At 38.8% G+C, this 72089-nt stretch overlaps 3 non-coding genes across 3 annotated transcripts; 1 reads left to right on the forward strand and 2 right to left on the reverse strand.

Annotated features, from left to right (window-relative positions):
* Positions 1 to 10059: 10059 nt before the first annotated feature.
* On the reverse strand, positions 10060 to 10167 carry LOC112781132 (small nucleolar RNA R71). Its single transcript, XR_003191926.1, has one exon. It is a non-coding gene; the product is annotated as a small nucleolar RNA R71 (small nucleolar RNA).
* Positions 10168 to 24116: 13949 nt separating this feature from the next.
* Positions 24117 to 24224, reverse strand: LOC112780488 (small nucleolar RNA R71). The gene has a single exon (XR_003191321.1). It is a non-coding gene; the product is annotated as a small nucleolar RNA R71 (small nucleolar RNA).
* Positions 24225 to 32859: 8635 nt separating this feature from the next.
* LOC112780731 (small nucleolar RNA R71) lies at positions 32860 to 32967 on the forward strand. The gene has a single exon (XR_003191547.1). It is a non-coding gene; the product is annotated as a small nucleolar RNA R71 (small nucleolar RNA).
* Positions 32968 to 72089: the final 39122 nt, after the last annotated feature.

Here is a 72089-nt window from a genome sequence, read left to right on the forward strand (position 1 = left end):
CTCTTGGAGGACAATGAGGGCACTTTGCCATTATCACCAGCCCCAGATGATCCAGAGCCTGACCATGAGCAGAAATTGGAATTAAAGCCCCTCCCTCCACACCTCAAGTATGCTTACCATGAGGACAAGCAAAAGTTTCTAGTTATTATTGCAAGGGAACACACTTCCCAACAAGAAGAACAGCTACTCAGTGTGCTGAGAAAACACAAAAGAGCAATTGGATGGAGCTTGGCAGACATAGAAGGCATTGGTGCACGAAATTGTGATCATCAATAGTGGCGCCAAAGACTTGGTGCTCTCAAATGTGAATCACACTTTGTCACAACTTCGCACAACTAACCAGCAAGTGCACTGGGTCGTCCAAGTAATAAACCTTACGTGAGTAAGGGTCGATCCCACGGAGATTGTCGGCTTGAAGCAAGCTATGGTCACCTTGTAAATTTCAGTCAGGCAGATTCAAATGGTTATGGTGAATTGATTATAAAATTATAAATAAAATATAAACTAGGATAGAGATAATTATGTAATTCATTGGTGAAAATTTCAGATAAGCGTATAGAGATGCTTTCGTTCCTCCTGAACCTCTGCTTTCCTGCTGTCTTCATCCAATCATTCCTACTCCCTTCCATGGCAAGCTTATGCAGGGCATCACCATTGTCAATGGCTACATCCCGTCCTCTCAGTGAAAAACTGTCACCGCACGGCTATTCATCTGTCGGTTCTCGATCATACTGGAATAGGATTCAGTCATCCTTTTGCGTCTGTCACTACGCCCAACACTCGCGAGTTTGAAGCTCGTCACAGCCATCCCTTCCCAGATCCTGCTCGGAATACCACAGACAAGGTTTAGACTTTCCGGATCTCAAGAATGGCCCCCAATAATTCTAGCCTATACCACGAAGACTCTGATCTCATGGAATGGAAGGCTCGGTTGTCAGGCGAGGCAACCATGCGTCATGAACCAGAAGGCTAAGAGATATGCACTTAAGCGATTGCAAGTAGAACGGAGGTGGTTGTCAGGCACGCGTTCATGGGTGAGAATGATGATGAGTGTCACGGATCATCACCTTCCTCAGGTTGAAGAACAAGTGTATATCTTAGATAAGAAATAGTCTTGAGTTGAATAGAAAAACAATAGTACTTTGCATTAATTCATGAGGAACAGCAGAGCTCCACACCTTAATCTATGGTGTGTAGAAACTCTACCGTTGAAAATACATAAGAACAAGGTCCAGGCATGGCCGAGAGGCCAGCCTCCATGATCTCAGAACTAAACGTTCAATGATGTTCCAAAAGATGTAAATACAATAGTAAAAAGTCCTATTTATGCTAAACTAGTTACTAGGGTTACAGAGATAAGTAAATGATGCAGAAATCCACTTCCGGGGCCCACTTGGTGTGTGCTTGGGCTGAGCATTGAAGCTTTCACGTGGAGAGGTCTTTCTTGGAGTTAAACGCCAGTGTATAACCTGTTTTTGGCGTTTAACTCCACTTTGCAACCTGTTTCTGGCATTTGACTCCAGAATAGGGCAGAGAGCTGACGTTGAACGCCAGATTGCATCATCTAAACTCCGGCAAATATAGACTATTATATATTGCTGGAAAGCACTGAATGTCTACTTTCCAACGCAATTGAGAGCGCGTCATTTGGAGTTTTGTAGCTCCAGAAAATCCACTTTGAGTACAGGGAGGTCAGAATCCAACAGCATCTGCAGTCCTTCTTTAACCTCTGAATCTTATTTTTGCTCAAGTCCCTCAATTTCAGCCAGAAAATACCTGAAATCACAGAAAAACACACAAAATCATAGTAAAGTCCAGAAATGTGATTTTTATTTAAAAACTAATAAAAATATACTAAAAACTAATTAAATCATACTAAAAACTATGTAAAAACAATGCCAAAAAGCGTATAAATTATCCGCTCATCACGACACCAAACTTAAATTGTTGCTTGTCCCCAAGCAAGTGAAAATCAAAGAGGATAAAAAGAAGAGAATATACTATAAATTCCAAAATATCAATGAAACTTAGCTCTAATCAGATGAGCGGGACTAGTAGCTTTTTGCCTCTTGAATAGTTTTGGCATCTCACTTTATCCATTGAAGTTCAGAATGATTGGCATCTATAGGAACTTAGAATTTAGATAGTGTTATTGATTCTCCTAGTTCAGTATGTTGATTCTTGAACACAGCTACTTTATGAGTCTTGGCCGTGGCCCTAAGCACTTTGTTTTCTAGTATTACCACCAGATACATAAATGCCACAGACACATAACTCGGTGAACCTTTTCAGATTGTGACTCAGCTTTGCTAAAGTCCCCAATTAGAGGTGTCCAGGGTTCTTAAGCACACTCTTCTTTTGCTTTGGACCTTGACTTTAACCGCTCAGTCTCAAGTTTTCACTTGACACCTTCACGCCACAAGCACATGGTTAGGGACAGCTTGGTTTAGCCGCTTAGGCTAGGATTTTATTCCTTTAGGCCCTCCTATCCACTGATGCTCAAAGCCTTGGATCCTTTTTATTACCCTTGCCTTTTGGTTTTAAGGGCTATTGGCTTTTTCTGCTTGCTTTTTCTTTTTCTTTCTCTCTTTTTTTTTTTGCCATTTTTCTTTCTTTTTCTTTTCCTGTAAGCTTTGTATTCGCTACTTTTTCTTGCTTCAAGAATCAATTTTATGATTTTTCAGATCATCAAATAACATTTCTCCGTTTTTATCATTCTTTCAAGAGCCAACATATTTAACATTCATAAACCATAATTTCAAAAGACATATGCATTGTTCAAGCATTCATTCAGAAAACAAAAAGTATTGTCACCACATCAAAATAATTAAACTAGTTTCAAGGATGAATTCTAAACCCTGTACTTCTTGTTCTTTTGTTTTTAAAACATTTTTCATTTAAGAGAGGTGATGGATTCATAGGACATTCATAACTTTAAGGCATAGACACTTAAATACTAATGATCATGTAATAAGACACAAACATAAATATAAAGCATAATAAACGAAAAATAGGAAAATAAGAACAAGGAGAATAAGGAACGGGTCCACCTGAGTGAGGGTGATGTCTTCCTCTTCTTGAAGAACCAATGGTGCTCTTGAGCTCCTCTATGTCTCTTCCTTGTCTTTGTTGCTCCTCCCTCATAGCTCTTTGATCTTCTCTAATCTCATGGAGGATGATGGAGTGCTCTTGGTGCTCCATCCTTAGTTGTCCCATGTTGGAGCTTAATTTTCCTAGGAAAGTGTTGATTTGCTCCCAATAGTTCTGTGGAGAGAAGTGCATCCCTTGAGGCATCTCAGGGATTTCATGGTGAAGAATTTCCTCATGCTCTTGTTGAGGTCCATGATCTCTTGTTTGCTCCATCCTTTTCTTAGTGATGGGCTTGTCCTCTTCAATGAGGATGTCTCTTGGCCACAGCTTCATAGAAATGGTCTTGATAGACCTTTGAGATGAATCTCTCCATCTCCCATGACTCAGAGGTGGAAGCAATTGCCTTCCCTTTCCTCTTCATTGAGGTTTCTCTGGCCTTAGGTGCCATTAATGGTTATGGAAAAACAAAAAGCAATGCTTTTACCACACCAAACTTAAAATGTTTTCTCGTCCCCGAGCAAAAGAAGAAAGAAAGAAGGAGAAGAGGAAGAAAATGGATGAGATGGAGTGAGAAGGTGTATTCGGCCAAGGGGAAGAAGAGAGGGTTGTGTTGTGTGAAAATGAAGAAGGGATGAGGGGTTTATATAGGAGTGGGAGGAGGTTTAGGGTTCGGCCATTAGGGTTGGGTTTGGGAGGGAAAAGAGTTTGAATCTTGGAGGTAGGTGGGGTTTATCGGGAAGAGAGTTATAAAAAGGTGTGAAGAGGAGAGAAGAAGTGGTGGGGATCCTGTGGGGTCCAAAGATCCAGTGGGGCCAAGGACTTAACATCCCTGCTCCAATTAGGCGTGTAAAATGCCCTTGCTGTGTAATCCTGGCGTTTAACGCCAGACTGCTGCTTGTTTCTGGCGTTAAATGCCCAAATGTAGCCTGTTTTTGGCGTTTAACGCCAGGTAGATGCTTGTTTCTGGCGTTAAACGCCAGCTTGGTGCTTGTTTCTAGCGTTAAACGCCAGACAGATGCTTGTTTCTGGCGTTTAAACGCTAGAATGCTCCTCCTCCAGGGTGTGCTATTTTTAATGCTGTTATTCATTCTATTTTTGATTTTTCAGTAGTTTTTGTGACTACACATCATCATCAACCTAATAAAACACAAAATAACAAAAATAAAATAAAATAGATATGATTAAATAACATTGGGTTGCCTCCCAACAAGCACTTCTTTAATGTCAATAGCTTGACAGTGAGCTCTCATGGAGCCTCACAGATAATCAGAGCAAGGTTGGAACCTCCCAACACCAAACTTAGAGTTTGAATGTGGGGCTTCAAAACCAAACTTAGAGTTTGGTTGTGGCCTCCCAACACCAAACTTAGAGTTTAACTGTGGGGGCTTTGGTTGACTCTGCAGTGAGAGAAGCTTTTCATGCTTTCTCTCCATGGTTACAAAAGGAGAACCTTGAGTCTTAAACACAAGGTAGTCCTCATTCAGTTGAAGGACCAACTCTCCTCTATCCACATCAATCACAGTTTTTGCTGTGGCCAGAAAGGGTCTTCCAAGGATGATGGATTCATTCTCATCCTTCCTAGTGTCTAGGATTATGAAATCAGCAGGGATGTAAAGGCCTTCAACCTTTACTAACACGTCCTCTACTTGTCCATAAGACTGTTTTCTTGAGTTTTCTGCCATCTCTAATGAGATTCTGACAACTTGCACCTCAAGGATTCCTAGTTTCTCCATTACAGAAAGTGGCATTCAGTTTATTCCTGACCCCAGGTCACACAGAGCCTTCTCAAAGGTCTATGTGCCTATGTTACAGGGAATAAGGAATTTACCAGGATCCTGTTTCTTTTGAGGTAATTTCTGCCTATCCAATGCATTCAGTTCATTAGTGAGCGAGGGAAGTTCATCTTCCCAAGTCTCATTGCCAAATAATTTGGCATTCAGCTTCATGATTGCTCCTAAATATTGAGCAACTTGCTCTTTAGCAATGTCTTCATCTTCTTCAGAAGAAGAATACTCATCAGAGCTCATGAAGGGCAGAAGGAGGTTTAATGGAATCTCTATGGTCTCTAGATGAGCCTCAGATTCTTTTGGTTCCTCAAAAGGATACTCCTTATTGGTCACTGAACTTCCCAGGAGGTCTTCCTCACTAGGATTCACGTCCTCCTCCTCCTCTTTGGGTTCGGCCACACCATGTAAGGCTATGGCCTTGCACTCTCGTTTTGGATTTTCTTCTGTATTGCTTGGGAGAGTACTAGGAGGGGTTTCAGTGACCCTTTTACTCAGCTGGCCCACTTGTGTCTCCAAATTTCTAATGGAGGACCTTGTTTCATTCATGAAACTTAAAGTGGCCTTAGATAGATCAGAGACTATATTTGCTAAGCTAGATGGATTCTGCTCAGAATTCTCTGTCTGTTGCTGAGTGGATGATGGAAAAGGCTTGCTATTGCTAAACCTGTTTCTTCCACCATTATTAAAGCCTTGTTGAGGCTTTTGTTGATCCTTCCATGAGAAATTTGGATGATTTCTCCATGAGGGATTATAGGTGTTTCCATAGGGTTCACCCATGTAATTCACCTCTGCTATTGAGGGTTCTCAGGATCATAAGCTTCTTCTTCAGAAGATGCCTCTTGAGTACTGTTGGATGCAGCTTGCATTCCATTCAGACTCTAAGAAATCATATTGACTTGCTGAGTCAATATTTTGTTCTGAGCCAATATGGCATTCAGAGCATCAATTTCAAGAACTCCCTTCCTTTGAGGCATCCCATTACTTACAGGATTCCTCTCAGAAGTGTATATAAACTGGTTATTTGCAACCATGTCAATGAGTTCCTGAGCTTCTGCAAGCATTTTCTTTAGGTGAATGGATCCGCCTGTAGAATGGTCCAGTGACATCTTTGATAGCTCAGACAGATGATGAGCGGATAATTTATACGCTTTTTGGCATTGTTTTTAGTATGTTTCTAGTAGGATCTAGTTACTTTTAGGGATGTTTTCATTAGTTTTTATGTTAAATTCATATTTTTGGACTTTACTATCAGTTTGTATGTTTTTCTATGATTTCAGGTATTTTCTGGCTGAAATTGAGGGACTTGAGCAAAAATCAGATTCAGAGGTAGAAGAAGGACTGCTGATGCTGTTGGATTCTGACCTCCTTGCACTCAAAGTGGATTTTCTGGAGCTACCGAATTTACACTAGTGCATTTCCAATTGCGTTGGAAAGTAGACATCCAGGGCTTTCCAGAAATATATAATAGTCCATACTTTGGCCGAGTTTAGACGACGCAAAAGGGCGATGAATGCCAGTTCTACGCTGCAGTCTGGAGTTAAACGCCAGAAACACGTCACAAACCAGAGTTGAACGCCAGAAACACGTTACAAACTGGCGTTCAACTCCAAGAATGACCTCTGCATGTGTATACTTCAAGCTCAGCCCAAGCACACACCAAGTGGGCCCCGGAAGTGGATTTATGCATCAATTACTTACTTCTGTAAACCCTAGTAACTAGTTTAGTATAAATAGGACTTTTTACTATTGTATTAGACATCTTATGATTTTTAGTTCATCTTTGAATCATATTGATCACGTTTGGGGGCTGGCCTCTCGGCCATGCCTGAACCTTCATCACTTATGTATTTTCAATGGTAGAGTTTCTACACTCCATAGATTAAGGTGTGGAGCTCTGCTGTTCCTCATGAATTAATGCAAAGTACTACTGTTTTTTATTCAATTCAACTTATTCTGCTTCTAAGATATTCATTCGTACTCCAACATGAATGTGATGAGCGTGACAATCATCATCATTCCCCCACGAACGTGTGCTTGACAACCACTTCTGTTCCACCTTAGATTGAATGAATATCTCTTGGATCTCTTAATCAGAATCTTCGTGGTATAAGCTAGATTGATGGCGGCATTCATGAGAGTCCGGAAAGTCTAAACCTTGTCTGTGGTATTCCGAGTAGGATTCAGAGATTGAATGACTGTGACGAACTTCAAACTCGCGAGTGCTGGGCGTAGTGACAGACACAAAAGGAGGGTGAATCCTATTCCAGTATGATCGAGAACCTCAGATGATTAGTCGTGCTGTGACAGAGCATTTGGACCTTTTTCACAAGAGGATGGGATGTAGCCATTGACAACGGTGATGCCCTTACAGAAAGCTTGCCATGGAAAGGAGTAAGACTGATTGGATGAAGACAGTGGGAAAGCAGAGATTCAGAGGAACGAAAGCATCTCTATACGCTTATCTGAAATTCTCACCAATGAATTACATAAGTATTTCTATCTTTATTTTCTGTTTATTTATTATTATTATTCGAAAACTCCATAACCATTTGATATCCGCCTGACTGAGATTAACAAGATGACCATAGCTTGCTTCATACCAACAATCTCCGTAGGATCGACCATTACTCACATAAGGTTTTATTACTTGGACGACCCAGTGCACTTGCTCGTTAGTTGTGCGAAGTTGTGAAGTTATGTTTAGACCATGGTATTGTGCACCAGTTATTGGCGCCATTGCCAGGGAGAGAACGAACAACAAATTTTACAACCTCAGAGTAACAATTTCGCATACCAAGTTTTTGGCGCCGTTGCCGGGGATTGTTCGAGTTTGGACAACTGACAGTTCATCTTGTTGCTTAGATTAGGTAATTTTCTTTTTATTTTATTTTCAAAAAAATTTTTCAAAAATCTTTCAAAAATTTCTCATCTGTTTTCGAAAATTATTCTAAATTTTTAAGAATGAATTCTAGTGTTTCATGAAGCATGTTGAAGCCTGGTTGGCTGTAAAGCCATGTCTAAATTCTTTTGGACTGAGGCTTCCAAACCATCATGACAAGAGCAAGCTAGCTGTTCCTAATCCACCTGTTGTTGTATGAATGATTTGTATCTTCTAAAGCTTGGCTGGCTAGTGAGCCATGTCTAACCCTTGGATTGGAGCTTTAGACTAAGAGTACAGGATTCCTGGAATTCATATTAAAAATTTTGGAATCCTTATTTTTCTTTTTCACACTAATTTTTGAAAAATACAAAAAAATTTATAAAATCATAAAAATCAAAAATATTTTGTGTTTCTTGTTTGAGTCTTGAGTCAATTTTTAAGTTTGGTGTCAATTGCATTTTTTTTTCTAAAAAAATTTTATGCATTTTTCGAAAATTCATGCATTCATAGTGTTCTTCATGATCTTCAAGTTGTTCTTGGCCAGTCTTCTTGTTTGATCTTCATATTTTCTTGTTTTGTGTCTTTTCTTGTTTTTCATATGCATTCTAGCATTCATAGTGTCTATACATGAATAATTTCTGTGTTTGGTGTTTTGCATGTTTTCTTTTCTTGAAAAATTTTCAAACATAAGTCTTGATGTTCATCTTGATCTTCAAAGTGTTCTTGGTGTTCATCTTGACATTCATAGTGTTCTTGCATTCATCACATACTTTGATCCAAAATTCTCATGCATTGCATCATTTTTCATCTTTTTCTCTTTCATCATTAAAAATTCAAAATTCAAAAAAATATCTTTCCCTTTTTCACTCATAAATTTCGAAAATTTGGATTGACTTTTTCAAAAATTTTTTAAAATTCAATTGTTTCTTATGAGTCAAATCAAATTTTCAATTTAAAAATCATATCTTTTCCATTTTTTTATTATTTCTTTTTGAAAATTTCAAAAATCTTTTTCAAAATATTTTCAAAATATTTTTCTTAATTTTATCATATTTTCGAAAATATCATCAACAATTAATGTTTTGATTCAAAAATTTCAAGTTTGTTACTTGCTTGTTAAGAAAGATCCAAACTTTAAGTTCTAGAATCATATCTTGTGATTTCTTGTGAACCAAGTCATTAATTGTGATTTTAAAAATCAAATCTTTTTCAAAACTAATTCTAATCATATCTTTCTATCATATCTTTTTTTTTTAAATCTTATCTTTTTCAAAAATTTGATTTCCAAATATCTTTTCTAACTTCTTATCTTCTTATCTTTTCAAAATTGATTTTCAAATCTTTTTCAACTAACTAATTGACTTTTTGTTTGTTTCTTATCTTTTTCAAAACTACCTAACTAACTCTCTCTCTCTAATTTTCAAAAATCTCTTCCCTCTTTTTCAAAAATTCTTTTTAATTAACTAATTGTTTCAATTTTTAATTTTAATTTGCTTTCATTCCTAATTTTCAAAAATCACTAACCCCTTTTCAAAATTTTATTTTATTTTCGAAAATCCTCTTTCTCTCTCATCTCCTTCTATTTATTTATTCATCTACTAACACTTCATCTCACCTAAATTTGAACCCCCTCTTCCATCTGTGTTCGAATTTTCTCTTCTTCCCTTCTTTACATTACATTCTTTTCTTCTTCTACTCACACAAGGGAACCTCTATACCTGGGTAAAAAGGATCCCTATTATTATTTTTCTGTTCTCTCTTTTTCATATGAGCAGGAGCAAGGACAAGAAGATTCTTGTTGAAGCAGACCCTGAACCTGAAAGGACTCTGAAGAGGAAACTAAAAGAAGCTAAAATACAACAATCTAGAGATAACCTTACAGAAATTTTTGAACAGGAAGAGGAGATGGCAGCCAAAAATAATAATAATGCAAGGAGGATGCTTGGTGACTTTACTGCACCTAATTCCAATTTACATGGAAGAAGCATCTCCATCCCTACCATTGGAGCAAATAATTTTGAGCTGAAACCTCAATTAGTTTCTCTGATGCAACAAAACTACAAGTTTCATGGACTTCCATCTGAAGATCCTTTTCAGTTCTTAACTGAATTCTTGCAGATCTGTGATACTGTTAAGACTGATAGAGTAGATCCTGAAGTCTACAGGCTCATGCTTTTCCCGTTTGCTGTAAGAGACAGAGCTAGAATATGGTTGGATTCTCAACCTAAAGAGAGTCTGAACTCTTGGGATAAGCTGGTCACGGCTTTCTTAGCCAAGTTCTTTCCTCCTCAAAAGCTTAGTAAGCTTAGAGTGGATGTTCAAATCTTCAGACAGAAAGAAGGTGAATCCCTCTATGAAGCTTGGGAGAGATACAAGCAACTGACCAAAAAGTGTCCTTCGGACATGCTTTCAGAATGGACCATCTTGGATATATTCTATGATGGTCTGTCTGAATTAGCTAAGATGTCATTGGATACTTCTACAGGTGGATCCATTCACCTAAAGAAAACGCCTGCAGAAGCTCAAGAACTCATTGACATGGTTGCTAATAACCAGTTCATGTACACTTCTGAGAGGAATCCTATGAGTAATGGGACGCCTCAGAAGAAGGGAGTTCTTGAAATTGATACTCTGAATGCCATATTGGCCCAGAATAAAATATTGACTCAGCAAGTCAATATGATTTCTCAGAGTCTGAATGGAATGCAAGCTGCATCCAACAGTACTCAAGAGGCATCTTCTGAAGAAGAAGCTTATGATCCTGAAAACCCTGCAATAGCAGAGGTGAATTACATGGGTGAACCCTACGGAAACACTTATAATCCCTCATGGAGAAATCACCCAAATCTCTCATGGAAGGATCATCAAAAGCCTCAACAAGGCTTTAATAATGGTGGAAGAAACAGGTTTAGCAATAGCAAGCCTTTTCCATTATCCACTCATCAATAGACAGAGAACTCTGAACAAAATACCTCTAATTTAGCAAACTTAGTCTCTGATCTATCTAAGGCCACTATGAGTTTCATGAATGAAACAAGGTCCTCCATTAGAAATTTGGAAGCACAAGTGGGCCAGCTGAGTAAAAGAATCATTGAAACCCCTCCTAGTACTCTCCCAAGCAATACAGAAGAGAATCCAAAAGGAGAGTGCAAGGCCATTGAATTAACTATCATGGCCGAACCCACAAAAGAGGAGAAGGACATGAATCCCAAGGAGGAAGACCTCCTGGAACGTCCAGTGATCAATAAGGAGTTTCCCTCTGAGGAACCAAAGGACTCTGAGGCTCATCTAGAGACCATAGAGATTCCATTAAACCTCCTTATGCCATTCATAAGTTCTGATGAGTATTCTTCTTCTGAAGAGAATGAGGATGTCACTGAAGAACAAGTTGCCAAGTTCCTTGGTGCAATCATGAAGCTGAATGCCAATTTACTTGGTAAAGAGACTTGGGGAGATGAACTTCCCCTGTTCACCAATGAACTAAATGCATTGGATCAACTGAGATTGTCTCAGAAGAAACAGGATCCTGGAAAGTTCCTAATACCTTGTACCATAGGCACAATGACCTTTGAGAAGGCTCTATGTGACCTTGGGTCAGGAATAAACCTCATGCCACTCTCTGTAATGGAGAAACTGGGAATCTTTGAGGTACAAGCTACTAAAATCTCATTAGAGATGGCAGACAATTCCAGAAAATAGGCTTATGGACAAGTAGAGGACATATTAGTAAAGGTTGAAGGCCTTTACATCCCTGCCTATTTCATAATCCTAGATACTGGGAAGGATGAGGATGAATCCATTATCCTTGGAAGAACCTTCCTAGCCACAACAAGAGCTGTGATTGATGTTAACAGAGGTGAACTAGTCCTTCAATTGAATGAGGACTCCCTTGAGTTTAAAACTCAAGGACATCCTTCTGTAAACATGGAAAAGAGGCACAGTAAGCTTCTCTCAAAACAGAGTCAACTAGAGCCCCCACAGTCAAACTCTAAGTTTGGTGTTAGGAGGACACAACCAAACTTTAAGTTTGGTATTGAACTCCCACATCCAAACTCTAAGTTTGGTGTTGGGAAGTCTCAACAATACTCTGAACATCTGTGAGGCTCCATGAGAGCCCACTGTCAAGCTACTGACATTAAAGAAGCGCTTGTTGGGAGGCAACCCAATTTTTATTTATCTAATTTTAAATTTATTTTCATTGTTCTTTCATGTTTTAATAGGTTCATGATCATGTGGAGTCACAAAATAAATATAAAAATTGAAAACGGAATCAAAAACAGCAGAAGAAAAATCACACCCTGGAGGAGGATCTTACTGGCGTTTAAACGCCATTAAGGAGCATCTGGCTGGCGTTCAACGCCAGAACAGAGCATGGATCTGGCGTTGAACGCCAGAAACAAGCAGCATCTTGGCGTTCAGACGCCAGAAATGCACACTGAGGAAGAGCTGGTGCTAAACGCCAGAAACAAGCATCTGGCTGGCGTTCAACGCTAGAAATATGCTGCATTTGGGTGCTAAACGCCCAGAACAAGCATCAATTCGGCGTTTAAACGCCAGAATTGCATGCAAAGGCATTTCACATGCCTAATGGGTGCAGAGATGCAAATCCTTAACAACTCAGGATCTGTGGACCCCACAGGATCCCCACCTTCCCTCCTCATAATCCTAGATTCTTCCACATCTTCTTCTTCTTCTATTCTTTCTTCTTTTGCTCGAGGGCGAGCAACATTCTAAGTTTGGTGTGGTAAAAGTATAGTTCTTTTTTTTCCATAACCATCGATGGCACCTAAGGCCAGAGAAACCTCTAGAAAGAGGAAAGGGAAGACAAAAGCTTCCATCAAGGGTCTATAGCTCAGTGGTAGAACATTTGACTGCAAATCAAGAGATCCCTGAGATACCTCAAGGGATACATTTTCCTCCACACAATTATTGGGAGCAACTAAGGGTGGAACATCAAGAGCACTCCATCATCCTTCATGAAATTAGAGAAGATCAAAAAGCAATGAGGGAGGAGCAACAGAGACAAGGAAGAGACATAGAAGAGCTCAAAGACATCATTGGTTCCTCAAGAAGGAAACGCCACCATCACTAAGGTGGACTCATTCCTTGTTCTCAAATTCTCTGTTTTTCGTTTTCTTTATGTTAAGTGCTTATCCATGTTAGTGTCTTATTACATGATCATTAGTATTTAGTAACTTTGTCTTAAAGTTATGAATGTCCGATGAATCCATCACCTCTCTTAAAGGAAAAATGTTTTTAATTCAAAAGAACAAGAAGTACATTTCGAATTTATCCTTGAACTTAGTTTAATTATATTGATGTGGTGACAATACTTTTTGTTTTCTAAATGAATGCTTGAACAATGCATATGTCTTTTGAAGTTGTTGTTTATGAATGTTAAATATGTTGGCTCTTGAAAGAATGATGACAAGGAGACATGTTATTTCATAATCTGAAAAATCATAAAAATGATTTTTGAGGCAAGAAAAAGCAGTGAATACAAAGCTTGCAGAAAAAAAGCATTAAAAAAAATAGAAAGAAAAAGAAAAAGCAAGCAGAAAAAGCCAAAAGCTCTTAAAACCAAAAGGCAAGAGCAAAAAGCCAATAACCTTTAAAACCAAAAGGCAAGGGTAAATAAAAAGGATCCCAAGGCTTTGAGCATCAGTGGATAGGAGGGCCTAAAGGATTAAAATCCTGGCCTAAGCGGCTAAACCAAGCTGTCCCTAACCATGTGCTTGTGGCGTGAAGGTGTCAAGTGAAAACTTGAGACTGAGCGGTTAAAGTCAAGGTCCAAAACAAAAGAAGAGTGTGCTTAAGAACCCTGGACACCTCTAATTGGGGACTTTAGCAAAGCTGAGTCACAATCTGAAAAGGTTCACCCAATTATGTGTCTGTGGCATTTATGTATCCGGTGGTAATACTGGAAAACAAAGTGCTTATGGCCACGACCAAGACTCATAAAGTAGCTGTGTTCAAGAATCAACATACTGAACTAGGAGAATCAATAACACTATCTGAACTCTGAGTTCCTATAGATGCCAATCATTCTGAACTTCAATGGATAAAGTGAGATGCCAAAACTATTCAAGAGGCAAAAAACTACAAGTCCCGCTCATTTGATTGGAGCTATGTTTCATTGATAGTTTGGAATTTATAGTATATTCTCTTCTTTTTATCCTATTTGATTTTCAGTTGCATAGGGACAAGCAACAATTTAAGTTTGGTGTTGTGATGAGCGGATAATTTATACGCTTTTTGGTAATGTTTTTAGTATGTTTCTAGTAGGATCTAGTTACTTTTAGGGATGTTTTCATTAGTTTTATGTTAAATTCACATTTCTGGACTTTACTATGAGTTTGTGTGTTTTTCTGTGATTTCAGGTATTTTCTGGCTGAAATTGAGGGACTTGAGCAAAAATCAGATTCAGAGGTAGAAGAAGGACTGCTGATGCTGTTGGATTCTGACTTCCCTGCACTCAAAGTGGATTTTCTAGAGCTAAAGAACTCAAAATGGCGCGCTTCCAATTGCGTTGGAAAGTAGACATCCAGGGATTTCCAGCAATATATAATAGTTTATACTTTGGCTGAGTTTAGACGATGCAAAAGGGCGTTGAACACCAGTTCTACGCTGCAGTCTGGAGTTAAACGCCAGAAACACGTCACAAACCAGAGTTGAACGCCAGAAACACGTTACAAACTGGCGTTCAACTCCAAGAATGACCTCTGCACGTGTAAACTTCAAGCTCAGCCCAAGCACACACCAAGTGGGCCCCGGAAGTGGATTTATGCATCAATTACTTACTTCTGTAAACCCTAGTAACTAGTTTAGTATAAATTGGACTTTTTACTATTGTATTAGACATCTTATGATTTTTAGTTCATCTTTGAATCGTATTGATCACGTTTGGGGGCTGGCCTCTCGGCCATGCATGAACCTTCATCACTTATGTATTTTCAACGGTAGAGTTTCTACACTCCATAGATTAAGGTGTGGAGCTCTGCTGTTCCTCATGAATTAATGCAAAGTACTACTGTTTTTTATTCAATTCAACTTATTCCGCTTTTAAGATATTCATTCGTACTCCAACATGAATGTGATGAATGTGACAATCATCATCATTCTCCCACGAACGCGTGCCTGACAACCACTTCCGTTCCACCTTAGATTGAATGAATATCTTTTGGATCTCTTAATCATAATCTTCGTGGTATAAGCTAGATTGATGGCGGCATTCATGAGAGTCCGGAAAGTCTAAACCTTGTCTGTGGTATTCCGAGTAGGATTCAGGGATTGAATGACTGTGACGAACTTCAAACTCGCGAGTGCTGGGCGTAGTGACAGACGCAAAAGGAGGGTGAATCCTATTCCAGTATGATCGAGAACCTCAGATGATCAGCCGTGATGTGACAGAGCATTTGGACCTTTTTCACAAGAGGATGGGATGTAGCCATTGACAATGGTGATGCTCTTACAGAAAGCTTTCCATGGAAAGGAGTAAGACTGATTGGATGAAGACAGCGGGAAAGCAGAGATTCAGAGGAATGAAAGCATCTCTTTACGCTTATCTGAAATTCTCACCAATGAATTACATAAGTATTTCTATCTTTATTTTCTGTTTATTTATTATTATTATTCGAAAACTCCATAACCATTTGATATCTGCCTGACTGAGACTAACAAGATGACCATAGCTTGCTTCATACCAAAAATCTCCGTGGGATCGACCCTTACTCACGTAAGGTTTTATTACTTGGACGACCCAGTGCACTTGCTGGTTAGTTGTGTGAAGTTGTGAAGTTATGTTTAGACCATGGTATTGTGCACCAGTTATTGGCGCCATTGCTAGGGAGAGAACGAACAACAAATTTTACAACCTCAGAGTAACAATTTCGGCTACCAACAGACCATTATAGAATATATCTAGGATGGTCCATTCTGAAAGCATGTCAGAAGGACACTTTTTGGTCAGTTGCTTATATCTCTCCCAGACTTCATAGAGGGATTTACCTTCTTTCTGTCTGAAGGTTTGAACATCCACTCTAAGCTTACTAAGCTTTTGAGGAGGAAAGAACTTGGCTAAGAAAGCCGTGACCAGCTTATCCCAAGAGTTCAGGCTATTCTTAGGTTGAGAGTCCAACCATATTCTAGCTCTGTCTCTTACAGCAAACGGGAAAAGCATAAGTCTGTAGACCTCAGGATCAACACCATTGGTCTTAACAGTCTCACAGATCTGCAAGAATTCAGTTTAAAACTGAAAAGGATCTTCTGATGGAAGTCCATGAAACTTGCAATTCTGTTACATCAGAGAAACTAATTGAGGCTTTAGCTCAAAGTTGTTTGCTCCAATGGCAGGGATTGAGATGCTTTTTCCATGTAAATTGGAATTTGGTGCAGTAAAGTCACCAAGCATCTTCCTTGCATTATTATTATTTTCGGCTATGTCTCCTTCTTTTTTGAAAATTTCTGTCAGATTTTCTCCAGAGAGTTGTGCTTTAGCTTCCCTTAGCTTCCTCTTCAGAGTCCTTTCAGGTTCCGGATCAGCTTCAACAAGAATGTTCTTATCCTTGCTCCTGCTCATATGAAAAAGAAGAGAACACAAAAGAAAATATGGAATCCTCTATGTCACAGTATAGAGATTCCTTATGTAAGTATAAGAAGAGAAGAGTAGCAAAAAGAAAAAGATAAGAATCCAAACACAGGGGAGAGGAATGGGTTCGAATTCTTGAGTGAAAGTGGGGTGTTAGTAGATGAATAAATAAACATAAGGGGATGAGAGATGAGAGAATTCGAAAATTAAATAAAATAAAATAAAAATATTTTTGTTTTTAATTTAAAATCAAAGTTAGAATTCGAAAATTAAAAAGAAAAATGAAATTAAATTAAATTTAAAATAATTCATTAATTAAAAAGGAATTTTGAAAAAGAGGAAGGTGATTTTCGAAAATTAGAGAGAGAGAATTAGTTAGGTAGTTTTGAAAAAGATAAGAATTAAACAAAAAGGTAGGATTAATTGAAAAAGATTTGAAAATCAATTTTTGAAAAGATGAGAAGTTAGAAAAGATTTTGAAATTGATTTTGAAAAAGATGTGATTGAAACTTATTTTGAAAGATATTTGAAAAAGAAATTTAAAAGGATTTGATTTTGAAAATTAAAGCTGATTACTTGACTAACAAGAAACAAAAAGATATGATTTTAAAATTTAAAGATTGAACCTTTCTTACTAGGCAAGTAACACACTTAAAATTTTTGAATCAATCACATTAATTGTTAGCATTAATTTTAAAAATATGAAATAGAAATAAGAAAAAGATTTTGAAAATAAAATTTGAAAATTTCGAAAAATATGTAAAAATAAATGAAAAAGATTTGATTTTTGAAAAAGATTTGAAAAAGATAGAATTTTTAAATTGAAAATTTGACTTGACTCATAAGAAACAACTAAATTTTAAAAAATTTTGAAAGAGTCAACTCAAATTTTCGAAAATTTATGAGAGAATAAGGGAAATATATTTTTTTATTTTTGAATTTTAATGATGAGAGAGAAAAACATCAAAAAGACTCAATGCATGAAAATTTTGGATCAAAACAAATGATGCATGCAAGAACACTATGAATGTCAAGATGAACACCAAGAACACTTTGAATGTCAAGATGAACACCAAGAACTTATTTTTGAAAATTTTTTAGAAAAGAAAAACATGCAAGACACCAAACATAGAAATTTTCAATGTTGAGACATTAATAAATTGAAAATGCATATGGAAAACAAGAAAAGACACAAAACAAGAAATTTTAAAGATCAAAGAAGAAGACTTACCAAGAACAACTTGAAGATCATGAAGAATGCAATGCATGGATTTTTGAAATATGCAAGAAAGAGATAAACATGCAATTGACACCAAACTTTAAAAACTGACACAAGACTCTAACAAGAAACATCAAATTATTTTTTTATTTTGATGATTTTATTAATTTTTTGTATATTTTTCGAAAATTATTTTGAAAAAGAAAATCAGGATTTCAAAATTTTTAATAGGAATTCTAGGAATCTAGCAATGTTAGTCTAAAGCTCCAGTCCAGGAATTAGACATGGCTTACCAGCCAGCCAAGCTTTCAGTGAAAGCTCCGGTCCAAAACACTAGACATGGCCAATGGCCAGCCAAGCTTTAGCAGATACAAATCAGACATACAACAGTTGATACTTCATTCAACTTGCTTCTGTGCTGATGAGTGGAAGCCTCGGTCCAAAAGAATTAGATATGTCTTTACAGCCAGCTAGGCTTCAACATGTTTCATGAAACTCTAGAATTCTTCTTAAAAATTCTGAAGAACATAAAATAATTTATTTTTGAATTTTTTTTCGAAAATAATAAGAATAAAAGCAAAAACTTAAAATTAAAATAAAATTACCTAATCTGAGCAACAAGATGAACCGTCAGTTGTCTAAACTCGAACAATCCCCGGAAACGGCGCCAAAAACATGGTGCACGAAATTGCGATCATCAACAATGGCGCCAAAGACTTGGTGCTCTCAAACGTGAATCACACTTTGTCACAACTTCGCACAACTAACCAGCAAGTGCACTGGGTCATCCAAGTAATAAACCTTACGTGAGTAAGGGTCGATCCCACGGAGATTGTCGGCTTGAAGCAAGCTATGGTCACCTTGTAAATCTCAGTCAGGTGGATTCAAATGGTTATGGTAAATTGATAATAAATATATAAATAAAATATAAACTAGGATAGAGATACTTATGTAATTCATTGGTGAGAATTTCAGATAAGCGTATAGAGATGCTTTCATTCCTCCTGAACCTCTGCTTTCCTGCTGTCTTCATCCAATCATTCCTACTCCCTTCCATGGCAAGCTTATGCAGGGCATCACCGCTGTCAATGGCTACATCCCGTCCTCTCAGTGAAAATGGTCCAAAATGTGCTGTCACCGCACGGCTATTCATCTATCGGTTCTCGATCATACTGGAATAGGATTCAGTCATCCTTTTGCATCTGTCACTACGCCCAACACTCGCGAGTTTGAAGCTCGTCACAGCCATCCCTTCCCAGATCCTGCTCGGAATACCACAGACAAGGTTTAGACTTTCCGGATCTCAAGAATGGCCGCCAATAATTCTAGCCTATACCACGAAGACTCTGATCTCATGGAATGGAAGGCTCGGTTGTCAGGCGAGGCAACCATGCGTCATGAACCAGAAGGCTAAGAGATATGCACTTAAGCGATTGCAAGTAGAACGGAGGTGGTTGTCAGGCACGCGTTCATGGGTGAGAATGATGATGAGTGTCACGGATCATCACCTTCCTCAGGTTGAAGAACAAGTGTATATCTTAGATAAGAAATAGGCTTGAGTTGAATAGAAAAACAATAGTACTTTGCATTAATTCATGAGGAACAGCAGAGCTCCACACCTTAATCTATGGTGTCTAGAAACTCTACCATTGAAAATACATAAGAACAAGGTCCAGGCATGGCCGAGAGGCTATCCTCCATGATCTCAGAACTAAACATCCAATGATGTTCCAAAAGATGTAAATACAATAGTAAAAAGTCCTATTTATGCTAAACTAGTTACTAGGGTTATAGAGATAAGTAAATGATGCAGAAATCCACTTCCGGGGCCCACTTGGTGTGTGCTTGGGCTGAGCATTGAAGCTTTCACGTGGAGAGGTCTTTCTTGGAGTTAAACGCCAGTTTATAACCTATTTCTGGCATTTAACTCCACTTTGCAACCTGTTTCTGGCGTTTGACTCCAGAATAGGGCAGGGAGCTGGTGTTGAACGCTAGTTTGCGTCGTCTAAACTCAGGCAAAGTATGGACTATAATATATTGCTGGAAAGCCCTGGATGTCCACTTTCGAACGCAATTGAGAGCGCGTCATTTCGAGTTCCGTAGCTCCAGAAAATCCACTTTGAGTGCAGGGAGGTCAGAATCCAACAGCATCTGCAGTCCTTCTTTAACCTCTGAATCTAATTTTTGCTCAAGTCCCTCAATTTCAGCTAGAAAATACCTGAAATCATAGAAAAATACACAAACTCATAGTAAAGTCCAGAAATGTGATTTTTATTTAAAAACTAATAAAAATATACTAAAAACTAATTAAATCATACTAAAAACTATGTAAAAACAATGCTAAAAAGCGTATAAATTATCCGTTCATCAGGCATCAACCATCAAGTTTGTGAGCACAGAATATTTTTAGAAGAGGGAGCTAGGCCTGTTTGTGAACCCCAAAGAAGACTGAATCCCACTATCTTGGAGGTTGTCAAAAAGGAAGTGACCAGACTACTTGAGGCGGATATCATCTACCCCATCTCAGACAGTGAATGGGTAAGCCAAGTACAAGTGGTGCCCAAGAAGTCTGGAGTCACTACAGTGAAGAATGAGCATGGAGAGCTCATAGCAACCAGAGTATAGAACGCCTGGAGAGTCTGCATTGATTACAGGCACCTCAACCAGGCCACTCGTAAGGATCACTACCCCCTTCCATTTATTGATCAAATCCTGGATCGCTGATGAGCGGATAATTTATACGCTTTTTGGCATTGTTTTTAGTATGTTTTTAGTAGAATCTAGTTACTTTGGGGATATTTTCATTAGTTTTTATGTTAAATTCACATTTCTGGACTTTACTATGAGTTTGTGTGTTTTTCTGTGATTTCAGGTATTTTCTGGCTGAAATTGAGGGACTTGAGCAAAAATCAGATTCAGAGGTAGAAGAAGGACTGCTGATGCTGTTGGATTCTGACCTCCCTGCACTCAAAGTGGATTTTCTGGAGCTACAGAACTCAAAATGGCGCACTTCCAATTTCCTGGGAAAGTAGACATCTAGGGCTTTCCATCAATGTATAATAGTCTATACTTTGACCGCGTTTAGATGACGTAAAAGGGCGTTGAACGCCAGTTCTATGCTGGTGTCTGGAGTTAAACGTCAGAAACAAGTCACAAACCAGAGTTGAACGCCAGAAATACGTTACAACCTGGCGTTCAACTCCAGAAAGAGCCTCTGCACGTATAACATTCAAGCTCAGCCCAAGCACACACTAAGTGGGCCCCGGAAGTGGATTTATGCATCAATTACTTATTTCTGTAAACCCTAGTAACTAGTTTAGTATAAATAGGACTGTTTACTATTGTATTAGACATCTTTTGATCAATTTTAGATCTCTAGACCTCCATGGGAGGCTGGCCACTCAGCCATGCTTACCCTATATTCACTTGTGTATTTTTCAACGGTAGAGTTTCTGCACTCCATAGATTAAGGTGTGGAGCTCTGCTGTTCCTCAAAGATTAATGCAAAGTACTACTGTTTTTCTATTCAATTCAACTTATTTCGCTTCTAAGATATTCATTCGCACTTCAACCTGAATGTGATGAACGTGACAATCATCATCATTCCTTATGAACGCGTGCCTGACAACCACTTCCGTTCTACCTTAGATTGAATGAGTATCTCTTAGATCTCTTAATCAGAATCTTCGTGGTATAAGCTAGATTGATGGCGGCATTCATGAGGGTCCGAAAAGTTTAAACCTTGTCTGTGGTATTCCGAGTAGGACTCTGGGATTGAATGACTGTGACGAACTTCAAACTCGCGAGTGCTGGGCGTAGTGACAGACGCAAAAGGAGGGTGAATCCTATTCCAGTATGATCGAGAACATCAGATGATTAGCCGTGCTGTGATAGAGCATTTGGACCATTTTCACAAGAGGATGGGATGCAGCCATTGGCAAGGGTGACGCCTCCAGACGATTAGCCATGCAGTGACAGCGCATCGGACCATTTTCCAGAGAGGATCAAAAGTAGCCATTGACAACGGTGATGTCCTTACATAAAGCCAGCCATAGAATGGAGTAAGACTGATTGGATGAAGACAGCAGGAAAGCAGAGGTTTAGAGGGACGAAAGCATCTCCATGCATTTATCTGAAATTCTCACTAAGGATTTACATAAGTATCTCTATCCCTATTTTATTATTAATATTCAAAAACTCCATAACCATTCTATATCCGCCTGACTGAGATTTACAAGATGACCATAGCTTGCTTCATACCAACAATCTCCATGGGATCGACCCTTACTCGCGTAAGGTTTATTACTTGAACGACCCAGTGCACTTGCTGGTTAGTTGTGTGAAGTTGTGAAAAAAGGTTGAGATTACAATTGAGCGTACCATCTTGATGGCGCCATTGATGATCATAATTTCGTGCACCAAGTTTTTGGCGCCGTTGCCGGGGATTGTTCGAGTTTGGACAACTGACGGTTCATCTTGTTGCTCAGATTGGGTAACTTTCTTTTCGTTTTCATTTCAAAAAGTTTTCAAAAAATTTTTCAAAAATCTTTCAAAAATTTTCTCCTTTGTTTTCGAAAAAAAAATTAAATGAAAATACAAAAAAATTAGAAAATCATAAAAATAAAAAATATTTCATGTTTCTTGTTTGAGTCTTGAGTCAAGTTGAAAGTTTGGTGTCAATTGCATATTCATCTTGCATTTTCCGAAAATTGCATTCATGCATTGCATTCATAGTGTTCTTCATGATCTTCAAGTTGTTCTTGATAAATCTTCTTGTTTGATCTTGATGTTTTTGTGTTTTGCATCTTTTCTTCTTTTACATGTGCATTTTTGCATCCATAAAGTCTAAACATGAAAGATTTCTAAGTTTAGTGTCTTGCATGTTTTCTTTGCATATACAAATTTTCAAAAATAAGTTCTTGATGTTCATCTTGATCTTCAAAGTATTCTTGGTGTTCATCTTGACATTCATAGCATTCTTGCATGCATTCATTGTTTTGATCCAAAAATTTTCATGTATTGAGTCTTTTTCATGTTTTTCCCTCTCATCATTAAAAATTCAAAAATAAAAAAAAAATATCTTTTCCTTTTTCTCTCATCAATTTCGAAAATTAGATTTGACTTTTTCAAAAATTTTTAAAATCTAGTTGTTTTTATGAATCAAATCAAATTTTCAATTTAAAAATCTTATCTTTTTCAAAATCTTTTTCAAAAATCAAATCTTTTTCATTTTTCTTAGTTATTTTTGAAAATTACAAAAATATTTTTCAAAAATCTTTTCTTAATTTTATCTTGTAATTTTCGAAAATAACATCATCAATTAATGTTTTGATTCAAAAATTTCAAGTTTGTTACTTGCTTGTTAAGAAAGATTCAAACTTTAAGTTCTAGAATCATATCTCATGATTTCTTGTGAATCAAGTCATTAATTGTGATTTTAAAAATCAAACCTTTTTCAAAACTAATTTAAATCATATCTTTTCAAAAATATCTCCTTATCTTATCTTTTTTCAAAAATTTGATTTTAAAATATCTTTTCTAACTTCTTATCTTCTTATCTTTTCAAAAATTGATTTTCAAAATTTGTTTCAACTAACTAACTAACTTTTTATTTGTTTCTTATCTTTTTCAAAACTACCTAACTAACTCTTTCTCTCTCTAATTTTCGAAAATATCCTCCCTCTTTTTCAAAATTTCTTATTAATTAACTAATTATGTTAACTTTTGATTTTAAAATTTTCGAAAAATTACTAACCTTTTTCAAAAACTATTTTCGAAAATCACTAACTCTTTTTCAAAAATAATTTTTGAAAATCCTTCCCCCTCATCTCCTTCTAATTATTTATTCATCTACTAACACTTCTCTTCATCTCACATCACTGCTCCTATCCTTACCCTTGTGTTTGGATTCTTCATCTTTCTTCACCCCTATTCCTTTTCTTCTTCTACTAACAATAAGGAACCTCTTTACTGTGACATAGAGGATTCCTCTTCTTTTCTTGTTCTCTTCTCTTTCTTATGATCAGGAACAAGGAAAAAGGCATTCTTGTTGAAGCTGATCCAGAACCTGAAAGGACTCTGAAGAGGAAACTAAGAGAAGCTAAATTACAACAATCCAGCAAGCACCTTTCAGAAATTTTCGAACAAGAAGAGGAGATGGCAGCCGAAAATAATAATAATGCAAGGAGAATGCTTGGTGACTTTACTGCACCTAATTCCAATTTACATGGAAGAAGCATCTCCATTCCTGCCATTGGAGCAAACAATTTTGAGCTGAAACCTCAATTAGTTTCTCTGATGCAGCAGAACTGCAAGTTTTATGGACTTCCATCTGAAGATCCTTTTCAGTTCTTAACTGAATTCTTGCAGATATGTGATACTATTAAGACTAATGGAGTAGATCCTGAAGTCTACAGGCTCATGCTTTTCCCTTTTGCTATAAGAGACAGAGCTAGAGTATGGTTGGACTCTCAACCTAAGGATAGCCTGAACTCTTGGGATAAGCTGGTCAAGGCTTTCTTAGCCAAGTTCTTTCCTCCTCAAAAGCTGAGTAAGCTTAGAGTGGATGTTCAGACCTTCAGATAGAAAGAAGGTGAATCCCTCTATGAAGCTTGGGAGAGATACAAAGGACTGACCAAAAAGTGTCCTTCTGACATGCTTTCAGAATGGACCATCCTGGATATATTCTATGATGGTCTGTCTGAATTAGCTAAGATGTCATTGGATACTTCTGCAAGTGGATCCATTCACCTAAAGAAAACGCCTGCAGAAGCTCAAGAGCTCATTGACATGGTTGCTAATAACCAGTTCATGTACACTTCTGAGAGGAATCCTGTGAGTAATCGGACGACTATGAAGAAGGGAGTTCTTGAAATTGATACTCTGAATGCCATATTGGCTCAAAACAATATTGACTCAGCAAGTCAATATGATTTCTCAGAGTTTGAATGGAATGCAAGCTGCATCCAACAGTACTCAAGAGGCATTTTCTGAAGAAGAAGCTTATGATCCTGAAAACCCTGCAATAGCAGAGGTAAATTATATGGGTGAACCTTATGGAAACACCTATAACCCATCATGGAGAAATCATCCAAATTTCTCATGGAAGGATTAAAAGCCTCAACAAGGCTTTAATAATGGTGGAAGAAATAGGTTTAACAATAGTAAACCTTTTCCATTATCCACTCAGCAACAGACAGAAAACTCTGAACAAAATACCTCTAATTTAGCAAACTTAGTCTCTGATCTATCCAAGGCCACTGTAAGTTTCATGAATGAAACAAGGTCCTCCATTAGAAATTTAGAGGCACAAGTGGGCCAGCTGAGTAAAAAGATCACTGAAATCCCTCCTAGTACTCTCCCAAGCAATACAGAAGAAAATCCAAAAGGAGAGTGCAAGGCCATTGAATTAATCACCATGGCCGAACCTGTGAAGGAAGGAGTGGACGTGAATCCCAAGGAGGAAGACCTCCTGGAACGTCCAGTGATCAATAAGGAGCTTCCCTTTGAGGAACCAAAGGAATCTGAGACTCATCTAGAGACCATAGAGATTCCATTAAACCTCCTTATGCCATTCATGAGCTCTGATGAGTATTCATCTTCTGAAGAGAATGAGGATGTTACTGAAGAGCAAGCTGCCAAGTTTCTTGGTGCAATCATGAAGCTGAATGCCAAATTATTTATTATTGAGACTTGGGAAGATGAACCTCTCTTGTTCACCAATGAACTAAGTGATCTGGATCAACTGAGATTGCCTCAGAAGAAACAGGATCCTGGAAAGTCTTAATACCTTGTACCATAGGCATCATAACCTTTGAAAAGGCTCTGTGTGACCTTGGTTCAGGGATAAACCTCATGCCCCTCTCTGTAATAGAGAAACTGGGAATCTATGGGGTGCAAGCCACTAAAATCTCATTAGAGATGGCAGACAATTCAAGAAAACAGGCTTATGGACAAGTAGAGGACGTGTTAGTAAAGGTTGAAGGCCTTTACATCCCTGCTGATTTCATAGTCCTAGATACCGGGAAGGATGAGGATGAATTCATCATCCTTGGAAGACCCTTCCTAGCCACAGCAAGAGCTGTGATTGATGTGGACAGAGGAGAATTGATCCTTCAATTAAATGAGGATAACCTTGTGTTTAAAACTCAAGGATCTCTCTCTGTACCCATGGAGAGGAAGCATAGTAAGCTTCTCTCATTGCAGAGTCAACCAGAGCCCCCACAGTTAAACTCTAAGTTTGGTGTTGGGAGGCCACAACCAAACTCTAATTTTGGTGTTGAACTTCCATATCCAAACTCTAAGTTTGGTGTTGGGAAGTCTCAACAATGCTCTGAACATCTGTGAGGTTCCATGAGAGCCCACTTTCAAGCTATTGACATTAAAGAAGCGCTTGTTGGGAGGCAACCTAATTTTTATCTAATTTTATTTTTCTTGTTCTTTCATGTTTTATTAGGTTCATGATCATGTGGAGTCACAAAATAAATATAAAAATTGAAAACGGAATCAAAAACAGCAGAAGAAAAATCACACCTTGGAGGAAGACCTTACTGGCATTTAAACGCCAGTAAGAAGCATCTGGCTGGCGTTCAACGCCAGAACAGAGCATGGTTCTGGCGCTGAACGCCCAAAATGGGCAGCATCTGGGTGTTTGAACGCCAGAATTGCACCCTGGAGAAGAGCTGGCGCTGAATGCCCAGAACAAGCATGGTTCTGGCGTTCAACGCCAGAAATGGGCAACAAATGGGCGTTCAACGCCCAGAACAAGCACCAATCTGGCGCTGAACACCCAGAGTTGTGTGCAAGGGCATTTTGCATGCCTAATTGGGTGCAAGGTTGTAATTCCTTGAACACCTCAGGATCTGTGGACACCACAGGATCCCCACCTACCTCCACTCACTTCTTCTCACCCCTCTTTCACACAATCCCATAAACACTCTTCCCCAAAACTCTTCACCAATCACCTCAATCTCTCTTCCCTATCACCACTTCACCACTCACATCCATCCACTCTTCCCCATAAACCTACCTCATAAACTCCACCTACCTTCAAAATTCAAAATCAATTTCCCACCCAAACCCACCCTATATGGCCGAAACCTTACCCCCCTCCCTTCCCTATATACAGCCCTCCATTCTTCCTCATTTTCACACAACACAACCCTCTCTTCTCTTCTTGGCCGAATACACCACTCCCCCCTCTCCTCCATATTTTCTTCTTCTTCTTCATCTATTCTTTCTTTTCTTGCTCGAGGGCGAGCAAAATTCTAAGTTTGGTGTGGTAAAAGCATAAGCTTTTTGTTTTTCCATTACCATTGATGGCACCTAAGACCGGAGAATCCTCTAGAAAAGGGAAAGGGAAGACAAAAGCTTCCACCTCCGAGTCATGGGAGATGGAAAGATTCATCTCCAAAGCTCATCAAGACCACTTCTATGATGTTGTGGCCAAGAAGAAGGTGATCCCTGAGGTCCCTTTCAAGCTCAAGAAGAATGAGTATCCGGAGATCCGACATGAAATCCAAAGAAGAGGTTGGGAAGTTCTAACAAAACCCATCCAACAAGTCGGCATCCTAATGGTTCACGAGTTCTATGCCAATGCATGGATCACTAGGAACCATGATCAAAGTAAGAACCCGGACCCAAAGAATCATCTCACCATGGTTCGGGGGAAATACTTAGATTTTAGACTGGAAAATGTGAGGTTGGCGTTTAACTTGCCTATGATGCAAGGAGATGCACGCTGGTGCACGAAATTGTGATCTCCAGGCTTGAACAAATCCTGGTAATGGCTCCAAAGCTTGGTGCTCTGATCTTAATTCATAATTGTCACAACTTCGATACAACTAACCAGCAAGTGCACTGGGTCGTCCAAGTAATACCTTACGTGAGTAAGGGTCGAATCCCACGGAGATTGTTGGTATGAAGCAAGCTATGATCACCTTGTAAATCTCAGTCAGGCGGATATAAAACAGTTATGTGGTTTTCGAATATTAATTAATAAAAAGTAGAGGTAGAGATACTTATGTAATTCATTGGTAGGAATTTCAGATAAGCGAATGGAGATGCTTTTCGTTCCTCTGAACCTCTGCTTTCCTGCTATCTTCATCCAATCAGTCTTACTCCTTTCCATGGCTGGCTTTATGTGATACATCACCACTGTCAATGGCTACTTTCGGTCATCTCTCGGGAAAATGATCCAATGCCCTGTCACGGCACGGCTAATCGTCTGGAGGCATCACCCTTGCCAATGGCTTCATCTTATCCTCTCAGTGAATAATATGCTCACGCATCCTGTCACGGCACGGCTATTCATCTGTCGGTTCTCGATCATGCTGGAATAGGATTTACTATCCTTTTGCGTCTGTCACTAACGCCCTGCAATCGCGAGTTAGGAGCTCGTCACAGTCATTCAATCAATGAATCCTACTCGGAATACCACAGACAAGGTTTAGACTTTCCGGATTCTCTTGAATGCCGCCATCATTCTAGCTTACGCCACGAAGATTCCGGTTAAGAGATCTAAGAGATATTCATTCTAGCTTATTTCATATAGAACGGAAGTGTTTGTCAGGCACGTGTTCATAGGGGAGATGGTGATGAGCGTCACACATAATCATCACCTTCATCACGTTCTTGGGTGCGAATGGATATCTTAGAAGCGAAATAAGATGAATTGAATGGAAAACAGAAGTACTTGCATTAATCTTTGAGGAACAGCAGAGCTCCACACCTTAATCTATGGAGTGTAGAAACTCTACCGTTGAAAATACATAAGTGAGAGGTCCAGGCATGGCCGAGATGGCCAGCCCCCAAAACGTGATCAAAGGATCATAAGGTAATCCAAAGATGTCAAATACAATAGTAAGATGTCCTATTTATAATAAACTAGCTACTAGGGTTTACATGAGTAAGTATTTGATGTATAAATCCACTTCCGGGGCCCACTTGGTGTGTGTTTGGGCTGAGCTTAAGTGTTGCACGTGCAGAGGCCATTTGTGGAGTTGAACGCCAGTTTTTGTTCCAGTTTGGGCGTTCAACTCTGGTTTTGGATCCTTTTCTGGCGCTGGACGCCAGATTTGGGTAGAAATCTGGCGTTGAACGCCAGTTTACGTCGTTAATTCTTGGCCAAAGTATGGACTATTATATATTTCTGGAAAGCCCTGGATGTCTACTTTCCAACGCAATTGGAAGCGCGCCATTTCGAGTTCTGTAGCTCCAGAAAATCCACTTTGAGTGCAGGGAGGTCAGAATCCAACAGCATCAGCAGTCCTTTTTCAACTTCTGAATCTGATTTTTGCTCAAGTCCCTCAATTTCAGCCAGAAAATACCTGAAATCACAGAAAAATACACAAACTCATAGTAAAGTCCAGAAATGTGAATTTAATACAAAATCTATTAAAAACATCCCTAAAAGTAACTAGATCCTACTAAAAACATACTAAAAACAATGTCAAAAAGCGTATAAATTATCCGCTCATCACAACACCAAACTTAAATTGTTGCTTGTCCCCAAGCAACTGAAAATCAAAACAGGATAAAAAGAATAGAATATACTATAAATTCCAAACTATCAATGAAACAGAGCTTCAATCATATGAGCGGGACTTATAGCTTTTTGCCTCTTGAATAGTTTTGGCATCTCACTTTATCCATTGAGGTTCAGAATGATTGGCATCTATAGGATCTCAGAGTTCAGATAGTGTTATTGATTCTCCTAGTTCAGTATGATGATTCTTGAACACAGCTATTTTATGAGTCTTGGCCGTGGCCCTAAGCACTTTGTTTTCCAGTATTACCACCGGATACATAAATGCCACAGACACATAATTGGGTGAACCTTTTCAGATTGTGACTCAGCTTTGCTAAAGTCCCCAATTAGAGGTGTCCAGGGTTCTTAAGCACACTCTTTTTTTTGCTTTGGACCTTGACTTTAACCGCTCAGTCTCAAGTTTTCACTTGACACCTACACGCCACAAGCACATGGTTAGGGACAACTTGGTTTAGTCGTTTAGACCAGGATTTTATTCCTTTAGGCCCTCCTATCCACTGATGCTCAAAGCCTTGGGATCCTTTTTATTTGCCCTTGCCTTTTGGTTTTAAGGGTTATTGGCTTTTTGCTCTTGCCTCTTGGTTTTAAGAGCTTTTGGCTTTTTCTGCTTGCTTTTTCTTTTTCTTTCTATTTTTTTTTTCGCCTATTTTTTTTTTCTTTTTTTTTCTGCAAGCTTTGTTCTTTGCTGCTTTTTCTTGCTTCAAGAATCATTTTTATGATTTTTCAGATTATCAAATAACATGTCTCCTAGTCATCATTCTTTCAAGAGCCAACATATTTAACATTCTTAAACAACAACTTCAAAAGACATATGCACTGTTCAAGCATACATTCAGAAAACAAGAAGCATTGTCACCACATCAATATAATTAAACTAAGTTCAAGGATAAATTCAAAACTCATGTACTTCTTGTTCTTTTGAATTAAAACATTTTTTTTAAGAGAGGTGATGGATTCATAGGACATTTATAACTTTAAGACATAGTTACTACTACTAATGATCATGTAATGAAGACACAAACATAGATAAGCACATAACATAGAAAATGAAAAACAGAGAAAGTAAGAACAAGGAATGAGTCCACCTTAGTGATGTCCTTGAGCTCTTCTATGTCTCTTCCTTGTCTTTGCTGCTCCTCCTTCATTACTTTTAGATCTTCTCTGATTTCATGAAGGATGATGGAGTGCTCTTGATGTTCCACCCTTAGTTGCTTCCAATAATTGTGTGGAAGAAAATGTATCCCCTGAGGTATCTCAGGGATCTCTTGATTTGCAGTCAAATATTCTACCACTGAGCTATAGACCCTTGATGGAAGCTTTTGTCTTCCCTTTCCTCTTTCTAGAGGCTTCTCTGGCCTTAGGTGCCATCAATGGTTATAGAAAAAAAAATAAAAAAACTATGCTTTTTACCACACCAAACTTAGAATGTTGCTCGCCCTCGAGCAAAAGAAGAAAGAATAGAAGAATAAGAAGAAGATATGGAGGAGATGGAGGGAGATGTGTATTCGGCCATATGGGTGGGATTGGGTGTTAAAGAGATGTTGAATTTTGAAGGAAAGTGGGTGTTTGGATGTGAGTGGTAACTGGAAGACAGAAGGGATGAGTGTTTATTGGGAATAGAGGATGATTGAGAAGAGAGAAGAGAGTGAGTGAAGGTAGGTGGGGATCCTGTGGGGTCCACAGATCTTGGGGTGTCAAGGCATTTACATCCCTGCACCAATTTAGGCATGCAAAATGCCCTTGCAGACAACTCTGGGCGTTCAGCGCCAGGTTGGTGCCCATTTTGGGCGTTCAACGCCCATTTGCTGCCATTTCTGGCGTTGAACGCCAGAACCATGCTTGTTCTGGGCGTTCAGCGCCAGGATGCTCCCATTCTGGGCGTTCAGCGCCAGAACTATGCTCTGTTCTGGCGTTTGAACGCCAGACAGATGCTCCTCCAGGGTGTGATTTTTCTTCTGCTGTTTTTGATTCCGTTTTTGATTTTTTTGTTTATTTTGTGACTCCACATGATCATGAACCTAAGAAAACATGAAAAACAATAAAAATAAGAGTTAGATAAACATTGAGTTGCCTCCCAACAAGCGCTTCTTTAATGTCAATAGCTTGACAGTGGGCTCTCATGGAGCCTCACAGATGTGCAGAGCTTTGTTGAGACTCTCCAACACCAAACTTAGAGTTTGACTGTGGGGGCTCTGGTTGACTCTTCTTGGAGAGAAGCTTTTTCTGCTTCCTCTCTATGGTTGCAGAGGGAGATCCTTGAGTTTTAAACACAAGGGAGTCCTCATTCCATTGAAGGAATATTTCACCTCTGTCAACATCAATCACAGCTCTTGCTGTGGCTAGGAAAGGTCTTCCTAGGATGATGGATTCATCCTCTTCCTTTCCAGTATCCAGGACTATGAAATCAGTAGGTATGTAAAGGCCCTCAACCTTTACTAATACTTCTTCTACTTGTCCATAAGCCTGTTTTCTTGAGTTGTCTGCCATCTCTAGTGAGATTTTAGCAGCTTGCACCCCATAGATTCCCAGTTTCTCTATTACAGAGAGGGGCATGAGGTTTATCCCTGAACCAAGGTCACACAGAGCCTTAAAGATCATGGTGCCTATGGTACAAGGGATTATGAACTTTCCAGGATCCTGTCTCTTCTGAGGCAATGTCAGTTGATCCAGATCACTTAGTTCAATGATGAACAAGGGAGGTTCAACTTCCCAAGCATCAATGCCAAATAATTTGGCATTCAGCTTCATGATTTCACCAAGAAACTTGGAAGTTTGCTCTTCAGTAACATCCTCATTCTCTTCAGAAGAGGAATACTCATCAGAGCTCATGAAGGACATAAGGAGGTTCAATGGAATCTCTATGGTCTCTAGATGAGCCTCAGAGTCCTTTGGTTCCTCAGAGGGAAGCTCCTTATTGGTCACTGGACGTCCCAGGAGGTCTTCCCCCTTGGGATTCATGTCCTCTCCTCTCCTCACAGGTTCGGCCATGGCACTTATGTCAATGGCCTTGCACTCTCCTTTTGGGTTCTCTTCTGTATTGCTTGGGAGAGTACTAGGAGGGATTTCAGTGATCCTTTTTCTCAGCTGGCCCACTTGTGCTTCCAGATTTCTAATGGAAGACCTTGTTTCATTCATGAAACTTACAGTGGCCTTAGATAGATCAGAGACTAGATTTGCTAAATTTGAAGCATTTTGTTCAGAGTTCTCTGTCTGTTGCTGAGTTGATGATGGAAAAGGCTTGCTATTGCTAAACCTGTTTCTTCCACCATTATTAAAGCCTTGTTGGGGCTTTTGATCCTTCCATAAGAAATTTGGATGATTTCTCCATGTTGAGTTATAGGTGTTTCCATAAGGTTCACCTAAGTATTTTACCTCTGCTATTGCAGGGTTCTCAGGATCATAAGCTTCTTCTTCAGAAGATGCTTCTTGAGTACTGTTGGATGCAGCTTGCATTCCATGCAGACTCTGAGAGATCATATTGCCTTGCTGAGTCAATATTTTATTCTGAGCCAATATGGCATTCAGAGTATCAACCTCAAGAACTCCCTTCTTCATAGGCGTCCCATTACTCACAGGATTCCTTTCAGAAGTGTACATGAACTGGTTATTAGCAACCATGTCAATGAGTTCTTGAGCTTCTGCAGGCGTTTTCTTTAGGTGAATGGATCCACCTGCAGAAGTGTCCAGTGACATCTTTGATAGCTCAGATAAACCATCATAGAATATATCCAGGATGGTCCATTCTGAAAGCATGTCAGAAGGACACTTTTTGGTCAACTGTTTGTATCTTTCCCAAGCTTCATAGAGGGATTCACCTTCTTTCTGTCTGAAGGTTTGAACATCAGCTCTAAGCTTGCTCAGCTTTTGAGGAGGAAAGTACTTGGCTAAGAAAGCCGTGACTAGCTTATCCCAAGAGTTCAGGCTGTCTTTGGGTTGAGAATCCAACCATAATCTAGCTCTGTCTCTTACAGCAAAAGGGAAAAGCATGAGCCTGTAGACTTCAGGATCTACTCCATTAGTCTTAACAGTATCACATATCTGCAAGAATTCAGTTAAGAACTGAAAAGGATCTTCAGATGGAAGTCCATGAAACTTGCAGTTTTGCTGCATCAGAGAAACTAATTGAGGTTTCAGCTCAAAGTTGTTTACTCCAATGGCAGGAATGGAGATGCTTCTTCCATGTAAATTGGAATTAGGTGCAGTAAAGTCACCAAGCATCTTCCTTATATTATTATTATTTTCGGCTGCCATCTCCTCTTCCTGTTCAAAAATTTCTGAAAGGTTTTCTCTGGATTGTTGTATTTTAGCTTCTCTTAATTTTCTCTTCAGAGTCCTTTCAGGTTCTGGATCTGCTTCCACAAGAATGTTCTTATCCTTGCTCCTGCTCATATGACAAGGAAGAATGGATAGAAAAATAATAATAATAATAGAGATCCTTTATACCACAGTATAGGGATCCCTTTGTGAGTGGAAGAAAAGAGGGGGAGACAAAGAATATGATGTAAAGGAAGAAGCACAACTGTACGAATGGAAGAGATGTGAGATGAGATGTTAGGATATGAATGAATAAATAGAATAGGATGGGGGAGGTATAATTTTCAAAAATTGTTTTGAAAAGGAGTTAGTGATTTTTGAAAATAGTTTTTGAAAAATGTTTAGTAATTTTTTTCGAAATTTTTTTTTTGAAATCAAAAATAAAAATAAAAATAATTAGTTAATTAAAAAGAAATTTTTGAAAAAGAGGGAAGGTATTTTCGAAAATTAGAGAGAGAGTTAGTTAGGTAGTTTTGAAAAAGTTAAGAAACAAACAAAAAGTTAGTTAGTTAGTTGAAACAAATTTTGAAAAGATAAGAAGTTAGGAAGTTAGAAAAGATATTTTGAAAAGATATTTTTGAAAAAGATAAGATAAGAAGATATTTTTGAAAAGATATGATAGAAATTAGTTTTGAAAAAGATTTGATTTTTAAAATCACAATTAATGACTTGATTCACAAGATATGATTCTAGAACTTAAAGTTTGAATCTTTCTTAACAAGTAAGTAACAAACTTGAAATTTTTGAATCAAAACATTAATTGTTATTGTTATTTTCGAAAATTATGATATAAAATAAGAAAAAGATTTTTGAAAAATATTTTTGGAATTTTCGAAAATAACTAAGAATTTCGAAAAAGATTTGATTTTTGAAAAAGATTTTGAAAAAGATAAGATTTTCAAATTGAAAATTTGATTTGACTCATGAGAAACAATTTGATTTTAAAATTTTTTGAAAAAGTCAACTCAAATTTTCGAATTTGATGAGAGAAAAAGGGAAAGATATTTTTTTGATTTTTGAATTTTTTTTGAAAAACATGAAAATTATGCAATGCATGAAATTTTTAGATCAAAACAATGAATGCATGCAAGAATGCTATGAATGTCAAGATGAACATCAAGAACACTATGAAGATCATGATGAACATCAAGAACATATTTTTGAAAAATTTTTAATGCAAAGAAAACATGCAAGACACCAAACTTAGAATTCTTTAATGCTTACGCACTAAGAATTCAAGAATGCATATGATAAACATGAAAAGACACAAAACAAAAAATCATCAAGATCAAGCAAGAAGACTTACCAAGAACAACTTGAAGATCATGAAGAACACCATGAATGCATGAAATTTTCGAAAAATGCAAGATGCATATGCAAGTGACACCAAACTTATGATATGACTCAAGACTCAAACAAGAAACACAAAAATATTTTTGATTTTTATGATTTTCTAAATTTTTTTTTTTATTTTTTTTTTCAAAAATTATTGTGAAAAATAAAAATAAGGATTCCAAAATTTTTAATATGAATTCCAGGAATCTTGCCATGTTAGTCTTAAAGCTCCAATCAAAGGGTCAGGCATGGCTTAATAGCCAGCCAAGCTTTAATCAAAATATGAGTGTAATTCAGACATGACAAGCCTAACATGCCTTATCCAGAAGAATTGGACATGACTCCACTGAGGTGATTAGCCAATCCCAAAGCAGTTTGGGTATGGCTTTACAGCCAGATAGGCTTCAACATGCTTCATGAAACACTAGAATTCATTCTTAAAAATTTTTGAAGCCATAGAATAATTTATTTTTGAAAACATTATTTTTAGTAAATTTTTTTTTTTCGAAAATAGGTGAGAGAATTTTGAAAGATTTTTGAAAAATTTTTGAAAAGAAAACAAAAAGAAAATTACCTAATCTGAGCAACAAGATGAACCGTCAGTTGTCCAAACTCGAACAATCCCCGGCAACGGCGCCAAAAACTTGGTGCACGAAATTGTGATCTCCAGGCTCGAACAAATCCTGGTAATGGCTCCAAAGCTTGGTGCTCTGATCTTAATTCATAATTGTCACAACTTCGATACAACTAACCAGCAAGTGCACTGGGTCGTCCAAGTAATACCTTACGTGAGTAAGGGTCGAATCCCACGGAGATTGTTGGTATGAAGCAAGCTATGATCACCTTGTAAATCTCAGTCAGGCGGATATAAAACAGTTATGTGGTTTTCGAATATTAATTAATAAAAAGTAGAGGTAGAGATACTTATGTAATTCATTGGTAGGAATTTCAGATAAGCGAATGGAGATGCTTTTCGTTCCTCTGAACCTCTGCTTTCCTGCTATCTTCATCCAATCAGTCTTACTCCTTTCCATGGCTGGCTTTATGTGATACATCACCACTGTCAATGGCTACTTTCGGTCATCTCTCGGGAAAATGATCCAATGCCCTGTCACGGCACGGCTAATCGTCTGGAGGCATCACCCTTGCCAATGGCTTCATCTTATCCTCTCAGTGAATAATATGCTCACGCACCCTGTCACGGCACGGCTATTCATCTGTCGGTTCTCGATCATGCTGGAATAGGATTTACTATCCTTTTGCGTCTGTCACTAACGCCCTGCAATCGCGAGTTAGGAGCTCGTCACAGTCATTCAATCGTTGAATCCTACTCGGAATACCACAGACAAGGTTTAGACTTTTCGGATTCTCTTGAATGCCGCCATCATTCTAGCTTACGCCACGAAGATTCCGGTTAAGAGATCTAAGAGATATTCATTCTAGCTTATTTCATATAGAACGGAAGTGTTTGTCAGGCACGTGTTCATAGGGGAGATGGTGATGAGCATCACACATAATCATCACCTTCATCACGTTCTTGGGTGCGAATGGATATCTTAGAAGCGAAATAAGATGAATTGAATGGAAAACAGTAGTACTTGCATTAATCTTTGAGGAACAGCAGAGCTCCACACCTTAATCTATGGAGTGTAGAAACTCTACCGTTGAAAATACATAAGTGAGAGGTCCAGGCATGGCCGAGATGGCCAGCCCCCAAAACGTGATCAAAGGATCATAAGGTAATCCAAAGATGTCAGATACAATAGTAAGAGGTCCTATTTATAATAAACTAGCTACTAGGGTTTACATGAGTAAGTATTTGATGTATAAATCCACTTCTGGGGCCCACTTGGTGTGTGTTTGGGCTGAGCTTAAGTGTTGCACGTGCAGAGGCCATTTGTGGAGTTGAACGCCAGTTTTTGTGCCAGTTTGGGCGTTCAACTCTTGTTTTGGATCCTTTTCTGGCGCTGGACGCCAGATTTGGGTAGAAAGCTGGCGTTGAACGCCAGTTTACGTCGTCAATTCTTGGCTAAAGTATGGACTATTATATATTTCTGGAAAGCCCTGGATGTCTACTTTCCAACGCAATTGGAAGCGCGCCATTTCGAGTTCTGTAGCTTCAGAAAATCCACTTTGAGTGCAGGGAGGTCAGAATCCAACAGCATCAGCAGTCCTTTTTCAACTTCTGAATCTGATTTTTGCTCAAATCCCTCAATTTCAGCCAGAAAATACCTGAAATCACAGAAAAACACACAAACTCATAGTAAAGTCCAGAAATGTGAATTTAATACAAAATCTATTAAAAACATCCCTAAAAGTAACTAGATCCTACTAGAAACATACTAAAAACAATGTCAAAAAGTGTATAAATTATCCGCTCATCACACGCCCCTACACTAGAAGGGTCAACTTTAATCAAAGGTTGGACCAAGTCCTCATGGACATATGTGTGGAAGGAGCTCAATGGAAGATTGACTCCAAAGGCAAGCCGGTTCAACTAAGAAGAACTGGACCTCAAGCCTGTAGCTAGAGGATGGTTAGAATTCATACAACGCTCCATCATCCCCACTAGCAACCGATCCGAAGTTACTGTAGATCGGGCCATCATGATTCATAGCATCATGAATGGAGAGGAAGTAGAAGTTCATGAAGTTATCTCCCTTGAACTCTACAAAATAGCCGAAAAGTCCTCCCCTATGGCAAGGCTAGCTTTTCCTCACCTTATTTGCCATCTCTGTTACTCAGCTAGAGCTTTCATAGAAGGAGACATTCCCATTGAGGAGGAGAAGCCCATCACTAAGAAAAGGATGGAGCAAGCAAGAGAGCTCATTCATGGAGCTCAAGAGGCGCATGAAGCTCATCACCATGAGATCCCGGAGATGCCTCAAATGCATTTCCCTCCACAAAACTATTGGGAGCAAATCAACACCTCCCTATGAGAATTAAGTCCCAACATGGGACAACTAAGGGTGGAACATCAAGAGCACTCCATCATTCTTCATGAAATTAGAGAAGATCAAAAAGCAATGAGGGAGGAGCAACAAAGACAAGGAAGAGACATAGAAGAGCTCAAGGACATCATTGGTTCCTCAAGAAACGCCACCATCACTAAGGTGGACTCATTCCTTGTTCTTACTTTCTCTGTTTTTCGTTTTCTCTATGTTAAGTGCTTATCCATGTTTGTGTCTTCATTACATGATCATTAGTATTTAGTAACTTTGTCTTAAAGTTTTGAATGTCCTATGAATCCATCACCGCTCTTAAATGAAAACTGTTTTAATTCAAAAGAACAAGAAGTACATGAGTTTCGAATTTATCCTTGAACTTAGTTTAATTATATTGATGTGGTGACAATGCTTCTTGTTTTCTGAATGAATGCTTGAACAGTGCATATGTCTTTTGAAGTTGTTGTTTAAGAATGTTAAATATGTTGGCTCTTGAAGGAATGATGATAAGGAGACATGCTATTTGATAATCTGAAAAATCATAAAAATGATTCTTGAAGCAAGAAAAAGCAGCAAAGAACAAAGCTTGCAGAAAAAAAAAGAGAAAAAAAAAATAGGCGAAAAAAAATAATAGAAAGAAAAAGAAAAAGCAAGCAGAAAAAGCCAAAAGCTCTTAAAACCAAGAGGCAAGAGCAAAAAGCCAATAACCCTTAAAACCAAAAGGCAAGGGCAAATAAAAAGGATCCCAAGGCTTTGAGCATCAGTGGATAGGAGGGCCTAAAGGAATAAAATCCTGGTCTAAGTGGCTAAACCGAGCTGTCCCTAACCATGTGCTTGTGGCGTGAAGGTGTCAAGTGAAAACTTGAGACTGAGCGGTTAAAGTCAAAGTCCAAAGCAAAAAAAAAAAAAAGAGTGTGCTTAAGAACCCTGGACACCTCTAATTGGGGACTTTAGCAAAGCTGAGTCACAATCTGAAAAGGTTCACCCAATTTTGTGTCTGTGGCATTTATGTATCTAGTGGTAATACTGGAAAACAAAGTGCTTAGGGCCACGACCAAGACTCATAAAATAGCTGTGTTCAAGAATCATCATTCTGAACTAGGAGAATCAATAACACTATCTGAACTCTGAGTTCCTATAGAAGCCAATCATTCTGATCATCAATGGATAGTGTGAGATGCCAAAACTATTCAAGAGGCAAAAAGCTACAAGTCCCGCTTATCTGATTGGAGCTATGTTTCATTGATAATTTGGAATTTATAGTATATTCTCTTCTTTTTATCCTATTTGATTTTCAGTTGCTTGAGGACAAGCAACAATTTAAGTTTGGTGTTGTGATGAGCGGATAATTTATACGCTTTTTGGCATTGTTTTTAGTATGTTTTTAGTAGAATCTAGTTACTTTTGGGGATGTTTTCATTAGTTTTTATGTTAAATTCACATTTCTGGACTTTACTATGAGTTTGTGTGTTTTTCTGTGATTTCAGGTATTTTCTGGCTGAAATTGAGGGACTTGAGCAAAAATCAGATTCAGAGGTAGAAGAAGGACTGCTGATGCTGTTGGATTCTGACCTCCCTGCACTCAAAGTGGATTTTATGGAGCTACAGAACTCGAAATGGCGCGCTTCCAATTGCGTTGGAAAGTAGACATCTAGGTTTAGAGGACGTAAAAGGGCGTTGAACGCCAGTTCTACGCTGCTGTCTAGAGTTAAACGCCATAAACAAGTCACAAACCAGAGTTGAACGCCAGAAATACGTTACACCCTGGCGTTCAACTCCAGAAAGAGCCTCTGCACGTGTAACAGTCAAGCTCAGCCCAAGCACACACCAAGTGGGCCCCGGTAGTGGATTTATGCATCAATTACTTACTTCTGTAAACCCTAGTAACTAGTTTAGTATAAATAGGACTGTTTACTATTGTATTAGACATCTTTTGATCATTTTTAGATCTCTAGACCTCCATGGGAGGCTGGCCACTCGGCCATGCTTACCCTATATTCACTTGTGTATTTTCAACGGTAGAGTTTCTGCACTCCATAGATTAAGGTGTGGACCTCTGCTGTTCCTCAAAGATTAATGCAAAGTACTACTATTTTTCTATTCAATTCAACTTATTTCGCTTCTAAGATATTCATTCGCACTTCAACCTGAATGTGATGAACGTGACAATCATCATCATTCCTTATGAACGCGTGCCTGACAACCACTTCTGTTCTACCTTAGATTGAATGAGTATCTCTTAGATCTTTTAATCAGAATCTTCGTGGTATAAGCTAGATTGATGGCGGCATTCATGAGGGTCCGGAAAGTCTAAACCTTGTTTGTGGTATTCCGAGTATGACTCTGGGATTGAATGACTGTGACGAACTTCAAACTCGCGAGTGCTGGGCGTAGTGACAGACGCAAAAGGAGGGTGAATCCTATTCCAGTATGATCGAGAACCTCAGATGATTAGCCGTGCTGTGACAGAGCATTTGGACCATTTTCACAAGAGGATGGGATGTAGCCATTGGCAAGGGTGACGCCTCCAGACGATTAGCCATGCAGTGACAGCACGTCGGACCATTTTCCAGAGAGGATCAAAAGTAGCCATTGACAACGGTGATGTCCTTACATAAAGCCAGCCATAGAAAGGAGTAAGACTGATTGGATGAAGACAGCAGGAAAGCAGAGGTTTAGAGGGACGAAAGCATCTCCATGCATTTATCTGAAATTCTCACCAAGGATTTACATAAGTATCTCTATTCCTATTTTAATATTAATATTCAAAAACTCCATAACCATTCTATATCCGCCTGACTGAGATTTACAAGATGACCATAGCTTGCTTCATATCAACAATCTCCGTGGGATCGACCCTTACTCGCGTAAGGTTTATTACTTGGACGACCCAGTGCACTTGCTGGTTAGTTGTGCGAAGTTGTGATAAAAAGTTGAGATTACAATTGAGCGTACCATGTTGATGGCGCCATTGATGATCACAATTTCGTGCACCAATCGCCTGTCAGGTAAATCACATCATTACTTTTTAGATGGTTACACAGGCTATTTCTAGATTCATATAGCTCCTGAAGATCAGGAAAAGACTACTTTTACATGTCCTTTTGGGACTTATGCTTATAAGAGAATGCCCTTTGGCTTGTGCAATGCACCAGCTACTTTCCAAAGGTGCATGATGAGTGTTTTCTCTGACCTTATTGAGGACTGTATGGAGGTTTTTATGGATGATTTTAGCGTTTATGGTGATTCCTTTAGCCTTTTCTTGGATAGTTTATCTAGAGTATTAGATAGATGTGTCAGTACAAACCTTGTATTGAATTTTGAAAAATGTCACTTTATGGTTAAACAAGGGATTGTACTAGGACATGTTGTGTCTAATACTGGCATTTCTGTAGATCCAGCAAAGGTGGATGTTATTTCTAGTTTACCTTACCCCTCCTCTGTGAGGGAAGTCCGTTCGTTCCTTGGCCATGCAGGTTTTCACCGGAGATTCATTAAGGACTTTAGTAAGGTAGAACTTTCCTTATCCAGATTACTGCAGAAAGATATTGAGTTCGAGTTCAGTGAGGATTGCAAACAAGCGTTTGATAAGCTAAAGACCGCCCTGACTCAAGCTCCAATTGTGAGAGGACCTGACTGGAGCCAGCCATTCGAAATCATATGCGATACTTCCAACCATGCAGTAGGAGCAGCACTGGCTCAGCGTGAAGGTAAGTATCCTTTTGTCATTGCTTATGCATCTAAGACTTTAGACACAGCTCAGTCTAATTACACTACTACTGAGAAAGAGCTTCTTGCTATTATTTTTGCTCTGGATAAATTCCGAGCCTATTTTCTTGGTTTGGACTCCTTTTTGATGTTTGGGGCATCGACTTTATGGGTCCATTTCCAAATTTTAATGGTTAATTTTATATATTGTTAGCTGTAGATTACGTTTCTAAATGGGTGGAAGCAATTTCTACCCGCACTGATGATGCTAACACTGTTGTTTCCTTTGTGAGAAACCACATTATTTGTCGCTTTGGATCACCACGAGCAATCGTGAGCGATCAAGGCACCCATTTTTGTAACAGGAGACTAACATGATTACTGAAGAAGCATGGGATAATTCATAAAGTGGCAACAGCCTACCATCCCCAGACTAATGGGCAAGCTGAAGTGTCAAACAGAGAGATAAAGCATATATTGCAGAAGATAGTCAAACCTCATAGAAGAGACTGGAGCACCAGGCTACAAGATGCACTCTGGGCATACAGAACTGCATACAAGACACCCATTGGGATGAGCCCCTTCCGCTTAGTTTATGGAAAGGCCTGTCACCTTCTAGTTGAGGTAGAGCACAAAGCCTTTTGGGCAGTAAAGGAGTGCAACATGGGATTTGAGAAAGCCAGAGCTGAAAGGAAGTTGCAACTGCAAGAATTAGAAAGCCTTCACCTAGAAGCTTATGAAAAGTCAAGGCTGTACAAGGAAAAGATGAAGGCTGTACATGATAAGCACATCAAGAGGAGAGAGTTCCAACCTGGGGATTTAGTCCTCCTTTAAAACTCTAGACTGAGGCTCATGCCAGGCAAGTTGAGATCAAAATGGAAAGGACCATATAGAGTAGAGAAGGCTGAGCCATACGGAGTTTTCCACCTGAGTCATCCTTCAAGATCTGAATTCATCAAAGTTAATGGACATCGTTTGAAGCTATATCATGGTAAGAAGGTGACGAAAAACAAGGAGTTAGAAATATTCCTCTAGGAAAATTCAGTCACAGCAGAAGACTGAGCTAGGGGAGCGTCCAACTTACGGACGTTAAAGCAAAGTGCTGGGTGGGAGACAACCCACCATGGTATGATCGTTCCTTTCCTTATTCTTAGTTTTCTTTTTCAATAACTCTTCTCCTTATTAGTACATTTAGTTTGCATCTGTATTTGCATATTTTTATTAAAAATAAAAGAGAGGGAGAGCACGCGACGCGACAGCGTCGCCGACGCGTCCGTGTCGCAGGTGGCTCAGAAAGAATAAGAAATCGAACAGAAAGTCACGCAGGAGCATGGCTGGAGGCGTACCTTTCGCACAAATCACCCCACGCGACGGCGTTGCTGACGCGTTCGCGTCACATGGGAAACATGTCTCCCACGCGTTCGTGTCACTCACGCGGACGCGTGACCTAAAAATCGATGTAAGAAAGGGTGCACGACCGAAAGTTGTGCTAGAGTAGTGCTGGACTGGTGCTAAACGCACAAGCCTTACCACGTGGACGCATGGCTTACGCGTCCGCGTCATATCCCAATGATGGCCCCTCACGCGATCGCGTCGACCACGCGACCGCGTCACCTTGGAATTTGGCAATAATGAGTGTTGAACAGAGAGTTGTGCGAGCGCGAGGCTACCCTCGCGCCAGTAGCACAAAATGCGTCACGCGTCCGCGTGACCGACACGACCGCGTCGATTTATTTAAGCGCCATCCACGCGAACGCGTACCCCACGCGTCCGCGTCGCTTGCGCCACACAGTTTATCCTAATTTGCCAAATATCTTATCTTTCTCTTCCCCAAATCCTACTTTTTCTTTTCCCTCCTCATTATTTTCTTCCCCTTTCTTCCTCATCCCTTCTTTCTCACTTTCTACTTTTTCTCTCTCACCACCATTATCAAGGTTTTTCTTTTCTTCTTCCTTCCTTACTTTTCTATTATCCTTCTTATTTTTATGTTTTCTTCTTTTCTTTTCTTTTTACTTTCATTATCCATGTTTTCTTTTTCCTTCTTTTTCTTTTAATTGGTATTAGAAATTTATTTGGGTCATTGTTCCTTATTATATGCTTGTGGATTGTTGCAAAATTATTTGGAAATTATATATTAATTTTTAAGGGTTGCTTGCATGTTCAATTTAATAATTTCAATAGCTTATTCATCATGCATGCTATGTGTTTGTGAAAAAGCCCATATGGCATTATGCATTTTTCCAGATTATTCCATTCTACTATTCTAATGCCTGTTTTTCACAAAACCCCTTTCATATTTCATTCATTGAAGATAATTGTCAATACAAACGTGATGGCCAGTTTGTTACAAGTGATAACATATTTAAGTAATTAATGCTTGATCTATGCTACTCATGCCTTTGCCAGCATGCCAATAAACATCTTGCATCTAATTACCAAAAAATGCACTTACTTTATTTCCTTTGATGAACTTTTCACATGTAGTCATGACCATATGTTAACGACATCCTTCTTTCCTGTGCATTGATTATCACCTATACTATCCTCTTCCTTGCTCTATCAGTTTGAATTCAAGTTACTTGTTTTTTCCCTTTTTCAGGATGGCCACTAAGAGAGGCAAGGAGAAAGCTACTCCCAAACCACCAGTAAGAAGAGGAACAAAGAGAGCATTAGTGGCAGAGCCATCTTCAACTGCAGCTAAACCCTCAACAAAAAGAATTAAGAGGATTATAAAGGTTGATGATAAAGAGAAAGCCTTCCCAGCAAAGGAGACTGCGCGACTTACCAATCGCTACTGTGAGCAGATATTCCCCATCCTGGCAGAAAAGAGTTACAACAACGAATACCTTCTTAACCTCCCAAACCATATTGCTGAATTTGTTGAGCCGCAAATTGCACGAAGACAATGGGGTTTCCTATAGAGACAACCACGGTAGGTTAATCTTTCCTGGGTAGTCGAGTTCTACTCCAATTTCCACCTGCCAACCCTGCAGTCTGTCTATGTCCGTCAGAAGCAAATCCCCATTATAGAAGAGGCCATTTAACGAGCTTTAGATCTTCCCCCTACTCTAGAAGGACTGGACGCATTTCAAAAGGCCGCACTCAAGAGCCAGATGTACCAATTTGACTGGGACGCTGTTCTCAGAGTTATCGCCCTACCTGGCAGCAGATGATCTACGGATACCATCGTTCCCGTCCTAAGGGAATATCGGCTTCAGCACTTACCTTGGAGGCTCGAGTATGGGCACAGATTATGTCCCATTACGTCTTTCTGAGCAATCACGAGTCCTCCTTCACTGCAGACATGGCTGTTCTACTATGGTGTATCCTTACAGATCAACCTCTGAACCTACCAAGACACATTCGGAATGCTATGGGACACGTACAAATCACGGGCAACTTACCTTTTTCTGCCTTGGTCTCAGATCTTATCTCAGCAGCCGGAGTCTCATACAGAGCTGGGGACACCAAAGCCATGCTTCCATGGGATGATCAGTATGTCCCTAACGGGAAATATATCAGACCTCCAGCAGCCACTACAAGCCAGCCTACTGAACCAGCTGAAGACATTCCTCCTTCAACACCACAAGCACCTACAACAAACCAACTGCTCCATCAGATACTCGAGAGGTTGGATCGGCAGGAACACAAAGCAAAGCTAAGAGAGTGCCGTAACAAGCGCCGATTCACATCCCTCAAGGAGCTACTTAAGGGAAAATACAGAGACTCGGACACCCCAGACTCCACTTCCTTTACCAGCACAGGGAGCCATGACGGTCCCGACTGTGGAGATACTGCTACCAACCCACCTTTGTTCCTGACAGATGGCACCGAGGACGGTGCAAAGCCTTAAGTGTGGGGAGGTGGGTCAGTACCTGACTTCCAGAGGTAATTTCTTTTCCCTAACACCAATAAAATAGGATATTTAGTTAGTTTTTCTTTTGTAGAATAGGATAGATTGTATAGTAATAGATTAGTTGCATGCATGTTTTACTTGATTGAAAAGATAATAAGTTTCTTCTAATACCCTATTTTTAGAACAAAATTTCACTAATTTTAATTAGCCCATTTGTGTTAAATTTGCTTGAAGTTATATTTGGAACATGATTTTTGAGCTGAAGAACACACAAACTGTGAGATTTGAACCTTTATACATGGTTACATTATTTAACCATAATTATTTTATTCTTGTGTGTTTACTTCTCTATGACTGTAATCTGCATTTTGTTTCATCCTATATGTCCAATGTTTAATATATTTATATGCCTGCATATGATTGAGGCCATTATTTGTTTAGCTCACTTATCCAAATTAAGCCTACCCTCTCAATAACCTTTGTTAGCCACTTTGAGCCTTTAAATCCCATTTATTCTGCATTTTACCACATTACTAGCCTTAAGCAGAAAAACAATTATATATCCCAATTGAATCTTTGGTTGGATTAAGATAGAATTGTGTGTGTTAATTAAGTATGGGAAATTATAGGAACAAAAGATAATGAGGGAAAGTGTCATGATGATATAATGGGAATTTGGGTACCTACTCATGTGAAACTATAAGAATTAAAAATCTATGTGCATTGTTAAGCTATGTTTATTTTTATGTTTATGTTTAAAATATATATATATATATATATATATATATATATAAAATAAAAAAAAAGTCAATAAATAAATAAGGGGACAAAATTACCCCAATGTTAAGTTAAGAATTCAAAGATCAATGCATGTATGATAAAATTAAAAAGAAAGTTGATACATGAGTAAGAAATGTGGAAGGAAAATTTTGGGTAGCTAGGTGTGAAATTTAAGCTATAAAGAATTTATATGTGTTAGATGAAAGCTTGGGCTAATTAAAGATTCAATTTATAAGCTTACTTAGCCATACATGTACCCTTACCCATACCTTGGCCCCATTACAACCTTAAAAAGACCTCATGATGTTTGCATTGGTATATTAAATGTTGTTGATTGGTTAGGTGAAGAACAAAAATTAGAAAGCATGATTAGAGAAGGATAGAGTGATTACCCTTTACACTAGAGAGATTAGAGCATACATACATCATCAGTGAGGGTTCAATGCTTAAATTCTATGTTCCCTGCTTTCATGAGCTATCTTCTTGCATTTTTATCTGTTCTTACTATATAAGAATTAAATTAGTGGAATTTGATTTGTGATTGTCTTGAAGAGCTTATTTACTTTTGACCAAGTGGACAAGAATCATATAGTTGTATTCACATATATAGGTTGCATTGCATTGCATGAGTTTTTCATGTTCCTACTCATTTATTTTATCTCCTTCAACTAAGCATGAGGACATGCTAATGACTAAGTGTGGGGAGATTGATAAACCATTATTTTATGGTTTATATTGTGTTTAATTGAGTGGTTTTATCATATCCTTATCCCCTTATTCATTAAATTAGCACGTATTTACAATTCCTTCCAAAAAATACTTCATGGTTGAAAACTTGCTTCCTAGAGACTTTTAATTATGTATTTTAATTCTCCTTTATTCCATTCGATGTCGTGATCTGTGTGTTAAGTGTTTCAAGCTTTATAGGGCATGAATGACTTGAAGATTAGAAAGGAAGCTTGCAAAAATGGAAGGAACACAAGAAATTGAGGAGATGACCAGTGAGAAGTGACGCGAACGCATGGCTCACGCGACCGCGCGACATAGAGAAAATTGCAGTGACGCGGACGCATGGCTCACGCGACCGCGTGAACTGAAAACAGCACAAGTGACGCGAATGCGTGGACGACGCACATGCGTGGCAAGGCAAGACGCTGGATGACGCGAACGCCTGGATGACGCGATCGCGTGACATGCGCGATCTGCAGAATCTGCAGAATTCGCTGGGGGCAATTTTGGGCCCTGTTTTGACCCAGTTTTTGGCCCAGAAAAGCAGATTAGAGCCGGGGAACATGCAGAGACCAAAAACAACATTCATTCCGCATAATTTTAGTTTTAGATAAAAAATTACTCCTCCTCTAGGTTTTCTCTCTACACATTGATAGTTCTTAGGATTTCATTTTTATTGCGTTTTGGATTGGGATATTGAGAAGAGTTATTACCTCCGCCAAGACTTCATTGTTCTAGTTTGTTTTCCTTACTTGTCTCTTACTCTTCCATGTCCTTAATCTATTCAGAGTTACTATTGTATTATTTTTAGAATTTATTAATACAAGAACTATTTTTATTTTTAATTGGTTTCCTTGATTATTATTATTTATCATGTTTCTCCTTATTTCTTTCCCTTATTTTGTGAAATTTACATTCATAATGAGCGAGTAGTTCCATAACTTGATTGGGAGATGATTGAAAGGAGAACCTTGAGTTGGAATATTCAAGAGAAAAATTGTAATTGGGTTTATTGTTGGATCGCCCTCTAGTCACTGACACTAGTCCTTCTCAAGGGAGAGGATTAGGACTTGTGAATAGAAATTGCATTCCAACTTGCTTGACTTTCCTTTACCTAGTGAAGGATAACTAAGCAGAACAACCTTTAATTATCATTTTAATCTTGAGAGAACTCCATCAAGGATAGGGCTTCCAACTAATCTACTCCCAGTCAAGGTTTTTATTTAAATTACATAATTTCTCTGATTTAATTTCCTGTTTATCAACTCAACCATTTTAGAAAACATCTGATTAATAAAATAGCACACCTTTCTGCAACTCGTTGGGAGATGACCTGGGATTCATACTCCCAGTATTTTAATTTTAATTTTGTGACAACCCCTTCTAAATTGATAAGTGGATTTTCGGCTGGTTAAGAACTGTACTTGCAACGTATCTCTTATAATAAATTCTTAACTCGCCAATTTCTGCCACGTCAAGCATAAAGAAAAGCAAAGTAAATTGATAACAACAATGAAATCTAACAACTACTTATTGCAAGGAATTAATAACAACAATCAAAGGAAACATAATTATTATGAATTACCTCATATTGAATTGAAAGAAAATGGAAGGAACAAGAGTAGATCTACAATAAAGCATAGAAACAACATAAAGAAATTTACAACAAAAGAATAGAGGAATCATAAATGCAACAACAAAAAATTGAGAAGAAAAAGAAGAAGAAGAAGAAGAAGAAAGCATGAATTGAAACCTAGATCTAGATTATTGAACTAAACCTAATCCTAATCCTAATTCTAGAGAAAAGTTAGAGCTTCTCTCTCTAAAACTAACCTAAACTAAACTAATGTGTGAAAGTATCTAAAGTGTATTGATTCCCCTTCAATCTTTGGCTTAAATAGCATTAGAAATGAGTTGGATTGGGCCCACAAGGCTTTAGAATTCGCTGGCCACGTATTGCTTTAAGTGGATCATATGGCAGCAACGACGCATGCGCATACAATGCATGTACACGTCACCATATGTGTCGCAACTATGACAAATCTTATATCGTTTCGAAACTCCAGATGTTAGCTTTCCAACGCAACTGAAACCGCGTCATTTGGACCCTTGTAGCTCAAGTTATGATCAATTAAGTGCGAAGAGGTCGGCTTGACAGCTTTTGCGATTCCTTCATTTCTTCATGAGTTCTCCATTTTTACATGCTTTTCGTTCATTCCCTTGATCCAATCTTTGCCTCCTAAATCTGAAATCACTTAACAAACATATCAAGGCATCTAATGGAATCAAAGGTAAGTTAAGATTAAACAATTAAGGACTTAAAAAGCATGTTTTTACTCTTAAGCACAATTAAAGGAGAATTTACAAAACCATGCTATTTCATTGGATAAATGGGAGAAAGGTTGACAAAACCCTCTAAATTCAACACAAGATAAACCCTACAAATGGGGTTTATCAACCTCCCCACACTTAAACCAAGCATGTCCTCATGCTTAAACTAAGAGAAAGCAAAGGATATCAACATTTATTCAATGAGATCTAACTAAATGCACCCTACCTATATGCAACTATCTACATGAATGCAACTAAATACAAAATGATTCTGCCTACTTGGTTAAAAATAAATCAATCCTCCAAGACATACATCCAAGAGTAGGGCTAAGGTCCCATGACGACTGATTTAAGAAAATTGTCGTGTCGGTATAGAAGTTCCTCAAATAAATGAATTTTCGTTGCAAGTATAGTTCTACACCAACAAACAATCCCCCCAATCAAAAATATTGGTTGTCACAAGTAACAAACCCCAATGAATTTATAACCGAAGTATTTAGACTCCGGGTCGTCTCCCTAGGATACAATGGAGTGCTTGCGTATTGGCTATGATGGGATAAAAAGAGAGGGGTTTAGTTTGATTAGAGTGGCAATAAAATAAAAAGACAATAAAGTAAATTGAGCAAATAATTAAAGAAAGCAAGTAATAAAGAGAGACATTCATGGCAATGGATTGAGATCATAGGCTTTCTATCCTAGTCATGCATGACTAATTCATCTTATTTAGTCAACTCCCACATCGGGAGAATGTCAAACAAAATTAATTAATCATGTCACAAATATAAACAAGAATTTATCTCATTACGTCATCTCCAACATTGGAAGAAGATATAGGTTATCTTCCATGAGAGAAAGTCTAACAAGACTAGCTAATCTCAATCCAAAAGTCCTAATTGACTCACTAATTTAATTAGTAAAAGATTAGCGTCAATGGAAAAAATATTAGCTAACAACTCTAGATCACCAACATGAGTTGGGTTTTACATGACTCAAGATTGCCCAATTACTCTTTCCAAGCCAAGAATGCTCAAAATCTACTCTAACATCCTTCCAAGCATTTTGTCAAAAACTTAGAAGGCATAAAAGGGAAACATAGCAAATTACAAGGAATGTAAATCTACACTATTCAATTTCAAGGAATTAAACAACAATAAAGCAAGTCAATAATAAAAGAACATGAATCATAAATTGCATTGATGGGAAATCAAATCCAACAAGAGCATCTATGAACATAAAAGAGAAATTAACATTACAGAACATGAGAATGAGAGAGTAGAAGTAAGAAATTATAAAGGAAAGAAGATGAAAACATGTAATTAAACCTAGATCTAAGATGGAAATTAACCTAACCTAATTCTAGAGAGAAGAGGGAGCTTCTCTCTCTAGAAACTAACTAAAGGCTCATGTTGGCTAAAACTAATTGCTCCCCCTTTGCTTGGACTTCAATTCTGCATGAAATACACTCAGAAACAAGTTGGATTTGGGCCTGGGCAGCTCAGAAATCGCCCCCAGCGTTTTGCCATTAAGTGGGCCATATGAGAATATTGGCGCACGCGCGCAATGTGCGCATGCGCGTCGCTGGCAAATTCCCAACCCGCGCGGAAGCGGCATGTACGCGTGCGCGTCCTTGTGAGAAACCACTTTTGCGCGTGTGCGCCTTGTACGCGTGCGCGTCCATTGGTGCATTCCAAATCTTTGTTTCTTCATGCATTCTCCACTTTGCATGATTTTCTCCTCATTTCTTCCATCCAATACTTGCCTTATGAACCTGGAATTACTTAACAAACACATCAAGGCATCCAATGGAATTAAAGTGAAATAAAAATCACCAAATTAGGGCTTAAAAAGCATGTTTTTATACTTAAGCAAAATTTAAGGGAGAATTACAAAACCATACTATTTCGTTGAATAAATGTGGGAAAAGGTGAATAAATCCCCCAAAACAAGCACGAAATAAACCACAAAATCGGGGTTTATCAACGACTCATGAATCCTACCAATTTAAATATCAAAATGAAGTTCAAGTAGACTTGTAAGAAGAATGCTCATGAAGGCTGGAAATCAAGGAATTGAGCATCGAACCCTCACCGGAAGTGTTTGCACTCTAGTCGCTCAAGTGTGTAGGGTCGATTCTCTCAATTCTCCCCTAATCATACTTTCTAAGATTTTTTTTCTTCTAACAATCAACATATATTTCATGCATGCATACAAGTATCATGAGGTCTTTTCTTTAGGTTGTAATGGGGCTAAGGTCAAGGTAAGGATGCATATTTGGTCAAGTGAGCTTGAAATTTGAATCTTTGATAAGCTTAAACTTCCCACCTAACCTATGACATCCTATACAATTCTAAATAAACCTAACTACCCATTCTTCACTTTTTCACATACTCATGCATTTTTTTCATTTCACAACACTTATGCATTGACCCTTATTGAGCTTTGCTTTGGGGCATTTTGTCCCCTTTTATTTCTTTCTTTTTCTTTGTTTCTTTCTTTTTCTATTTTTTTCTTTTCTTTTTCATATTGTTTTTTTTTTCTTTTTTTTCTTTCTATATACAAGATCATCAATGCATAAGGTTTTACATTCATTACACATGAGCATGTACCTAATTCCCAATATTTACAACAAAAATACAAAACTACCCTTTTATTCACCCAATGTCCCAAGATTTCCCACACTTAAATGACACACACACACACACTAGCCTAAGCTAATCAAAGATCCAAATTAAGAACTTTTATTATTTTCCGCTTTAAGGCTTGTAATGTGCTAAAATTATGAACAAAGTGGGTTAAGTATAGGCTCAAATTAGCTAACAATGGAAGATAAAAGGTAAGGCCATTTGGGTAAGTGAGCTAAATAAAATAATGGCCTCAATCATATAAATGCAAGAATAAACAAAATAATAGACATAAAGAATCAAACAAATCAAAGATCACAATCATAGAAAGAGAATAATGCACACAAGAAGGGAAAATAAGTGGTTATAAGATGTAACCACACCATTAGGCTCAAATCTCACAAGCTTGTGTTCTTAGCTCAAAACCATGTTCCAAAATAAATTCTTTCAAGCAAGTTCAACCAAAAATATTTCAAATTGGTACGGTGCCCTAAAACAATTTTCTTGGAAAAGAAATCATCACCCTAACCAAGTAGTCCTAGCATAAAAAGAAGTGATAGAATATATAAAAATTCTAATAACATGCAACCTATCATGTAATGCAACATCTAGCTAGCTTTGGTGTTGAAAAAGAAATTGTTACCCACGGAGATCGGTCGGACGACCTCCCCTCACTTGAAGATTGCACCGTCCTCGGTGCATGCAAAGAAGAGCAAGGTGGATGGGTTGCTACAATTGATGAGTGAAGAACTGAAGATTGATGGTTTAGAAGTTATAGTAAACTCTCGTTGCAAGTATAGTTACTAAACCAAGCAATCAACCTTTCTTACAAAATTTTTGGTTGTCACAAGTAACAAACCCCTTTAAAATTGATAACCGAGTATTTAAACCATGGGTCGTCTTCTCAAGGAATTGCAGGGAGGTGTTCTTATTATTGGTTATGAGTATTGTAAATTGGGGGTTTTGAAAGTAAGGAAGAAGTATGTTAAATAATAAGAAAAATAAAATAGTAATAATAAAATAAACTCTTGGCAAGGTATTGGAACTGGAAGTCCTATCCTTATCAATTGTGATGAGAATTGGATTTTAATCCCACTTTGTTAACCTCTAACTATGAAGGTAAATCAAGTGGATTAATTAGCTTAATCCTCAGGTCCTAGTCAAATTCTATGGAAAGACTAGAGTTATTGGAGCAACTCCCAATTTCAACCACTGCTTTATTTGACAACTCAAGCTTTACCAATTACTTAACCCAAGCCAAAAGGGAGAAAATATCTAATTAAATCAAAAGCATCAATATAAATAAAGCAAAGCAATCTTAAATCTGAAATACCTCAAATAATATTAATTAAGAAAATCATAACATGAATGTAGCATAAGCCAAATTGAAAAGATAAATAATTATTAAAAGTATATAATAAAAGTAGAAACTAAATAAGAGGAACATTGAACCTATGATGAAGAAGAAATAATCCTAAATCCTAAAACTAAATCCTAAGAGAGAGGAGAGAGCCCCTCTCTCTAAAAACTACATCTAAATCCTAAAATTGTGTATTGTGAGCTTATCATTATGAATGAATGGATTTCCCCACTTTATAGCCTCTAATCTGTGTTTTCTGGGCCGAAAACTGGGTCGAAAACAGCCCAGAAATTGCTGGAGAAGAAATCTGCCACGCTGATTTTCGCCACTGCGACGCGTCTGCGTGGAGCACGCGTTCGTGTTGCCTAGCATCAGGGAAACTATGGCATATTATATATCAAATCGAAGCCCTAGATGTTACTTTCCAACGCAACTGGAACCGCGTCATTTGGACCTCTGTAGCTAAAGTTATAGCCGTTTGAGTGCGAAGAGGTCAGGCTGGTCAGCTTAGCAATTTCTCCAACTTCTTGTATTCCTTCCACTTTTGCATGCTTCCTTTCAATCCTCTGAGCTATTCCTGCCCTGTAATTTCTGAAATCACTTAACACACATATCAAGGCATCTAATGGTAATAAGAGAGGATTAAACATAGGGAACTTAAGGCCAAAGAAGCATGTTTTCAACCAAAGTATATAATTAGGAAGGCAAATGTAAAACCATGCAAATAGTATGAATAAGTGGGTAAAGAGTCGATAAAAATCACTCAATTGAGCACAAGATAAACCATAAAATATTGGTTTATCAATGAGCTTCTTCGAAAGGTTGTGCGGATGACTTGTTTGTTGCCCCATTTCGAAGCTTTCCTTTTCCTCCTTTCTTGGTGGCCAACCTAAAGGGAGAGAAAAAAAAAGAAAATTAAGCCTATAACAAAGATATCAAAGCAAAGAGAACATAGGCAAGGGTTAATGCCAAATAAGGGTAAGGTTCTCACTACATGGTAGCTACAACATGTGAGTGAGAAAACAATATAGGCAAAGGGCATATGAACTAACACATGATGCAAGAGTAAAATCAAAGCATGAAGAGCATATTGAGCATAAAGTTCAAATAAGAAAGAGTGGGTCATGAAAAATAATATTAGGTCATATCAATTCACAAAGACACAAGAGTCATACAAGATTAAGCATTGATTTAAAAGTTTCATCACCCAACAATTTCAAACAAGTCAAGAGGCACCAAAATAATGCAAGAAATTCTCAACGATTGAATAGGAAAATTTAACACCATTATTAAAATAAGAAACTTAAAAAAAAGAAAATTACAACAAGCTATAAAATCAAAATTAAAATGCAAGGAATGAAAGTAAGCAAATGCAATAAAAGAAAATGGAAGAAATTTTTTTTCTTTAGTATTTTATTTATTTATTTATTTATTTAATTATTTATTTATTTATTTATTATTTTAATTTTTTTTTCAAGAGAGGAAGAAGAAAGGTAGAAAGAAAGAAGAAGAAAAGAAGAAAGAAGAAGAAAGGAGAAAAGAGAAAAACAGGGTGCAAATCCACACGTACGCGCGCATGGCGTGCGCGCGTCGATGGTTTTTTTTTTTTTGGAGAGTGACGCGTACGCGTCATGTACGTGTACGCGTCAGTGGTTTTGTGCCAAAGGCAGAAGGCGCGCGCAACGTTTGCATAACTCTCGGGTTTTTTGGCATGGGGGTGGAATTTCTCAATCCACGCATACGCGTACATGGCGCGTGCGCGTGGATTGGCGAAAATGCTTGATGCACGCATACGAGCGTAGTGCACGTATGCGCGGATGGTATTTTTTTTTTAAAAAATTTTTATGTTTTCGCACCAATCCAAGCATTCCAAACCTCCAAACAGCTACCAAAACACCCTAAAACCTTATTTAACATACTAAACTACCAATTAAACTCAACAAACTAAACAAAACATGAAATCAAACCTATTCTACCAATATTTACAAAAGAGAAAAATGAAAAGAGTTTACCATGGTGGGGTGTCTCCCACCTAGCACTTTCGTTTATTGTCCTTAAGTTGGACTTATGGGGAGCTCCTCTCAAGGTGGCTTGTGCTTGAAGCTATCCTTGAACTCCTACCAATGCTTGGTTCTCCATTGTGCCCCAAGATTTCTTATTTGTTGCACCAAGTATTGATGGAGTTCTTCACAAGCTTGGGGCTCCCAAAGTTAATCCTCTTTTTGTGATCCGGGATCCCACACTTTATTTTTACACCCGTCTTAAAGTTGATCATCATTATTAGTCCATCCGGGTGGTGAGTAAGGTGAATACTCTATGAAGTGCCCAACAATCCTTCTAGACCCATCTATTTGAGCACTACTCCAACCTTTATATCTCATGTTTGATGCATGAACCATAATGAGCCTTGATTTGCAATGGCAACCACAAAACCTTTTTCGTTTACGCTTCATCCCAAAGCTCCCTAAGTTGGCCATCCGTTTCAAGCAAACCATATTCAAGTGGGATAATAGAGCTAATAGAAATGAATTTCACCCACTCAAATGAAGGAGTAGATGGCAACCTAGGCAAAGACAACTCCAAGGGTCTTGATAAAGCGTATTCAATTCCCATCCTCCTTTTTCTAAGGATTTCCACCTCTTCACAAGACTTCTCAATTATAATCCTTTTTTCAACAATTTTATCTAAACCTTTTCTCCTACTCAAGTCATAAATTGGAGGATGAGAAAAATTTACCTCCACATTGCTTTCCATCTTGTTGGGAGAAGGTTCTTCATGCTCAAAGGATTCTTCACCACTAAGGTTTGATGCTTGATCTTCATCACCAAGGGAACTCAATTCTTGCTCTATCCCATCCAAGTCTTCATAAGGGATATGCCTTGGAGGTTGTGCACATTCCTCCTTAGCCTCAAATTCAATCTTCTTGGAGGGGTTTTCTTCAATTCTAGATTCCCATGGAGGCTCCGCATCTCCTAAGTCTTCAACCAATTCTTTCCTTTCTTCAACAATCATAGCTTCCTCCAATTATTCCAATACAAAGCAACTTCCCTCATTCTCCACCAATCTCTCCTTTATGTTGTGCTCTTCATTTATTTCTCCACATGTAGCCATGGGAGTCCTTGAGTTGTTAAGCATTGGGATGCTAACCGGTTTACCACCTCATCCAAGGCGGCCGTGAATTGTTGCACATCCCTTTTCATCTCCTCTTGTCCTTGAACAAGAACATCAATGATGTCATCCATTGGAGGTTGTGGTGGATGGAAGGGTTCATCAATTTGGGGGAAGGATTCATAGTAGGAAGGTGGTTCTTCTTGGTAGAGTTGTGGTGGTTCACTACTTTCCACTCTTTCAACTTGTTGCACAACACGCTCCATGGTTGCTTGAAGTTGATCCAATATTTCCTTGAGATGATCCTGTGACTCTTGTTCCTCTTGGATAATATGATTAGGATCATGTGGCTCTTGGATTGAAGGACATGAGTATTCTTCCATAGGAGGTTGTGGTGGAAAGTAGAGTTCATCTTGTGGTTGAAAGTTTTTATATATTGGAGGTGGTTCATCTTGGTAATAATATGGAGGGGGCGGCTCTTGAAAATGTTGATGTTGGAGTAGTGGTGGCTCTATGTGTAGTTCATATGGCTCATATGATTGTTGGTAGGATGGATATGGATTAGGATCATATGAAGATGGTTGGTAAGAAGGGGCTTGTGAGTATGGTTGAGGGTTATGTTGGGGATATGGTTCATAGGCATATGGTGGTGGTTCTTGAAAGTCACAAGGGGATTCACCATAGCCATTAGATTGATATGCATCATAGAATGGCTCTTGTTCATAGTGTGTTGGTGGAGGTTGTTGCCATGAAGATTGATCATATGCATATGGCTCCTCCCACCTTTGGTTATCCCATTCTTGATACACATCTTCATTGTAGCCCTCATTTCCTACAACATAGTTAGAACCAAACTCATAGCCAAAGTGAGAATTCATAATAGCAAGAGAAAATAAAAACAAAATCAAATAAGAAGCAAGAAAATTAAATCCTAAAACTAGAAAAAACTAACAAAGAAGCAAAAGGTAAACCTATTTACAATATTCACATATATACAATAACCAATAACACAACACCATTGCAATTCCCCGGCAACGGCGCCATTTTGATTATTGGACTTTTGTGTGGTTTAGAATTCACAAATGAATTCTCGTTGCAGGTATAGTTTCTAAACCGAACAATAATCCTTTCATACAAAAATTTGTTTGTCACAAGTACAAACCCCTAAAATCTATAAATCGAAGTATTCAAACCTCGGGCCGTTCTCCCTAGGAATTGCAATAAAGTGCCTTGTTATTGGTTATGGAGCTATGTCTGGGGTTTTTGAGATATTAGACATGAAAGGTAAATGGCAATGAAAATAAACTAACAACTAGAAAGCTCTTGGCAAGGTTGTGAGAATTAGAAGTCCTATCCTAGTTATCCTCTTCAATTGTGACCATAATTATCCATTGCTACCACTTAGTTAACCTCTAACTATGGAGGAAAGTCAAGTGGATGAATCAACTTGATTCCACAAGTCCTAGCCAACTCCCAAGGGAAAGACTAGCTTTAGTGGTATCCAAATCAATTAGCAACTTCTAATTATCAATCAACAAAGGAATTTGATAACTCAAGCGTCACTAATTACTCCACCTAGGCTAAGAGAAACAAAATCTACACTAAAATCTAACCAAGCTTTTCATCAAACACTTGGGAGGCATAAAGGAAAGCAAAGTAAATTGATAACAACAATGAAATCTAACAACTACTTATTACAAGGAATTAATAACAACAATCAAAGGAAACACAATTATTATGAATTACCTCATTTTGAATTGAAAGAAAATGGAAGGACCAAGAGTAGATCTACAATAAAGCATAGAAACAACATAAAGGAAATTACAACAAAAGAATAGAGGAATCATAAATGCAACAACAAAGAATTCAGAAGAAGAAGAAGAAGAAGAAGAAAGCATGAATTGAAACCTAGATCTAGATTATTGAACTAAACCTAATCCTAATACTAATTCTAGAGAGAAGTTAGAGCTTCTCTCTCTAAAACTAACCTAAACTAAACTAATGTGTGAAAGTATCTAAAGTGTATTGATTCCCTTTCAATCCTTGGCTTAAATAGCATCAGAAATGAGTTGGATTGGGCCCACAAGGCTTTAGAATTCGCTGGCCACGTATTGCTTTAAGTGGATCATATGGCAACAACGACGTGTGTGCATACAGTGCGCGTACGCATCACCATACATGTAACAACTATGACAAATCTTATATCGTTTCAAAGCCCCAGATGTTAGCTTTCCAACGCAACTAGAACCGCATCATTTGGACCTCTGTAGCTCAAGTTATGATCGATTAAGTGCGAAGAGGTCGGCTTGACAGCTTTTGCTATTCCTTCATTTCTTCATGAGTTCTCCATGTTTACATGCTTTTCGTTCATTCCCTTGACCCAATCTTTGCCTGCTAAATCTGAAATCACTTAACAAACATATCAAGGCATCTAATGGAATCAAAGGTAAGTTAAGATTAAACAATTAAGGACTTATAAAGCATGTTTTTACTCTTAAGCACAGTTAAAGGAGAATTTACAAAACCATGCTATTTCATTGGATAAATGGGAGAAAGGTTGACAAAACCCTCTAAATTCAACACAAGATAAACCCTACAAATGGGGTTTATCAGGGACCAGTAACAGGAAGAGAGGAAGCGGGACCATAAGTCGCCTGGGATGGATCAGATGGAATCGACCGAACTCTAGGGGTCGGGATAATCTTCCTCGGGCCTTGAGAGGTTAGAAGTCGGATTTTGCGGGAGAACCTGAGAAGACCCCTCCCCTGGGGTCTTCGTCGACAAATTCTGGGCAGCTGTCGCCTTCTTCACCCTTCAGAAGGCCTTCATGGAATCTGAAGATTTCACCATTTCTAAAAAGAAAGTCATGAAAACAATTATCATCTCAGATAAAGACAGAGCCCCAAGTCAACACAAAAGTACACTTTGCACAAAGAAAGAGCTCAGACACTACCTAGCTCGGCACTAAGGAGGGAAGGATCTCCTAAAAATCTCTTTGTGTCCAGATGAGGAGGCTCCCCCCAGTGCTCCTCTAAAACATTCACAAAAGCTTGTTCCACCTCATCTAAGCTCTCCCAAGGATATTTGAGGACTACAGGATCTTTTTGCCACCATAAAGGAAAGGTTGGCTCATTATTTTCATCTAAAAAGAAAGGTCGAGCATCCTGAACAGCTCCCCTTAAAGTAGTAGTTCTTGAAATCCCGGAAAGATTCATCAAATATCGAAACACTTTCTTTCCTTGGGTAGCCCGGAAAGAAATTCAAGAAGCTTTCTTCTTGGCCACCCCGGGTTTTATCAGAACAAAGAGATAAAGAAAGAGTTGAATGGTAGGTCGGACACTCAATTCTTGGCACAATAACTGAAAGATCTTTATAAAGGCCCATTAGTTCGGATGAAGCTGAGAAGGGGCCACATTATAGTTCCACAACAAGTTCGGTCTCAAAAGCAGTAAAAGGGATGGTAATATTCAGTAAGGAAAAGAAGTAATCATAGGTGTAGAAAAAGGGATGCTCTTCCCGACCTAAGGGAGGGAAGCTAACCCTCTCTTCAGGGTCAGGCGACACCAGCTCATAATTCTTTTCATCCTCCCTATTACTACAAATCCTATGAAATCGCCTAAGTTTCTCACAATACTCAGGGTCAGCTACAGTAACACACATCAGGACAATAGAGTCTAGCCAATTTGCCATACCAGCGGGGACTTTGGTGGACATCTCGACAATATTCTTATGGGAAGACATACAGCATAGAAAATAAAAATAGGTCACTACCGAAACAACTCGGACAAAAACAGAGAGTAAGGAAACTAGCGCACAAGGAATATCACAACAAAAGGGCACCCCAGGTTTCATAAAAACAAAGACCAAGGGCACCCTTTGGAGGCAATGAAGATACAAGAACATAGGAAAATCAACGAAATAATCAAATAGGAAATCCTAGCCCCTTCGCTATAGGGCACAACCAAATCCTCATCACCTAAATACCTACGCGTCCCCAGAAAGAAGAAACAGAAACAAAAAAAAGGCAAAAACAAAAAAAGGCAAAAACAAAAAAAGCTTCGTATTTAAACTTAGTGAAAAACTCACCAATAGAAGTACAGTTTGGACTAAGATGCTCGAACACGACTCCCCTAAGGGATCGAGGCTGGAAAGCATGAACTCAAGGGAAGATCGAAGCTCGAGCAGAGGCACTGTTCATACCATGGGTCGAGCTATGTGAGCTAGGCTGATGATAAAAATGCCCGACCTCTTAAAGGTTGGTCGACACCGACCTCTCCCTAAAGAGATCGGCCAAGTTGCCATGAGGGCCCAAGTAGGCCCAAAGCAGAAGATCACAGCCCACCTAAAGGCGGCTGGCTTAAGATAAGGGGACTCACCCACAAAAGATAAGATAAGATAACAAACTTATATCAAAGAAGGTCATCTCAGACTACTATAAATACACTGGAACACCCAGGTATAACTCATACTCTGATTCTACACAAAAAACCTGCTCAAAGCCCATGCTAACTTAAGCATTGGAGTCTCTTGTAGGTACCACCCCCCTCCGGTGATCAAGGATTAGCAGCACAACCAGATCCAACAAGTCGAATACAACAGTCCCGGTCACAACAGCAGATCTCATCCGAGATCGACCTTCAGTTTCAGGTAAACCTCGGAACACCAACCAAAGACCATATCAAGCCACTCAAAACACTTCTTCCCGGCTATCATATCACGCACCAAATAGTCATTTTCAACCAACCCAATTCCAACATACCACCACCATCTGAGGATAGGTTGTCTCGTATTGAGGCCATGCTTCGAGAACTCTGCAAAGAGTCTAAAGACATGCAAGATTTCAAGGAGGAAGTGAGATCCAACATGCAAAACTAAGATGCAGCCATCAAGAAACTCGAAGTACAGATTGGATACCTATCCAAGTAAGTCCCTAACCACAATCCTTGTAATAACACAAGGGCAAACCTCAGGAAGGAATACAAAGCCATCACACTAAGGAGTGGGAAGGAACTGAAGGAAACCTCAAGGGAAGCGCAAAAGAAGGAAGTGAATGAAAACCCGAATAATGAAGAAGAAGCACAAATACCTGCCTCCAACCCACCTCAGGAAAAAGAAATCTTAAGACCATACATTCCAAAAGCTCCTTACCCTCAACGATTGAAGAAGGATGAGAAGAAAAATCAATTCTCCAGATTCTTGGAAGTTTTCAAGAAACTCCAAATCAATATCCCCTTTGCTGAAGCACTGGAGCAAATGCCACTTTATGCCAAATTATTGAAGGAGTTGATGACCAAGAAAAGGAGCTAGAAAAGTGATAAAACTGTGATGTTGACTGAGGAGTGTAGTGCTATCATTCAGCACAAATTACCCCAGAAGTTGAAGGATCCTGGGATCTTCCAAATCCCATGTATCATAGGAGAAATCATAGTGGAAAAAGCTTTATGTGATTTGGGAGCCAGCATAAATTTGATGTCCTTAGCAATGATGAAGGGGATGAAGATTGAGGAAGCCAAACCAATGAGAATGGCACTTCAATTAGCAGACCGATCCTTCAAATTCCCTCATAGAGTAGTAGAGGACTTGTTTGTGAAGGTAGGAGACTTCATATTCCCAGCAGACTTTGTGGTGTTATATATGGAGGAAGAAGCCAAAGCTTCTATCATTTTGGGAAGGCCATTTCTAGCAACAGCCAGAGCCATCATTGATGTCCAAAATGGTAAACTTATCCTTAGGCTACATGATGAGAAGATAGTATTCAATATTTTCAAAGCCATGAGTTACCCACGGGAATCACTAGGAGAATGCATGAGGTTAGATGCAGTGGAAATCTTGGTACAAGAACCCTTCGAAGAATCTGAGGAGGTGTCAGAAGAAGATCCCACATCAAACAGTGAGGTTGCAGCAGTTCAATCAGTAGATGAACTCATTCCACGCACGTTAGAGGAAAAGAAAGAAGAGAAGAAAGCACCCAAACTCGAACTGAAAGCACTGCCTCCCACTCTCAAGTATGTATACTTGGGAAGTGATGAAAGTTACCCAGTGATCATCAATTCTGCTTTGAGTCAAGAACAAGAGAAGGAGTTAATCAAGGTGCTGCAAAAGCACAAAGATGCCATTGGATGGACCCTTTCTAATTTAAAAGGGATAAGTCCCTCCATGTACATGCATAAGATTCTGTTGGAAGATGATGCCAAGCCCTCCATTCAACCTCAAAGAAGGTTGAATCCAGTCATGAAAGAAGTAGTACAAAAGGAGGTCATGAAACTTTGGCAAGCAGGGGTGATCTACCCAATTTCGGATAGTCCATGGGTGAGTCCCATCCAAGTGGTTCCCAAGAAAGGAGGCATCACTGTGGTGCCTAATGAGAGGAATGAACTCATCCCCACACGAACTGTAATAGGATGGAGAATGTGTATTGATTACAGGAAGCTCAATGAGACCACAAGAAAAGACCACTTCCCACTTCCTTTTATGGACCAAATGCTGGAAAGGCTTGCAGGGCATGCATACTACTGCTTCTTGGAAGGCTACTCAGGATACAACCAGATAGTAGTTGACCCAAGAGATCAAGAGAAAACATCTTTTACTTGCCCATATGGAGTCTTTGCTTATAGACGCATGCCCTTTGGATTGTGCAATGCAACTGCCACCTTCCAAAGATGCATGCTATCTATCTTTTCAGACATGATTGAAAAATTCATTGAGATCTTTATGGATGACTTTTCAGTATTTGGGGATTTCTTCCCTAATTGCTTGCATCACCTTCCCTTGGTGCTAAAGAGATGCCAAGAGACTAACCTAGTTTTAAACTGGGAGAAATGCCATTTTATGGTAACAGAGGGGATAGTCCTTAGCCACAAAATCTCTAATAAAGGCATAGAGGTGGACAGAGCTAAGGTGAAAATAATTGAGAAATTACCTCCACCTAGTAATGTCAAAGCAATTAGGAGCTTCTTGGGACATGCTGGCTTTTACAGAAGGTTCATTAGAGATTTTTCAAAAATTGCCAAACCTTTAAGTAATCTACTTGTATCTGATGCACCTTTTGTGTTTGATCAAGAATGCATGCTGGCTTTTGAAAATCTTAAAAGAAAACTTTCTTCATCACCTATCATTGCCCCACCTAACTGGGATTTACCTTTTGAGATGATGTGTGATGTATCAGATTTTGCTATTGGGGTAGTGTTAACACAGAGGAAAGGTAATCTAGTGCATGTTATATACTACGCCAGCAAGGTCCTAAATGAAACCCAAAGGAATTACACCACCACTAAAAAGGAATTACTGGCAATAGTGTTTGCATTTGATAAATTTAGATCATATCTCATTGGATATAAAGTGATTGTTTTTACTGATCATGCAGCACTAAAATACCTACTTGCCAAGCAAGAACCAAAACCAAGATTGATAAAGTGGGTTTTGCTGCTGCAGGAGTTCAACATTGAGATTAAGGATAAGAAAGGAGTAGAGAACAAGGTGGCAGATCACTTGTCAAGAATTCCTTGTGAAGAAGGCAGCACACACAACCCAAGTGTGAATGAATGCTTTCCAGACGAGCAGTTAATGCTGGTACACAAGGCACCCTGGTTTGCGGACATTGCCAACTTTAAAGCCACTGGAGAAGTGCCCCCGGAGATCAACAAACATCAGAGGAGAAAATTCATTAATGATGCCAAGTATTTCATTTGGGATGAACCATACCTCTTCATAAAATGCTTAGATAGAATACTTAGGAGGTGCATATCAGAGGAAGAAGGAAGGGAAGTCTTGTGGAATTGCCATGGTTCTTGTTATGGAGGACACTTTGGAGGGAAAAGAACTACAGCCAAAGTGTTGCAGTGTGGGTTCTTTTGGCCCACTATCTTCAAAGATGCCAAAGAACTAGTGAAGAATTGCAATAAATGTCAGAGAGCTGGAAACTTGCCCAAAAGAAATGAGATGCTAAAATACTTCATCCTAGAACTTGAACTTTTTGATGTATGGGGGATTGATTTCATGGGATCATTCCTAACTTCACACTCAAACAAATATATTTTGGTAGCAGTAGACTATGTATCCAAGTGGGTGGAAGCCATTGTAACACCCACAAATGATAACAAGGTCGTGATGAACTTTCTCAGGAAAAACATCTTCAGTCAATTTGGAGTTCCTAGAGCCCTTATCAGTGATGGAGGAAGCCATTTTTGTAACATAACTGGTGCACGAAATTGTGATCCCTGGGGTTGTAAAATTTGTTGTTCATTCTCTCCCTGGCAATGGCGCCAACAACTGGTGCACAATACCATGGTCCAAACATAACTTCACAACTTCGCACAACTAACCAGCAAGTGCACTGGGTCGTCCAAGTAATAAAACCTTACGTGAGTAAGGGTTGATCCCACGGAGATTGTTGGTATGAAGTAAGCTATGGTCACGTTGTAAATCTCAGTCAGGCGGATATCAAATGGTTATAGAGTTTTCGAATAATAATAATAAATAAACAGAAAGTAAAGATAGAAATACTTATGTATATCATTGGTGAGAATTTCAGATAAGCGTATAGAGATGCTTTCGTTCTTCTGAACTTCTGCTTTCCTGCTGTCTTCATCCAATCAGTCTTACTCCTTTCCATGGCAAACTTTCTGTAAGGGCATCACCGTTATCAATGGCTACATCCCATCCTCTTGTGAAAAAGGTCCAAATGCTCTGTCACGGCACGGCTAATCATCTGAGGTTCTCGATCATACTGGAATAGGATTCACCCTCCTTTTGCGTTTATCACTACGCCCAGCACTCGCGAGTTTGAAGTTCGTCATAGCCATCCCTTCCCAGATCCTACTCGGAATACCACAGACAAGGTTTAGACTTTCCAGATCTCAGGAATGGCCATCCATGGGTTCTAACTTATACCACGGAGATACTAATAACTCGGACTCGGTCCCCTGTATTAGATATCTAACAGATATTCCTTCTAGCTTGTTGCATGTAGAACGGAAGTGTTTGTCAGGCACGCGTTCATAAGTGAGAATGATGATGAGCGTCACATAATCATCACATTCATCATGTTCATGGGTGTGAATGGATATCTTAGAAGCGGAATAAGTTGAATTGAAAAGAAAACAGTAGTACTTTGCATTAAATCATGAGGAACAGCAGAGCTCCACACCTTAATCTATGGAGTGTAGAAACTCTACCGTTGAAAATACATAAGTGATAATGGTCCAGGCATGGCCGAATGGCCAGCCCCCATGAAAGTCTAAGATAGCATAAAACTGATCAAAGATGTCTAATACAATAGTAAAAAGTCCTATTTATACTAAACTAGTTACTAGGGTTTACAGAAGTAAGTAATTGATGCATAAATCCACTTCCGGGGCCCACTTGGTGTGTGCTTGGGCTGAGCTTGAAGTTTACACGTGGAGAGGTCATTCTTGGAGTTGAACGCCAGTTTGTAACGTGTTTCTGGCGTTCAACTCTGGTTCGTGACGTGTTTCTGGCGTTTAACTCTAGACTACAGCGTAGAACTGGCGTTCAACGCCCTTTTGCGTCATCTAAACTCGGCCAAAGTATAGACTAATATATATTTCTGGAAAGCCCTAGATGTCTACTTTTCAACGCAATTAGAAGCGCGCAATTTGGAGTTTGATATCTCCAGAAAATCCACTTTGAGTGCAGGGAGGTCAGAATCCAACAGCATCAGCAGTCCTTCTTCAACCTCTGAATCTGATTTTTGCTCAAGTCCCTCAATTTCAGCCAGAAAATACCTGAAATCACAGAAAAACACACAAACTCATAGTAAAGTCCAGAAATGTGAATTTAACATAAAAACTAATAAAAACATCCCTAAAAGTAAATAGATCCTTCTAAAAACATACTAAAAATAATGCCAAAAAGCGTATAAATTATCCACTCATCACAACACCAAACTTAAATTGTTGCTTCTTCCCAAGCAACTGAAAATCAAATAGGATAAAAAGAAGAGAATATACTATAAATTCCAAACTTTCAATAAAACATAGCTCCAATCAGATGAGCGGGATTTGTAGCTTTTTGCCTCTTGAATAGTTTTGGCATCTCACTTTCTCCATTGAGGTTCAGAATGATTGGCATCTATAGGAACTCAGAGTTCAGATAGTGTTATTGATTCTCCTAGTTCAGTATGTTGATTCTTGAACACAGCTACTTTATGAGTCTTGGCCATGGCCCTAAGCACTTTGTTTTCCAGTATTACCACCGGATACATAAATGCCACAGACACATAATTGGGTGAACCTTTTCAGATTGTGACTCAGCTTTGCTAAAGCCCCCAATTAGAGGTGTCCAGGGTTCTTAAGCACACTCTTCTTTTGCTTTGGACCTTGACTTTAACCGCTCAGTCTCAAGTTTTCACTTGACACCTTCACGCCACAAGCACATGGTTAGGGACAGCTTGGTTTAGCCGCTTAGGCCAGGATTTTATTCCTTTAGGCCCTCCTATCCACTGATGCTCAAAGCCTTGGGATCCTTTTTATTACCCTTGCCTTTTGGTTTTAAAGGTTATTGGCTTTTTGCTCTTGCCTTTTGGTTTTAAGAGCTTTTGGCTTTTTCTGCTTGCTTTTTCTTTTTCTATATTTTTTATATATTTTTTTTAGCTATTTTTTTTCTATTTTTTTTTCTGCAAGCTTTTGTATTCACTGCTTTTTCTTGCTTCAAGAATCATTTTTATGATTTTTCAGATTATTAAATAACATGTCTCCTTGTCATCATTCTTTCAAGAGCCAACCTATTTAACATTCATGAACAACAACTTCAAAAGACATATGCACTGTTCAAGCATTCATTCAGAAAACAAAAAGTATTGTCACCACATTAATATAATTAAACTAAGTTCAAGGATAAATTCGAAACTCATGTACTTCTTGTTCTTTTGAATTAAGTCATTTTTCATTTAAGAGAGGTGATGGATTCATAGGACATTCATAACTTTAAGACAAAGTTACTAAATACTAATGATCATGTAATAAGACACAAACATGGATAAGCACTTAACATAAAGAAAACGAAAAACAGAGAATGTAAGAACAAGGAATGAGTCCACCTTAGTGATGGTGGCGTTTTCTCCTTAAGGAACCAATGATGTCCTTGAGCTCTTCTATGTCTCTTCCTTGTATTTGTTGCTCCTCCCTCATTGCTTTTTGATCTTCTCTAATTTCATGAAGGATGATGGAGTGCTCTTGATATTCCACCCTTAATTGTCCCATGTTGGAACTTAATTCTCCTAGGGAGGTGTTGATTTGCTTCCGAAAATTCTGTGGAGGAAAGTGCATCCCTTGAGGTATCTCAGGGATTTCTTGATGATGAGCTTCCTCACGTGTTTCTTGAGCTCCATGAGTGGGCTCTCTTGTTTGCTCCATCCTTTTCTTAGTGATGGGCTTCTCTTCCTCAATGGGAATGTCTCCTTCTATGAAAGCTCTAGCTGAGTAACATAGATGGCAAATAAGATGAGGGAAAGCTAGCCTTGCCAAGGGGGAGGGCTTTTTGGCTATTTTGTAGAGTTCAAGGGAGACGACTTCATGAACTTCTACTTCCTCACCAATCATGATGCTATGAATCATGATGGCCCGATCCACATTAACTTCAGATCGGTTGCTAGTGGGGATGATGGAGCGTTGGATGAACTCCAACCATCCTCTAGCTACAGGCTTATGGTCCAGTCTTCTCAGTTGAACCGGTTTGCCTTTTGAGTCAATCTTCCATTGAGCTCCTTCCACACATATGTCCATGAGGACTTGGTCCAACCTTTGATCAAAGTTGACCCTTCTAGTGTAGGGGCGTGCATCTCCTTGCATCATAGGCAAGTTGAACGCCAACCTCACATTTTCCGGACTAAAATCTAAGTATTTCCCCCGAACCATGGTAAGATAATTCTTTGGGTTCGGGTTCTTACTTTGATCATGGTTCTTAGTGATCCATGCATTGGCATAGAACTCTTGAACCATTAGGATGCCGACTTGTTGGATGGGGTTTGTTAGAATTTCCCAACCTCTTCTTTGGATTTCATGTTGGATCTCCGGATACTCATTTCTCTTGAGCTTGAAAGGGACCTCGGGGATCACCTTCTTCTTAGCCACAACATCATAGAAGTGGTCTTGATGAGCTTTGGAGATGAATCTTTCCATCTCCCATGATTCGGAGGTGGAAGCTTTTGTCTTCCCTTTCCCTTTTCTAGAGGATTCTCCGGTCTTAGGTGCCATCAATGGTAATGGAAAAACAAAAAGCTTATGCTTTTACCACACCAAACTTAGAATATTGCTCTCCCTCGAGCAAGAGAAGAAAGAATAGATGAAGAAGAAGAAGAAAATATGGAGGAGAGGAGGGAGAGGTGTATTCGGCCAAGAAGGGGAAGAGAGGGTTGTATTGTGTGAAAATGAGGAAGAATGGAGGGCTTTATATAGGGAGGGGAGGGGGTTTTAGTTTCGGCCATATAGGGTGGGTTTGGGTGGGAAATTGATTTTGAATTTTGAAGGTAGGTGGAGTTTATGAGGTAGGTTTATGGGGAAGAGTGTTTATTGGGAAGAGAGGATGAACATTGAGAAGAGGGAAGAGAGAGAGTGGAGGTAGGTGGGGATCCTGTGGGGTCCACAGATGTTGAGTTGATCCTGTGGGGTCCACAGATCCTGAGGTGTCAAGGATTTGCATCCCTGCACCCATTAGGCATGTGAAATGCCTTTGCATGCAATTCTGGCGTTTAAACGCCGAAATGATGCCTATTCTGGGCGTTCAGCGCCTAGATGCAGCATATTTCTGGCGTTGAACGCCAGTTTTATGCTTGTTTCTGGCGTTCAGCGCCAGCTTTCCTCACTTTGCATTTCTGGCGTCTGAACGCCAGGATGCTGCTTGTTTCTGGCGTTCAACGCCAGATGCTCCTTACTGGCGTTTAAACGCCAGTAAGATCCTCCTCCAGGGTGTGATTTTTCTTCTACTATTTTTTATTCTATTTTTAATTTTTTTGATTTATTTTGTGACTCCACATGATCATGAACCTAATAAAACATGAAATAACAATAAAGATAAATTAAAATTAGATAAATAAAAATTGGGTTGCCTCCCAACAAGCGCTTCTTTAATGTCAATAGCTTGACAGTGGGCTCTCATGGAGCCTCACAGATGTTCAGAGCATTGTTGAGACTTCCCAACACCAAACTTAGAGTTTGGATATGGGAGTTCAACACCAAACTTAGAGTTTGGTTGTGGCCTCCCAACACCAAACTTAGAGTTTGAATGTGGGGGCTCTGGTTGACTCTGTTTTGAGAGAAGCTTACTGTGCCTCTTTTCCATGTTTACAGAAGGGTGACCTTGAGTTTTAAACACAAGGGAGTCCTCATTCAATTGAAGAACTAGTTCACCTCTGTCAACATCAATCACAGCTCTTGCTGTGGCTAGGAAGTGTCTTCCAAGAATGATGAATTCATCCTCATCCTTCCCAGTATCCAGGATTATAAAATCAGCAGGGATGTAAAGGCCTTCAACCTTTACTAACATGTCCTTTACTTGTCCATAAGCCTGTTTTCTGGAATTGTCTGCCATCTCTAATGAGATTTTAGTAGCTTGCACCTCAAAGATTCTAAGTTTCTCCATTACAGAGAGTGGCATGAGGTTTATTCCTGACCCAAGGTCACATAGAGCCTTTTCAAAGGTCATGGTGCCTATGGTGCAAGGTATTAGGAACTTTCCAGGATCCTATTTCTTCTGAGGCAATCTCAGTTGATCCAATACATTTAGTTCATTGGTGAATAGGGGAGGTTCATCTCCCCAAGTCTCATTACCAAATAAATTGGCATTCAACTTCATGATTACACCAAGGAACTTGGCAACTTTCTCTTCAGTAACATCTTCATTCTCTTCAGAAGAAGAATACTCTTCAGAGCTCATGAATGGCATAAGGAGGTTCAATAGAATCTCTATGGTCTCTAGATGAGTCTCAGATTCCTTTGGTTCCTCAGAGGGAAACTCCTTATTGGTCACTGAACGTCCCAGGAGGTCTTCCTCCTTGGGATTCACGTCCTCCCCTTCCTCCTTGGATTCGGCCATGATGGTTATATCAATGGCCTTGCACTCTCCTTTTGGATTTTCTTCTGTATTGCTTGGGAGAGCACTAGGAGGGGTTTCAGTGAGCTTCTTACTCAGCTGGCCTACTTGTGCCTCCAAATTTCTAATGGAGGACCTTGTTTCATTCATGAAACTCAGAGTGGCCTTAGATAGATCAGAGACTAAGTTTGCTAAATTAGAGGTATTTTGCTCAGAGTTCTCTGTCTATTGCTGAGTGGATGATGGAAAAGCTTGCTATTGCTAAACCTATTTCTTCCACCATTATTAAAGCCTTGTTGAGGCTTTTGTTGATCCTTCTATGAGAGATTTTGGTGATTTCTCCATGAGGGATTATAGGTGTTTCCATATGGTTCACCCATATAATTCACCTTTGCTATTGCAGGGTTTTCAGGATCATAAGCTTCTTCTTCAAAAGATGCCTCTTGAGTACTATTGGATGCAGCTTGCATTCCATTCAGACTCTGAGAAATCATATTGACTTGCTGAGTCAATATTTTATTCTGAGCCAATATAGCATTCAGAGTATCAATTTCAAGAACTCCCTTCTTCATGGGTGTCCCATTATTCACAGGATTCCTTTCAGAAGTGTACATGAACTGGTTATTAGCAACCATGTCAATGAGTTCTTAAGCTTCTGCAGGCATTTTCTTTAGGTGAATGGATCCACCTGCAGAAGTATCCAGTGACATCTTAGCTAATTCAGACAGACCATCATAGAATATATTCAGGATGGTCCATTCTGAAAGCATGTCAGAAGGACACTTTTTGGTCAGTTACTTGTATCTCTCCAAGCTTCATAGAGGGATTCACCTTCCTTCTGTCTGAAGGTTTGAACATCTACTCTAAGCTTACTGAGCTTTTGAGGAGGAAAGAACTTGGCTAAGAAAGCCGTGACCAGCTTATCCTAAGAGTTCAGGCTATTCTTGGGTTGAGAGTCCAACCACACTCTAGCTCTGTCTCTCACAGCAAAAGGGGAAAGCATGAGCCTGTAGACTTTAGGATCTACTCCATTAGTCTTAACAGTATCACAGATCTGCAAGAATTCAGTTAAGAACTGAAAGGGATCTTCAGATGGAAGTCCATGAAACTTGTAGTTTTGTTGCATCAGAGAAACTAATTGAGGTTTAAGCTCAAAATTGTTTGCTCCAATGGTAGGAATTGAGATGCTTCTTCCATGTAAATTGGAATTAGGTGCAGTAAAGTCACCAAGCATCCTCCTTGCATTATTATTATTTTCGGCTGCCATCTCCTCTTCCTGTTTGAAAATTCCTGTAAGGTTGTCTCTGGATTGTTGTATTTTAGCTTCTCTTAGTTTCCTCTTCAGAGTCCTTTCAGGTTCAGGGTCTGCTTCAACAAGAATGTTCTTGTCCTTGCTCCTGCTCATATGACAAAGAAGGGAATAACAAAGAAAATATGAAATCCTCTATGTCACAGTATAGAGATTCCTTTGTGTGAGTAGAAGAAGAAAAGAATGTAATGTAAGGAAATAGAAGAGAGGAGAATCCAAACACAAGGGTGAGGAGAGCAGAGATATGAGATGAAAAGAAGTGTTAGTAAGTAATTAAATAAATAGAAGAGGATGAGAGAGAAGAGAATTTTCGAAAATAATTTTTGAAAAGGAGTTGATGATTTTCGAAAATTAAAGGGAAAAGATTTAAAATTAAAATTTAAAATAATTAATTAATTAAAAAGAATTTTTGAAAAAGAGGGAGGTACTTTCGAAAATTAGAGAGGGAAGAGTAGTTAGGTGGTTTTGAAAAAGATAAGAAACAAACAAAAAGTCAATTAGTTAGTTGAAACAAATTTTGAAAATCAATTTTTAA

The sequence above is a fragment of the Arachis hypogaea genome, chromosome 19 (assembly GCF_003086295.3).
Source record: "Arachis hypogaea cultivar Tifrunner chromosome 19, arahy.Tifrunner.gnm2.J5K5, whole genome shotgun sequence".
In the NCBI taxonomy this organism is placed as follows: domain Eukaryota; kingdom Viridiplantae; phylum Streptophyta; class Magnoliopsida; order Fabales; family Fabaceae; genus Arachis; species Arachis hypogaea.